The sequence below is a fragment of the Mytilus galloprovincialis genome, chromosome 1, assembly GCF_965363235.1.
Source record: "Mytilus galloprovincialis chromosome 1, xbMytGall1.hap1.1, whole genome shotgun sequence".
Taxonomy (NCBI): Eukaryota; Metazoa; Mollusca; class Bivalvia; order Mytilida; family Mytilidae; genus Mytilus; species Mytilus galloprovincialis.
This window is the reverse complement of record NC_134838.1, coordinates 107,201,159-107,270,865: the sequence shown is the minus strand read 5'-3', so window position 1 is coordinate 107,270,865 and position 69,707 is coordinate 107,201,159. Positions and strand designations below refer to the sequence as shown.

At 33.0% G+C, this 69,707-nt stretch overlaps 2 protein-coding genes and 1 long non-coding RNA gene across 4 annotated transcripts; 1 reads left to right on the top strand and 2 right to left on the bottom strand.

Annotated features, from left to right (window-relative positions):
* Positions 1 to 18,213: 18,213 nt before the first annotated feature.
* LOC143049644 (uncharacterized) lies at positions 18,214 to 28,983 on the bottom strand. Its single transcript, XR_012970277.1, has 2 exons — positions 28,295 to 28,983; positions 18,214 to 21,042 (listed from the first exon to the last, which is right to left on the bottom strand). It is a non-coding gene; the product is annotated as an uncharacterized LOC143049644 (long non-coding RNA).
* A 2,329-nt stretch (positions 28,984 to 31,312) lies between these two features.
* On the bottom strand, positions 31,313 to 46,254 carry LOC143049633 (uncharacterized). 2 transcript variants are annotated; one of them, XM_076223235.1, is made up of 11 exons: positions 45,931 to 46,254; positions 44,654 to 44,769; positions 43,191 to 43,282; positions 42,820 to 42,912; positions 41,802 to 42,101; positions 39,044 to 39,118; positions 38,338 to 38,403; positions 36,520 to 37,320; positions 36,021 to 36,149; positions 33,045 to 33,236; positions 31,313 to 32,231 (listed from the first exon to the last, which is right to left on the bottom strand). In XM_076223235.1, the coding sequence occupies exons 1-11, from the start codon at positions 45,979 to 45,981 to the stop codon at positions 31,855 to 31,857; spliced, it is 2,292 nt and encodes a 763-aa protein (XP_076079350.1). In that variant the 5' UTR covers positions 45,982 to 46,254; the 3' UTR covers positions 31,313 to 31,854. The 2 variants fall into 2 exon arrangements, with proteins under 2 accessions (XP_076079350.1, XP_076079358.1); XM_076223243.1 differs by lacking the exon at positions 41,802 to 42,101 and having other exon boundaries at positions 45,931 to 46,251.
* Positions 46,255 to 56,227: 9,973 nt separating this feature from the next.
* LOC143049624 (uncharacterized) lies at positions 56,228 to 63,765 on the top strand. The gene is made up of 2 exons (XM_076223224.1): positions 56,228 to 56,813; positions 59,980 to 63,765. Exons 1-2 carry the CDS (start codon positions 56,450 to 56,452, stop codon positions 62,187 to 62,189), a joined length of 2,574 nt encoding a protein of 857 aa, XP_076079339.1. The 5' UTR covers positions 56,228 to 56,449; the 3' UTR covers positions 62,190 to 63,765.
* Positions 63,766 to 69,707: the final 5,942 nt, after the last annotated feature.

Genomic DNA, 69,707 nt, shown 5'->3' with positions numbered 1-69,707 from the left:
TTTAAATTTTATTGGCACTTTTTTACACCAAGATGGTACTATGAAATAAAAATAGTGTTTGAATTGTGATGATACAGTGTTGGAATTATTTTTTATTTGAAATCTTATCTATTTAAAAAAAAATCTGCAATTCAATTTGTAGTTTGCAAAACGTAGAAAATATATTCATTGTCAGAAGTCATTAAAAATGGTATTTTTGAGTGCAAAAATTGGAAGCTTCCGTAACAACTTCATTTCAGTTTGACTTATGTCACATGAACATATACTTTATTTGCTCTAATAAAATTCTGATATTTCTAGTACCCCCATTTTTTTGTATTCTGTTTATTCTTCAAGAAATGAAATATTGGATGAAAAATGTTTTGCAAATAGTTGTGCTCTAGTAACTAGATGACCATTGCTATACTACCATAAGAGTTTGATAAAATTTTATGAGTTATGGAACTTTGACCATATTTTATTTAGCCTAACAGAATAGACCTTTTGCATATTATTTCTCTGAGACTGTTTCCCTGAAAGACTTCATAGTAAATGAGATTGTTTGTCATCATTTGATGTTGACCACAATTTGCCAACATTTTGATTTTAAAAATATATGAGGTAGTTATTTGACTTTTCCTATTTTTGGCTTATTTAAGTAGTATTGTAAGATAGTGAGACACTTTGAGACCATCCTTACCCCTGCAATTATCAGAGAGTTTAGTTGCCCCTAAGTTTAATTTAACAGGAAAATCTAATATGATGCCAAAATTTAAACAATGGTTGTTAAATTATAACAATGATCATATTTCTAGGTAACAATAAGGGCATAATTACCAAATGTAAAATGTGTGAACTTGTTGGTTTGCTGTCTACTCTTTAGAATATTATGTATGGTGTATTATGAGCTGCAGGCAACATTTATCTGTGGTAAAGCAATCTTGTTTTTATAAAATTTGTACATATGTAGGTAAACTATCCTTTTGATTTATTTGAATTTGTCATTCCAGAGATTATGAAACTTCATTTATTAAAAAATTATAATTATTAGCATGTCTGTTCAAATCTGCAAAGTGAAACAATTCCCTCTGAGGAAACAATATTTGTATTAGAATCTATTTCTTATTGTTATCATAATATTTTGTCATATTTTGCAAGTGAATTTAAATGCTTTGAATTTACAATCAGTACTCTCTAAGTGAATGAATCAGCTAAATTAACATATCTTTTGGCTCAGACATTCTATATTGTGTAAACACACAATAATGTTTTATTAATAAATGGTCATTTTTCCATCAAAAGCTTATAATAATAAAATAATGAGAGAAATGGGAAAAATTGTTTTCAAAGTTTGAATTTCATGTCTGATGACAGGTATAATGATAGAGAAACCAATGTATTTGGAGGTTCCCATCAATATCAAAGTAATTGTTAGCTTTACTTAAGATTTATCAAGTTTTCTCTGTAGACCTGTATGTAATTTTTGGGTAAAGATTGCATGAAATGCCACCAAAACTCCTATGGTACTTACTTTTACCAAGTTTAATCACTAATTGATATACACAAAATATAGAGCATTAATAGCATTCTTTCCATCCTATACATGAACCTGTCCAGAATTTTATCAATGAAATATATTATCAGATATTCAAGTTACAAAATGATGTTATATTTTCTATATTACAAGTACATGACTTGTGCTAGGTGCACGAATCTGTTCTAAATATATCAATTATGTCGTTGTTAAAGTAATCTTTAAAATTGGAGTTATCTTCCTTTGTCCATAATTGTAGTTGAATCAACCACTACCAATGCTGCTTAATTTTATTTTTACCACTGATAAATCAAAGCAATCTTTTAATACGCTTTAGTCCTTATAAACACTTCGATTACATTATGGTACCTGGTAATGATTATGATGTTTTTACCATTCATCCGACGTCAGTTGGCATAAATGACGTAATTGAACAATCACGGCTTTACATTGTGACATCAGAAATGTACAAAAAAATGCACAAATGTCAAAGTCGTCTACTAGTATATTATGGAACCTTATCAACTATTACAATAAGATTATAACACAGTCATATAATAGTTGTTACTATTGTAACAGAACCTTATCGACTATTACAATAAGATAATAACACAGTCATTTAATAGGTGTTACTATTGTAACAACCTTATCGACTATTACTATAAGTTGATAACACAGTCATATAATAGTTACTAGTTGAACAGAACCTTATCGACTATTACAATAAGATAATAACACAGCCATATAATAGTTGTTACTATTGTAGCAGAACCCAATAGACTATTACTATAAGTTAAAAACATGTCATATAATAGTTGTAACTAGTGGAACAGAACCTTGTCGACTATTACTATAAGTTGATAACAAAGTCATATAATAGTTGTTACTATTGTAGCAGAACCTTATCGACTATTACTATAACTTGATAATGCAGTCATATAATAGTTGTTACTATTGTAGCAGAAACTTATCAACTATTACTATAAGTTGATAACACAGTAACACAGTCATATAATAATTGTTACTATTGTAGCAGAACCTTATCAACTATTACTATAAGTTGATAACACAGTAATATAATAGTTGTTACTAGTGGAACAGAACCTTATCGACTATTACAATAAGATAATAACACAGCCATATAATAGTTGTTACTAGTGGAACAGAACCTTATCGACTATTACAATAAGATAATAACACAGCCATATAATAGTTGTTACTATTGTAACAGAACCTTATCGACTATAACAATAAGATAATAACACAATCATATAATAGTTGTTACTATTGTAGCAGAACCTAATCGACTATTACTATAAGTTGATAACACAGTCATATAATAGTTGTAACTAGTGGAACAGAACCTTATCGACTATTACTATAAGTTGATAACAAAGTCATATACTAGTTGTTACTATTGTAGCAGAACCTTATCGACTATTACTATAAGTTGATAACACAGTCATATAATAGTTGTTACTAGTGGAACAGTAACTTATCAACTTTTACTATAAGTTGATAACACAGTCATATAATAGTTGTTACTATTGTAGCAGAAACTTATCAACTATTACTATAAGTTGATAACAGTCATATAATAATTGTTACTATTGTAGCAGAACCTTGTCAACTATTACTATAAGTTGATAACACAGTCATATAATAGTTGTTACTAGTGGAACAGAACCTTATCAATTATTACTATAAGTTGATAACACAGTCATATAATAGTTGTTACTATTGTAGCAGAACCTTATCGACAATTACAATAAGATAATAACAGTCAAATGATAGTTGTTACTATTGTAACAGAACCTTATCAACTATTACTATAAGTTGATAACACAGTCATATAATAGTTGTTACTATTGTAGCAGAACCTTATCGACTTTTACTATAAGATAATAACACAGTCATATAATAGTTGTTACTAGTGGAACAGAACCTTGTCGACTTTAACCATAAGTTGATAACACAGTCGTATAATAGTTGTTACTAATGTAGCAGAACCTTATCAACTATTACAATAAGATAATAACACAGTCATTTAATAGTTGTTACTATTGTAACAACCTTATCTATTACTATAAGTTGATAACACAGTAATATAATAGTTGTTACTAGTGGAACAGAACCTTATCGACTATTACAATAAGATAATAACACAGCCATATAATAGTTGTTACTATTGTAACAGAACCTTATCGACTATAACAATAAGATAATAACACAATCATATAATAGTTGTTACTATTGTAGCAGAACCTAATCGACTATTACTATAAGTTGATAACACAGTCATATAATAGTTGTAACTAGTGGAACAGAACTTTATCGACTATTACTATAAGTTGATAACACAGTCATACAATAGTTGTTACTATTGTAGCAGAAACTTATCGACTATTACTATAAGTTGATAACACAGTCATATAATAGTTGTTACTATTGTAGCAGAACCTTATCGACTATTACTATAAGTTGATAACACAGTCATATAATAGTTGTTACTAATGTAGCAGAAACTTATCAACTATTACTATAAGTTGATAACACAGTCATATAATAGTTGTAACTAGTGGAACAGAACCTTATCGGCTATTACTAAAGTTGATAACACAGTCATATAATAGTTGTAATTAGTGGAACATATACTGCTAATTCTTCTTCACACAAGTTTTAAGTGTGGTTAGATGCCGATTGCTGTTTGTTTTTTGGGGGCTCTAATTTCTTTGCATATTGTCATTGACTTACAGTTGATGATCGATTTTTGGGGACTGTTGTTTACATTAAGCATCTAATTTTGCTCAGAATATTGCGTTTTTTTTCATGCCTTGCTCAAAGTCAGTTTTTTTTCATGCATATTGCAATACTAATATATTAAACTTAATATCTATCTTACGACTGATACAAGTCACCTCTCTTTAATTTGTTCACTCTTCAATTTGAACAATTTAAAAAGATGGCACAATTTAAGATGCAATATTTTGTTTTTCTGAAAGGATAACATGACCTATAACCTTCAAAATTCGTATGCAGTTGAAGTAGCACTTGTCCATCCCATTTCCATGGAAATCAGTTGACCTCACTCACAATGCAAGGGCAGATCCTGGAGAGTTGTATCATTTGTATATTTCATTTTCATGGAGATTGTTTGGTGCTGATCCATCAAGTCAAGGTTCTTTCACTTCGGATATTTTGCACAGTTAACTGGTTTAAAACTGGACATCAAATTCAACCTGGACAAAACCAAAATATGTATCTTTTCGAAAAAAAATGGGATATTGTCTCGTCTGCCTCCTCAGTAATTACGGCCCGATGAAAAGAGGAGGCAGCAATTTAACAATATTGAGAGAGAAAGATAAACAAGGTTAGGACAGAAAATCTGCTTCAATTATACTATCAGTCATGGATTACTTTAGCACATCATTGCCAATAGAAGAACCAAAGGACATGCAAAAACTTGACATAGTGCAAAGAAAAACATTGATATCATGAATATACCTTCCACATCTGACAGAGCAGGATTTAAGGTTGAAACGTGAGTTAACAAGGCTTTAACATTGGCATTTGCTGCTTATTATTCAATCAGGTGTCTGAGCATGATCTATCCCATCAGTAGCGAAATCAAATACACTTTAAACGAATTGGACGGTTTTTAAATCCAAGATTGATAAAAAAAAACAACAAAAAAACAAAACAAAAACCAAACAAGTGTTGATTGGGTTTACAAAAAAGTAATTGAATCGCTCGATGAAAAGAACATTGATTGATTGTTGCTTATTTCTTCTTCTTTGATATACATGTAGTAGTTAAACTCAGTAATGATTATAATCGCTCGATAAAAAGAAAATTGATTGATTTTTGCTTATTTCTTCTTCATAATCTAATGTTAACTCTTCGTTGGTATAGAGGTATCCAGTTTAGCCTGCTTATGCTATTGACATGTGATACGCTACTGTTTTCGTTGATAATGAAGCGAGCTGCTCCAATCTGTACCCGCTCTATTGTATCTATATTTGTCTTGCGTATAGGGATCCCATATAACTGCGCTGCATTCCACTCTTATTCTTATTAGTGCGATGACAGCATTGCTTTTTGTTTGCCGATGAGCTTTCTTGATGTTTCTGCTGAACATCCCTTGTGCTTGGTTTGCACTGTCCACAATGTAGATAATATGTAGGTTCCAGTTAAGGTCATCTTTGTAGGTAATTTTCAAGTATTATGTGTCTACCTATAGTTGTTTACCATGCCTGTAATAGGGTTCTGTTATTGGGGTTTTAGATCTTGTAAGGGGCATCACGTTACATTTACTGACGTTAAATTCCATTTCCATTTCTGTTCCAATTTTGTAAGTGTTGTCAGATTCTTTTGTAGGATGGCTTGATCTTTTATGGTTCTTATTGGTCGGAAGATGGTGCAATCATCAGCAAACAGTGATGTATGTGATGTCATTGATATTTTATAATACAACTGCCTGTGTTCGGTTGTCTAAAAATGCTGAGACCCAATTATCAAATGCTTTTGTAAGTCTAAAACTATCATATCTGTTTGAGTTTTACTATCCATTATATATGTTAGATCATGTACCAGGTCTATGAGTTGTGTCTCGCGCGATCTCTTACTTCTAAAGCCATGTTAGAATTCGGATTGTATTTTATTAGTTTCAAGATATTTCATGATGTTGGATACTACAATATGCTCCGTTAGAATGCAAATGATGCATGTAAGTGAGACATGCCTTTAGTTTGCTGGTTCATGGCGTGGTCCTTTCTTGTAGATTAGACAGACAAATGCGTGTTTCCAGTCTGTTGGTGTTTTTCTTAATATATAGATTTATTAAACAAAAAAGTGACTGTTGGGTCTAGTTCGTGATGAAGTTCTTTCAGTATTATTGGGCTGAGTTGGTCTGAACCACTTGATTGTTATGGTTTAGTTCGTTCTTCAGCTTTTCTACTCCATTCATAGTGATATTGATATCATTCATGGTGTTAAGGTTTTATTTCCCATTTCTGACATTTCAGTATTGTCTTCACAGTAAACACTTATTGGAACTGATGATTTAGCGTGTTTGCTTTGTCAACTGTGTTATTTGATGCTAATCCTTGATGTTTCAACGGTGGAACACCAGCTGTTTCTTTCCTCATGCATTTTAAAAGCGAGAAAACCTGTTTTTGGGTTTGGTTCATCGTCAGGTGCTACGATGTTTGATAGTTCCATTAGTATTCGCTTGTTTCTTTTTGTACTAGGTGTTTCAGGTTTTTGTATGCTGTTCTCATTTTCCCGTTATATATTGTTTCGTCTTTTTAATTTAGTTGTAATCTGTCCCTTTTCCTCATCATCCTACGCAGTTCTATCGTAACCAAAGTGTATCCATGTTGATGTTTATTTGTTCTCTGTATTATGTGCTTGCTAGTAAGTTTATGTATCTCATCTCTTAATTCCTTTCACATTATATTTATATCTTTACTATTTTGATGGTTTATAATAAAGTCGTTTCCAAGCTTCTTTCCTTCAGCTTCCATGGTCTCAAAATATGCGTTCTTGTATTGGTACACTTTTCTTAGTGTTTGATTTTCTTTGACTGGTGTCAATGTTGCTTCGGCTTCGGCTTACTTAACGTGCAGTTGAAGAAAAGAAAACAGAAAGGGTAACTTGAAGGGCTAGCTAACCGATGTTTTGTTTAAATGAATACGAAATAATATTGTGTTCTAAAACATCACCGCTAATGAAGAAATCAGTCAGTCAACTATAATCATTTCCATGTGGATAAAAACATTTCTTTGCGCGCTTAGATTATCAACTAATGGGGTCAGATTATGTGAACGTTCCTTGTCATATCGTACTTGTTATGGACATTAAAATTGTGGAGGAATCAAGTTATTCAAATATGATATGCATTCTTATTTGTCGAAGACAATTGTCAACATAGTTCTTTGGAACATTTATTTCCCAATTGAAAACATTGAATTTTTGTTTTATTTCCAAATATCGAAATATTCCATAAACCTTTCTCCTTTTTTGTGTATTTTAATACCAATAAGATAACTCTTTATAATTCATTGCTTGTTACAATAAATATAACATTTTATTTCTTATTTCTGAAGTGAAACGTGATTAAATGAAAGCAATTTGATATAGATATACATGGTTTTGTAAACTACATTGGTTTAATCTTGCTTTCATAGAGGTGTTAATCTGTAAATATGAAAATGCAGCTGGTAATGTATTTTGTTAACATTTATATGATGGTATGTATGACATATATTGCTATTGACAATAATCAAAATATGCTATTCTTTCTTGAAAAATGAGTGACATTTTTCATATTTTTTTTTAAATATCTCGCGCGAAAAAATATAGTTATAAAACTATGTGTAAAATATGAATTAAGATGAAACAATTTAATTTAGGTCTTTATCTGTTTTGATTGCATTGATTAATTGACTAATTTAGCGAAAATAGATGTCACACTTAACTCCGAAACATATTGATGAACCAAAATTAAAAAATATATATAAAAGACTGAACAAAGGTGTTCCTGGCTTATGACAGGCGCATAATTAGGGCTGGGTTAAACGTGTTTCGTGAGATCTGATTCCTACCCCTTAACCTCTAGCGAATGTAGAATAAAAGAACACACAGCAATATGCACAAAGAGGTCCACGTCCGATGTTGGAATAGGTAACAGAAAAAACATGGCAAATTGACAACGATACACACATTAACAAAGAGCTACTGTCACTTACAGTCAGTTACCGAAATGTCATATCCAGACATCAACTGATTGAAAGTTTAAGCCTTCATTATATGAAAATCAAGCATTCTTGGTAATAAGTATCATACCATCATAAGATATACGAAAACACAACCTAAATCATGCCGTTAACTTTTATTAGAATAAATATTATTATTTCCGATGAAAGACCCTATGCGTGAATTACTATCAATTGCCCAAAATGCCATCTCAACGACCTAAATACAGTATTTTAACCATATCCCTAGGTGAATGACGACCTTTCTTTGCTTTGTATAGAATATTACCATAAGAGATTGGATGTGATATACCTGAACGTATCAGATGACTACGTTGATTTAAATATTTTTACGAATGATATCCTTGTACCAATGATAACCATTAGTAAATGTTATGACAAATTTGAGATATCGAAAACCCTGGTGTAATAATTTTTCAGTAATACAGACATTTCTTTCGTTAAAATCAAGTGCCCGTGTTTGTTTACGAACAATTGTCCCCCGTTAAAGCCGCATGTAGTTTATTTCTGTATCAAGTAGAACAGAGATAAAACAATAAGTATAGTCAAATGTAATGTGAACACCGAGACAATCTTTCTCATTATAGTAAACATGGTAAATGGCAAATCATCTGTTCATATGAACTTCACTCATCGGAAGATAACAGATATATTAAATGATATTGCCTTTGAAGTTTTCTGTAGAACTGCTTTATCCAAAAACAAAAAAATCTGAAGGTTAAACAATGAAACTTGATGATAAAGACAAACATATTTTAGATACTGAAATGGAAAAACTGCAGAAATTATACCTCGATTGTGACATCACCAGGTAGAGGCTAATCACTGAATGTATTCTTACCATAAGCAACACGACGGGTGCAACTAGTTGAGCAGGACCTGCTCTTGCGCACCTGAATTCACCTCCAGTATTTTTTTATAGAGTTCGTGTTGCTCAGTCTTTATTTTTGTATGTGATGTGATTGAAATATATGTTTCTATATACTAATTTAACACACAAAAAAAACCCGATTGCGTACATCACATTAAAAAGTTGTCCACAGCTTTTCTACAAATATAATAAAAATATCATATCATATCATTATTATCAGAACGTGCGATTGTTGTTTAAGAGGTACCAAAACGCCAAAAACATGTTCGAATAATTTTTAATGTTCGAAATAATAGTTAAAAAAACGTAAATAAACCGATAAAATTGTATTAAATTAATTTTATTGCGATTCAGCCTTGAAAAATATAATTCGTTTTCTTGTGAAGTCGCAAGACTGTTAGAAACGTTTATAATAACAATGGTAACTTTAACCGCAGTTATCTCTACACATACTATTATTTTTTGATTAGCTTAATGTAGAATCTAGACATGTCTTCTCCAAGAACTTAAAAGAAAATTAAATCGGATTGGTAGATATGCAGATTATCCTTTTTGAGTGTTGATCAGCCAGCATTTGGGAATAAATAGAGATTAATACATCTCCATCTCCATACGACTCCGTCTCGGGCTGATATGGGGGTCTCGGGATGATACCCAGGCTGATATGGAAAAGGCCATGTATTAATCGCTTTATCATATACTTCCGACAATAGTTTTATGTAAGGCAAATAAACTAATGCAATAACTAAAACAGTCAAACATTTTATAAAGAAAATTAAAATTATGAATCAAATATACTATAGTTGTCCAACAACAGCATCATTAACTCCTTATATATTTATGGTAACATTTCCTATAGAGGCATTTTGAAACATTGAAAATTTGACAGAGTTTTACGATCATTACTACTCCATGTTTGTTGTACTATAAAATGATTCATAATTGTCAATGGCATTTGTTAGCAAGTATTAAACTATCCCCACAAAAGTTCCCGTAAATTTTGACGTCGTCATAAAAAACATCTGACGTCACAATGGAAAAGTAAACAACCGATACCGGAAACACCGGAAGTAACTTGCACGAGAGGCACTATTATGGGTTTTGTGCACGAGATGCACCTGAAATTATGGCTTGTGTACTTCCGCTCATTACACATATGCAAAAGCTATCATATCAATGCTAAGTATATGATAAAAGTACATATAAGGGGACGACCATTTGATATTCTGGGGGGGGGGGGGGGGGGGGGGGGGGGCAGGAGGATTTTGAAAATAGATAACTCAGCCTTGATAATCACAAAAATAAATGGTTTGTTCTGTGGTAGTTTGAAAATAAATTACCTGACTTGCAATGTATAGAAAATAAATAACTCAGCAGGTCTAATCGAAAGTATATGAGATGATATTTAAAATATATTCAATACCAAATAAAAAGGATCAAAAGAGAGCAGTAAAACCTAATTATTTTGAGGAAAAGTACGTTAACTCCATTAAAATAGAAAACAAAATCATTATTTGGCAAGGTCATAAAAACCGACTTTTTTCATTTTATTTCATCGGCCACACCCTTAAACTCAAATCCTCGATTTGCCTCTCGAGTACGATCAATATTTTTCAAATTTATTTCATTATAGGACTAGTTTACCAACGTACTCTAATCTTCACTTTAATTTACAGTATCACTGTTTCAAATGCGAGTTTCGAACAAAATTCATATGAATGGTCACGTTGAATTTTCCCGTCCAGCAGTAAATACTATATTGAGGTGGCAAGTACAGCAGGTGACAAAAACACAATAACTTAGTATCGGAGTGGTCTAAACTGATGTCACATTCAGATTATTATTAATGAACATGCAAGTTCATCAATACATTAAAGTGATGATAGATTTATCTCCCTTTGTGTATCTGTATATATTAGGAGATGTGGTATTGTTGCAAGCAATTATATAGGCAACCGTACGGCCTTCAACAATGAGAAAAAAACCCATACCGTATTGTCGGCTATAAAAGAACCAGACATTAAAATCTTAAACATACAATTGAGAAAACTAACGGCCAAATAACAAATCAATATACGAAAAACAAATACGACAGACATGAACCAACGACCAGCGTCGAACAACAGGCGCCTGACTTGGGACAGGCACATAAAAATGCGACAGAGTTTAAGATGTTTGTAAGCACACAACCCTACCCTAATGTGGGACAGTGGTGTAACAACACATGATAAAAACAAAATATAAAAAAAGTTGAAAAAGGCTTAACTAACCAGATCGATTAAAAAAAATTATGTCACTTAGACTAAAATATCAATCAGTACAATCCAACATCCAATTAATTTAGTATAGCAACGTCATTAACAGTCAGAAAAAACACGACCTTCTGCAATACCAAAATATATGTTTCGACAGATTGTAGTAACGTGAAAGTACATATATGTACATTTTTTTTTATATAAATAAGGCCGTTAGTTTTCTCGTTTGAATTGTTTTACATTGTCTTATCGGGGCCTTTTATAGCTGACTATGCGGTATGGGCTTTGCTCATTGTTGAAGGCCGTACGGTGACCTATAGTTTTTGATGTCTGTGTCATTTTGGTCTCTTGTGGACAGTTGTCTCATTGGCAATCATACCACATCTTCTTTTTTTTTTTTTTTATATAACAACAATATTTAGTTTTGTTTTATTCACTGGTTACAAATAAATATTTTTATTACAATAAAACCAAATTCTAACGCAACATCGTTTGTAACGTTTATTTTGATTAAATAATGTCAGCTATTTTCATGGCATCAATTCACAACATACGCGCAAGCGCAGACGGCTAAGCCTTATGACATATTTTAAATGTATGATTTGACGCTGTTTTCTGTCAGTTTCATTAGAATGGAGATAAAAATATCATATTCTAAGCTCCGATGGCATGAATTGGCGATTTGATGCCATCGGAGCTTAAAATGCCATGCAGTTATCTCTTAAGTCTGCTATTAAAGGAGCACAATTGGTGCTCATATGAATACCTATTGATGAACTTTATAGCCAAAACGTACATAATTGTTTGTCAAAGAGAAAATGTAAGGCTTTAAAAATCTCACCACACCTCCATTAAGTATCCATTATATCTAGCATATTTACCTTTCTCATTTTAGAAAAAAAAAGACTTTTTAAAAGTTGCAGCAAATTAATTGACGATTAGATTTACCAAACGGCCATTTGATTAAATTGCAAAACTTTTATTTGATAATATTGTGTGGAAGTGTAGTTTAAAGAGTGGAAAAGTAAAAACTGTCAACCAAAAGGACCATCAAAAGCACGTAATTTATATATTTCGCGGAAACATTCAAAGAATTTTTTAAACTCTAAAAATAGCTAATTCCACTTTTTAATATGTTTTATTACCAAAAATAATGATAAGTTGTTTGATAGTAGTTATTGAACTCGTTAAAAGCACTGAAAATTAGTAGTAGAACACATACTAGAGACCTAGGTGAAACGATATTTTACGCCCGTAGTAATAGTCCGTAGGCATGACAAGTCTATAAGACTGTGTGTTGATTATCGATTATTGAATAAAAAGACAATACGCGACGCTTATCCACTTCTAAGGATTGAAGAGGCATTAGACACTTTGCACGGAATAAATTTTTATACAACGCTAGATTTATCCCAAGTTTATTATCAGGTGGCGACCGATGAGAGGAATATCTATAAGACTGCATTTCGTGTCGGAACGGGAGGTCTTTATGAGTACCCGAGGATGCCAATGGGATTTTCTAATAGTGCGGCTACATTTCGAAAAATACGGAAGCATGACAAACATTTTGAAATATTACTAATTTATTTGGAGGATATTCTTATCTTTTCAAAGACAGTAGAAGAACAGTTAGAACGCCTTGAGTTTGTGTTTCAACGACTAAGACAGCATGGTTTGAAATGAAAATTGTCTAAATGTCATTTCTTCAAGATAAGATACTTAGGACACTTTATTTCACAAAACGGCATCAAAACAAACCCAGACAAAACAAAATCAATTCAAGATTGGAAAGTACCTACCGCTGAAAAGAACTCCGATCATTCCTATTACTATGCAGTTACTATAGGAAGTTTGTTCCAAAGTTTAGTAAGATAGCTGCTCCGTTCCATTCACTCATTACAAAATCAAATGGAAAAAGGGAATATCAAAACAATTTAAGCTACTAAGTGCTAAGGAATTTCAAGGAAAATGAGATGCAAAATGTTTAGAGTCGTTTGAAGGGTTACAACAGAAATTAGTAAGTGCGCCTATTTTAGGCTTTCCTGATTTCAAAAAACGTTTCGTTTAGAAACCGATGCGTGTATATAAGGTTTAGGTGCTGTTCTATCGCAAGAACAAGAACAAGGAACTGTTGTCATAGCGTACGCATCACGCAGCATAAATCCAAATGAAAATAGATCAGGTCGTTCTTATGTCAATGTAGATGTATTAAGCAGGAATCCATTAGATGTTGAGTCAAATATCAGACAAATAGTACAAAGTTCTTCTCTAAACAAAAAAGATCATAGCTCTGTTAAAGCAGTTCATCTAAGAGAATGACAACTCGATACAAAACCAATGGCAAGATGGGAGTCATAACCTTTGGCTATCAGCTCATCTAGAGGAAGGAGACCTTAATGAATAAATCCCTGGTCCTCCTGGTAAGGGGGGTTGTGAGCCGGGCTAGCTACTCAGTCACGCAAAGAAACATATGCAAGCATATTTACCTGACGATATCGGGATATAGGTATTTAGTCGGATCTTAACATGTACTTGTGATTTGTTTACAAACCGGTTTTGATAAAAATAAACTACCAAATGTCGAAATGTTCAGGACGTAATTAAATCTGTATTTGGGTAAGATGATGCAAGCATACGATTTTTATTGCGTCTTACACTTTAAGAAGCAAATAATCGTTAACTACTTTATTGAAATATTGTGTAAAAACGTTAATTATGAGCTATGAAAGTCAAGTGGCTCGAGCATTTTTATGAGGGAGTTTTAAAAAATTTCAAATAATTTTTTCACTATCCTTAGCTTTCATTAGTCTTCACTATCCTATAGATTAACAACTTTTGGTTATATTTATAATTTAGAATCTTCATTGAAGGTGGAGCACGAATGCACAGTTAATTAATTATATTGATGTGCCATTTGTATGCAAGAGTGACATTCCTTTGTATTATGTGCCGATTCGAAAAAAAAGTTATGCGAGTATTGTCTCCCTTTAACAGGTTCATTATTTTATAATTAAGTATAGGTTTCTGATATAATTTTGAATAATTAAAAAATGTATCAATTCAATATATTTCAGTTTTTGTTATTGATGTATCAAAAACATTGATGTACGAATATAATTTCATAAATTTGAAACGTTTAAAATGATTACATACCAATATAAAGAACCGTTCATCATTTTTGAAAAAGACTATAAATAAATGTTGAATTATTTTCATCACCGACCGTGCAAGGGCTGTATAGCCAGTCAAGGTCGTTTAAAACTTCCATTTGTTGTCGAATTATTTATCTCCCCTTCATTGATAGATTGATTGGGGAATTAACCAGAGTTATCTATATTAATCACAGAGAGGGACTAGCAAGCAATTTTTAATTGAAGCTTATTTAACGTTAAAACAATTTTCCACTATAAACGAATGTTAGTGGACGTTTCGTCCCCGAGGGTATCACCAGCCCAGTAGTCAACACTTCGGTGTTGACATGAATATCAATAATGTGGTCATTTTTTTTTTATAAATTTCCTGTAAACAAAAGTTTAAATTTTTCGAAAAACTAAGGATTTTCTTATTCCAGGCATAGATTTCCTTAGCCGTATTTGGCACAACTTTTTGGAATTTTGGATCCTCAATGCTGTTCAACTTTGTAATTGTTTGGCTTTATAAATATTTTGATATGAGCGTCACTGATGAGTCTTATGTAGACGAAACGCTCGTCTGGCGTACTAAATTATAATCCTGGTACCTTTGATAACTATTTACTTTATACAAAAATAAGGACTTTGTTAGCTAAATCTACAAATTTTATTAGATATTATGAATTTTTATTACAATAGATTAATATGCTACATATGCTACAGAAACAAACAGAAACAAGGGAAAATCCATTGGTTCAGTGTAGAAGATGGAAACCTCTGCATGAATTCACCCTATGACGAGCGACAAAACTCCGATAAACTCTGTTCTGTCTCATAAACAAACTTTGGTTGTTGGAATGTGAGAACTATGAACGAAACAAGCAGTACTGCTCAAACAATTAAGGAAATGAGGAGATTCAAGCTTGATATATTGGGTGTAAGTGAATTAAGATGGACTGATTCAGGAAAATTTAAACACAATTCAGGTACAGACATATACTATTCAGGACGTACAGATGGTAGATACCAGGAAGGAGTAGCCAATCTATTGAGTAAGAGAGCAAGCAAGTCTGTAGTAAAATGGATAGCAGTTAATAAAGAATAATGAAAATACGCATGAAGACCAATTATGGGCACATGACTGTTATCCAATGATATGCCCCAACGAATGACTACATAGATAATGAAAAAGAGAATTTTCATGATTAATTAAACAGAGGATAATGGGCACACCAAAACATGATGTACTTACCATCATTGGAGATTTCAATGCATGCAAAAGTAGGTTCATATAACACAGGTTCAGAAGAAGTGATGGGAAAACATGGGCTTGGCGAAATTAACAACAATGGTGAAAGATTAGTAGAGATGTGTATTTTGAACAATCTGATAATTGGGGGAACAATCTTTAAACACAAATCATACACAAAGCCACATTGGTGTTTCCAAATGGGAAAGTGAAAAATCAGATCGATCACAAACTGATTAATAAGAAATGCAGGTCATCATTATTAGATGTGAAAGTTAAAAGAGGTGCAAATGTATATAGCGATCACCACCTAGTCATTAAAAAGATCAGACTTAAATCAAAACAGTGTGGCTGTGGCCATTGATTGACGACCTAAATTATCCCATTAACTGGGGCAGATTATGTGAACGTTTGTCTGTAACGACCACTGTTCACTATGTACTTGTTAAAGACACTTAAACTGTGGGGTCACCAAAGGTTCTCAACACCTAAATAAAGTAATTCGAAAAATTAATCAGGAATAAAACGATGTTTTGATTTATATCAATAATATAAACCAAAACATAAAGGTTATTCCTGATTAGTTTTTCGATTTATTTTTATTATTAAAGGCGTTAAGAACCTTTGGTGACCCCACAGTTTAAATTCTATAATAAGTAAGTAGTGAGCAGTGGTCGTTACAGACAAACGTTCACATAATCTGTCCCAGTCAATGGGATAATTTAGGTCGTCAATCAATGGCCATAGCCACACTGTTTTGAATATGATTCTAAACTTTAGAAAACTTCAACAACCTGAAATACAACAAAACAAGAACTGAAGAACAGATTTGAGGTCTTACAACTTGAAGAAAATGAGATTGACATAAACTTTAAATGGCAACATATGAGTGAAATTTATTTAAAAACAAGTGAAGACATCTTAGGTTATAAAAATAAAGAAAGAAAGGAATGGATATCTGAAAAAACCTGATCTCTAATTATGGCAAGAAAAGCATTAAAATAAAAAACCAACCAAGCAACAGGGGAACAAGAAGAAGGAATGAAAGAGCTATATAATAGTAAGGAAAAAGAGGTGAAAAAGAATACAAAGTCAGACATACATAAGATCGTAGAAGAGGCTGAAAAAGCATCTAGAGTTGGAGATATGAGAAAGCTATACAACATCACAAAACATCGTAGTGGCAGATTAATTTCTACCAACAGTACTTACATCAAAGATAGAGATGGTCAGATAATATGCAAATTTGAGAAACAACTGGAAAGGTGGAAAGAGCATTTTGAAGAGGTGTTAAATAGACCTGAACAAGAAATTTCAGTTGAAAGGTCAGAGGAAGCTTCACCACCAATAGAAATAGAAATGGGACCCATAACAGATGCTGAGATCAAAGCAGCCATTAAAAAACTTAAAAACAACAAGGCTCTCGGGTATATGACATACCAGCAGAAGTGCTAAAAGCAGACATAAATGTTAATGTGAACATCTTACGTGATTTACTGAATGAAATATGGGGGAAAAAAATACTACCTACTCTGCTTTGCAAATTTTAGCGGGACGCCCGTCCGCCACTCCCGCCTGAATCCGCCCTGGGTATTAGCTGACTATAAAATGATTTCAGAAATTAACAACTGTTGATTATTTGATTATTATAAGGGCATTGGCTGTCAAATCCGTGTTCACCGATTTGACTCATATTCTAATACTTGTTTTATAATAAACTAAAACATATATCCAAATCATAAAGAGTCTAGAATAAACAATTTACAGTGCACGGGCTGGATAATATGTGTACCTTAGTCTAGATGCCGTCTGATTAACTATCGAGGTGACCTCCGAAAACTGACGACGTATTTACAACACGATATAAATATTAATATAAAATAGATAGATTGCGAGCTCGTGCGATTGAATTTTTCTAAGCTGTTTAATCTAATAATAAAGGTCAAAGGCATACGTTAATCAGAGATTTTACCTGTATAAGAATGAGTTTTTGTAAATCGAATCAAACAATCAAATGGCTTACCCTTGTTTCACTTTCAATGTTGACATTCTTTTCCTTTCAATAACTAAACAATGCCAAATTGATGCGTAACCCATCTCTAGATTGAATTGGGTCACATGAATACGTATCAAGTGAGGTCGAATTATTCTTTTGCAAGTGAAAAATTCATCAGCGATGTGTAATTTTTGACAATATTAAACCAAACTGGCTGCTAAAACCGAATCATTATTTCACTACTTCACTTTCATTAATTATTGAACAAAAACAATAAAATTTTATTTTGTTTACATCTCGTATCTAATGCCTCTTTAACATGTCTACTATGTATATGCTATGCTATTAATTCACATAAAAACACATGAACTTACTAATTCAGTAGCTAAAATATGTCTATACTTATAGACAAAGCAAAAATGTTGTGAAGTTAAATGATTTATTGACAATAAAAGTGCACAACAATGTACATGATTATTTAATGATAACAAGATTAGATATTGCATGGTGATTTAATAAAAAAAATCTTAAATCTATATATGGTAACTATTGTTATCAATAATTGTGTTTTCGTCATAAGGTAGGCCTCATCAGAGTTGACGCAATCTGAACGCAGCACTTGTTATGTTATACTCATCTCTCTCTGCAGCAAATCGAAAATACTTTTTAGCTTTATTAGTCTCACCTAACATCTGACAAGCTATTCCAACTGAAATAAGTACGGTAGTGTCATTGTGTGTTTCTTTATTTGAAAAATAGTCCCCAAGAATTGTCGTAAATAGCTGAGTTCTAGAAAAACAACATGATCTCAAGTCCTGGAGATGGTAACAACACAGAAAACGAAGGAAATATGCACATGGTATGGATTTAAAGAAAATAGCCATATTCCTGACATCAAACTCCAGTTCAATCGGGATGACTGATGATTGTTTTTCAAATGTGACAAATGGAATCGTTAAGGACGTCACCTGTAATATAAGCTTCAGGTTCTGTGTCCGCTTCAATGTAATATTCGGAACTGATGATTTATCTGTACATTTAGACAACGTGTGATTTATTATATCTATTGATGTTAAATATTTTTTGTGAACATAGAAGAAAGAGGCCAATTTCAGCCAACCTGATATTACATCTGAATGTAAACCAACCAACAACTGGCTGAGGGCATGTTTGTAGAATCTGTATTGTTGTTTATTGTTTGAGTTATTTATATGTGGTAGTGTTAGAGGTATTCTTTGATATGCAATTGCAATTGACCATGCTAATAAACATCTAGATAATTCTGTTTTACAATGACGCAGCAAAGTGTGCATGGCTACGATATTTATAATTGGTGGCTCAAATCGGTGAAACTCGTATTCTAATATTGTTTTAACTAATGTAGTATTTTCACAAACGGATCTTATTATTTCACACGGAAATCTTATGTAATCATGCAAAGTCTCCGATGATGAAAACATCTGAATTCCTGTTTGATAACAATTTTTGAGGATGTTGATTAATGTGTTCCTGTTTTTTCTGTTAAATCTTAAATAGAGCAAATTATTTTCAGGAATGAAATAATGTAACAATGTTGAATAATCTATACAGTATATCAATCTTTGAAGGCAAGCCATAAAACATGGTATGATATTGTCTGGTCTCCAGAATGATGTTTCAATTTCCTCCGAAATCCAAAACATAAGGGTCTTTAAAAAGTATGAACACAATAAACCTTTTAAATTATGGTTTCTTTCTATTATTTCTTTCAATAAAATCTTCAGCAAAGCATAGCATAGTAATTGGGTATGACTGAAGGAATGTATCAGTATTTTTTCTGCTACAGAAAATGATATGCGCCACTGAAGATTCTCATTTATAGACCCTTTGTATCCAATTGGAACAAACAGAACTCCGCATGAAGTTATTTTAGAAATAAGTTCAGGTGAAGGCCATATTGAACGCGGTCTATAGATCCAAGGTTGAGATTGGGATACCCACTGATCACATTTTATACAGTATGCAACATCTAATTGACCATCACAGTCTGATAAGCAAGGACCATGAATTGTATTTAGACTTGGATCCATAAAACCGGTCATTATATTTAGTGCGTGTGATTTGCAAAGCTCACTTGAAAAAAGTTTCTCTCCTCTGTGTTGTTGTAGAAGTTGAGTTAAACAAAGACATGGACATTTACAATTGGCACTTAGCCGTAGATGTGTAAAACACGGCGGTGTGTCTTCAGTATCCATGATTAATACAATCCTCCTATCATTCTGGACATAATCTTTTTCTGATTCATAAACTACAAAGTTAGGTTTAAGGAACATCAAATCAAGATCACTACCTTTAAGATGTAGTCCTTCTGCCTTACTTCCACTGGTTATTTGAGGACCTAATTTATTTGTTCTCAAGTCTCTACATAAATACAGTAGTCGTCTAGCTCTTATAATTTCCTCTGATCCGATCTTCAGGCATAAATATTTATAAAAATGCAAGGATTCACTTTTACTGTGACACATTGTCTTAAACTTTGTAGAGATGTTAAATGGTCACTGGTGCTTTCCGATATTCTATCTTTTACCTTGTATTTTGTTTCTGGTTTCTGTTTCATTGTCTAGACAGTCGTTCATCCTTGTTGTTTTCTGGATGATTCTGTATTATTGTCGAGATAGTCTTTTATCCTTGTTATGGTTTCTTGATTGTACTGTATTATTGTCTTGATATTCTATTGTGTCTTGATGGTACTGTATTATTGTCTTGATATTCTATTGTGTCTGGATGGTACTGTATTATTGTCTTGATATTCTATTGTGTCTTGATGGTACTGTATTATTGTCTTGATATTCTATTGTGTCTGGATGGTACTGTATTATTGTCTTGATATTCTATTGTGTCTGGATGGTACTGTATTATTGTCTTGATATTCTATTGTGTCTGGATGGTACTGTATTATTGTCTTGATATTCTATTGTGTCTGGATGGTACTGTATTATTGTCTTGATATTCTATTGTGTCTGGATGGTACTGTATTATTGTCTAAATAGTTTTTGTTCAATTGTTTCTGGATGATACTGTAATAATGTCTAGATAGTCTTTTAATCCCTGTAATTGTTTCTGGATGGTATTGTGATATTGTCTAAATAGTCTGTAAATCCCTGTAAATGTTGTTTTCTTGTCTGGATAATATTTCACCCGTGTAATTTTTTAAGATGGTACTGCATTATTATCTAGATAGTCTTTTTCTTGAAATTTTTCTTAATTTTTCTCTAAAAAATAAAAACAAAATGTCTACTTTACTTATAATTGTCTGTTATTCATACACGATTGATTGATTGTTGGCATATAAGAGGAAATTTGTGCTGGAATACATTACTCAATAGCAGTGCATATTTGAGTATTTTGATCAAATAAAGGATTTTTTTAAAAGATAGTCCATGCACACATTTTTTATAGTAAAACTTAGCCATTCAAGTATACTACACAATATTCATTTTTATGATAGATTTGAAGGATTATATGACTTTAAATCCCGACCAGTGTTTTAATATGAAGATCATGTTGTGTTATTTAATGTGATTTTATCATAAAGTAATATATTTTAATTAGAACTACAATGTATTTGAAATGAGAAAATATTCAAGAAAGGAGTAGGTCCAGTAAGACACCCTTTGGACCCAAAATACAGCAGTTTTACAAAATTGTTTAAATGTAAACCTTTAGCTATTTATTGAAAAGTATAATACTTCTGTTACATAAATATGGACTGTTTTTGACCATACAATGCACATGCATCGATTACTAGCATCATTAAGACATGCTAAATTACTGAAATCTTCACAATTTTAGCATTTAAGTTCATTTTTAGACGGTTTCGCCTTAAATGGAGTGGCCGCACTTGTGTTCATTCTTAATATTTAAATGTAAGTTGTATTTGATGATAATAAATAACATATAGGACCTTTAATACAACTTATATAATTAGGCCTTCTCCATGCTATCAGTTTTTATGTTCATTGAGAAGTCTTAACATTTTAATTCACACTGGTCACATTTGTGTAACTCATTAGTGTGGATCTTCTTATGCCTGTGCAAACTAGCTACCCATTTTGTATTGAAAGGGCAATAAGTGTATTGGTATGAAGACCCCTCTTTCTTAACTTTAGTTCTTTTTTCTGTGATTCATCTTCACTTGCCTCCCCTAATGCTTCAATATCCATATTCTAAAGGAAAGATAGTTTTTTTAGCTCGATTGTTGCTTGCATGTTCTTTACTGTAAAAAATGAAACGACATGTGACATATAAATTATCCAAAGTCAGCAAAACGTGAAATGCAAGTCAAGTTGTGTAGGGCATACTTTTTCTGTCAAAAATGTAAACTGATAAAGTTGCATTGGTACCGTACATGATGTACGTGTTGTAGAGCACCCTTGATATTACCGCAGAGGTCGAACCCTGAACAGTTTGGGGTAAGTATGTACACAACATTCAAGCTAGACTCTTTTTTGATGAAAAAAAATGTTGAATGTCGGACCCTTTGTACCTCAATGTGGACCATTTTGATAACTTAAAATCCAAAATACCAAAATCCCAAATTTAAAAACACGATGAGATTCAGCATGCCAAAGTACCCCAAATATTCAATTGTTGTTGAAATCCAAAAGAATTTATTTCTTGACAGTATGGACCCCACAAACTTGTTAAATGTGCCAAAAATTTATAAAAAAAATAATATACACAATCATGTATACGGATTTAGCCTACCAAATAACCTCAAGTTTTATTTTGGACCTTGTGGGCCAATTTAAAACCAGACCCAAAATCAAAAATCTTCCTTCAAAACCTCATTGAAATTGGTCAAGAAGTGATTTATAAAAAAATATTTGAAAAGTATTGTTGTTTTTTATCCCTTTTTATTCCATTTTATGTCGATAGACATGATAGATGTACATATTGAGTGATGAAGTGTCATTGCATTGGATAAATATAACTACACGTTAAATAAAGTTGCTGATGTCTATTACATGATTCTTCTCAATCTGCTTTGTAAACAGACCCATACTCGAAATCCAATGATAAAATTTGTTTGCACATGCGTATAATGACTACTGCAGAAACATGAATTTTATCAAATGGGCAGGCATTTTAAAATATATTTCATTAATTTAAAACACTTTCAACTCTTAAATGATCCACATGTTGCTATATTATGACTACGATGTGTTATATTTTAAATAAATATTGATTTTATTGAATTTATTGGAGTGTTCAATCAAACTTTCCATCTCAAAGTCAGCACTATCAAATCCTTTTCTTACTTTAATTATTGTTTGAACAAGTCGGCTGAATTAGGAATTTAATGCATAAATATGAATAAAATTCATACAGTGAAAATGCACCGCATATACAGTACTAATGAATCGCTCTACAGTGAAAATGAAGGTAAAGTATCATTATTCAACAGTAAACATGACTCGCATAAAGATAGCATCATAGTGGAATTCAATATAATATGGACAAACTGAATAACAGAAGCTATTCTACTTTATACAACATTAATAATTGTGTTGAAATTAATATTCTTCTGCAACTACATCTTTCCTGCCTGTTTTAATCACCTGCACGATTTGTTCGTAAAACGTCCTAAATATTCACCTATTTCGGTATATATTTCACGTATAGATGGTTCTCGGCGCGATAAAAACCCGTTCCCATCTCTTACTTTGTTTAACTTGTATTAATTATTACTAAACATATACATTTGAACTATTTTTCTTCATTTTCTTCAAAAATCATATTTTTTTCGTCTGTTTATTTACCATTCTACATCAGAAATGCATGGCATATACAGTGAAAATGATATTTTAAGATCCGCACTTTACATACACTGATATATGAAGTTTGAGGATAAAAACGGATGCGGCCACTTTCATTTTTGACAAAACCATCTGAAAAGTGACATAGTATGCCATATTTGATAGATTTTTAATACTTAAGCTTGAATTTGAGCGTCTTTATTGACTAAATCAGCTCAAATCTTTAACATAAACTAACCCAATCCACTTAAGTGTCTAAAAAATTGTCCAAAACCATATGTCAGATGAACCTGAAATTTGAGGCCAAAATCGGCACTCACCGAACCTACTCCTTTATACTGTAATGACATCAATAATGACACTGGAGCTGCTTACTCTAACTTCTTACGGAGAACTGTTTGTCTTACTGAATTATCTTTTTTTGTTTTGTTTCCTCCACAACGTTCTCCTTTCGTTTTTAATTTGTTTTCTCACTTTTTTTAATTCTTAATCTCTGTCGATAGATGAAGTTCAATTAATGTTTAAATATTGGACTGAAAAATAATGACAAAGTTTATACACTCTTTCCTTCCTCCCTTCCACACTGAATACTATCAGAAATTGAGTATCACTGACATTCTTTTTAAATTAAACAAATCACAAAACAGTGTTAATTTATAAAATATTTCAATAGGAATTGGTTTAATTTCGTATTTTCTTATAGATTCATTTCATAACAGCGTGGACAAGATCATTTTTTTGGCGCGCTCAGCTTATCAATTGCCTGCATCAGATTCGGTGAACATTCGTCTGTAACGCCCACTTGTCATATCGTACGTGCTATAGATATTTAACTGTGGGGTTACCAAAGGGTCTAAACGCCAGAATCAAATAGTACTAAACCTTGTGTGTTGATTTGAATTTATAAAAGAGAAACTGAAGGAAGCAGAAGATGTTGACCTTTACTATTAAACCGGAAGTAAACATGTGAAAAAAAAACAGGTTTCACGTGACTACAAGTACGGTAATATTAAAAAAAAACATCCGTATGAACATGACTCGAAACACTACTAGAGCACACCGCGACATTGTGGGTCCGTGACTGCATCAAAGTACCTACGGGTTTACAGAATAGAAAATATATAAAAATGTGTGTGGATGGTGTTTACAGAATAGAGAATATATAAAAGGGTGTGGATGGGGTTTACAGAATAGAGCATATATAAAAGTGTGTGGATGGGGTTTACAGAATAGAGCATATATAAAAGGGTGTGGATGAGATTTACAGAATAGAGCATATATAAAAGGGTGTGGATGGGGTTTACAGAGTAGAGCATATATAAAAGGGTGGGGATGGTGTTTACAGAATAGAAAATATATATAAAAGGGTGTGGATGGGGTTTACAGAATAGAGCATATATAAAAGGATGTGGATGGGGTTTACAGAGTAGAGCATATATAAAAAGGTGTTGATGAGGTTTACAGAATAGAGCATATATAAAAGGGTGTGGATGGGGTTTACAGAATAGAGCATATATAAAAGGGTGTGGATGGGGTTTACAGAATAGAGAATATATAAAAGGGTGTGGATGGGGTTTACAGAATAGAGCATATATAAAAGGATGTGGATGGGGTTTACAGAATAGTACATATATAAAAGGGTGTGGATGGGGTTTACGGAATAGTGCATATATAAAAGGGTGTGGATGGGGTTTACAGAATAGAGCATATATAAAAGGGTGTGGATGGGGTTTACAGAATAGAGCATATATAAAAGGGTGTGGATGGGGTTTACAGAATAGAGCATATATAAAAGGGTGTGGATGGGGTTTACAGAATAGAGCATATATAAAAGGGTGTGGATGGGGTTTACAGAATAGAGCATATATAAAAGGGTGTGGATGGGGTTTACAGTATAGAGCATATATAAAAGGGTGTGGAAGGGGTTTACAGAATAGAGCATATATAAAAGGGTGTGGATGGAGTTTACACAATAGAGCATATATAAAAGGGTGTGGATGGGGTTTACAGAATAGAGCATATATAAAAGGGTGTGGATGGGGTTTACAGAATAAGGCATATATAAAAGGGTGTGGATGGGGTTTACAGAATAGAGCATATATAAAAGGGTGTGGATGGGGTTTACAGAATAGAGCATATATAAAAGGGTGTGGATGGGGTTTACAGAATAGAGCATATATAAAAGGGTGTGGATGGGGTTTACAGATGGAGCATATATAAAAGGGTGTTGATGGGGTTTACAGAATAGAGCATATATAAAAGGGTGTGGATGGGGTTTACAGAATAGTGCATATATAAAAGGGTGTGGATGGGGTTTACAGAATAGAGCATATATAAAAGGGTGTGGATGGGGTTTACAGAATAGAGCATATATAAAAGGGTGTGGATGGGGTTTACAGAATAGTGCATATATAAAAGGGTGTAGATGGGGTTTACAGAATAGAAAATATATAAAAGGGTGTGGATGGGGTTTACAGAATAGAGCATATATAAAAGGGTGTGGATGGGGTTTACAGAATAGAGCATATATAAAAGGGTGTGGATGGGGTTTACAGAATAGAGCATATATAAAAGGGTGTAGAAGGGGTTTACAGAATAGAGCATATATAAAAGGGTGTGGATGGAGTTTAAACAATAGAGCATATATAAAAGGGTGTGGATGGGGTTTACAGAATAGAGAATATATAAAAGGGTGTGGATGGGGTTTACAGAATAGAGAATATATAAAAGGGTGTGGATGGGGTTTACAGAATAGAGCATATATAAAAGGGTGTGGATGGGGTTTACAGAATAGAGCATATATAAAAGGGTGTGGATGGGGTTTACAGAATAGAGCATATATAAAAGGGTGTGGATGGGGTTTACAGAATAGAGCATATATAAAAGGGTGTGGATGGGGTTTACAGAATAGAGAATATATAAAAGGGTGTGGATGGGGTTTACAGAATAGAGCATATATAAAAGGGTGTGGATGGGGTTTACAGAATAGAGCATATATAAAAGGGTGTGAATGGGGTTTACAGAATAGAGCATATATAAAAGGGTGTGGATGGGGTTTACAGAATAGAGAATAATGGTCAAAATGTGCAAAAATCAAGTAGAGAAAAATAAAGACTTGAGAAAAAAAGGTAAAAAATGATGAATAGAGCATATTCTTGTACTTAAATGTAAAAGAATAGAAAATAACAGGCAAAATTTACAAAGAATAGAGAAGAATGGTCTAAATTATCAAAGCAGGAAGAAATGAAGAACCCCGTCTAGACTCTCGTATAATGTGCACAGTTTTATCTGCATTAAAAACTTTTTTGTTTGAATCCGTCCTACTTTTCTTACCGGAAACTACATGTGACATAATCTGCGGAGGTCATGTACTTTTTATATATATTTCATTTTATTATTTTATTAGTCAATGGTTGAATTTATGTCGGTTAAAATCTCAATAGAGCTTATGTTGTGTCCTTATTTGTATACTATAAAAAGTAAAATCACAAAAATACTGAACTCCGAGGAAAATTCAAAACGGAAAGTCCTTAATCAGATGGCAAAATCAAAACCCCAAACACATCAAACGAATGGATAACAACTGTTATATTCCTGACTTGGTACAGGCATTTTCTTATGTAGAAAATGGGGGATTTAACCTGGGTTTATAGCTAGCTAAACCTCTCACTTGTATGACAGTCAAATAGCATCAAATTCCATTTTGTTGACAACGATGCGTGAACAAAAAACACAGACATAATAGGTAAAATTAGTTGTATATCAGTTTGCTTGGTAACCGTTAAAGCTAAGCCTCCTTTATAGTGAGTAGCAATGTAACGTGCTTAATTAAGAGTTTCTGCGTACTCGCCATCTATGTTCACAGTTATGCAACAAGAATTCATTTATTCGTAGAAATCGCAGAGGTCACTTAATGACATGCAATTTCGATTCAGTAACAGTTATACACCGCTCGTCTCACCCTATTGTAAAAAAACATTACTATGCGTAACAATAGCTCTATTCAATTTACACTAGTTTCAGAAATTGAAACTATGATTTATAACAATAAAACTGGGGTGTAACCACTAAAAAGTTTTTTTGACAATGTTGACATTTTAAATAGGCACAGTATTGTAAATATGGTAGCATCATTCTTTATATTTACATAATTCATTAACAGTTTTGCACCCATATAACGTAACTTTTCACTGATATAATCATTAATCATTCGATGCAGTCATGTGTAGATTAATAATGATATGGGTTCCATGCAGTGGTTGAATCAATATACAATTACACTGGCTTTTTTTTTTTATTTTGAAGCAGCCGATTTTCTAGGTTCTGTGCAGTTTTTGTTCATTGTTGTTTTTTTCTATTTTCCAGTTCTAATACTGGTATATCATTGCTTCTTCCATATTAGCTTTATTATGTTTCCTATGTCGTGTCTTCCTTTACATTAACTTTATAATGTTTCCTAAGTCGTGTCTTTCTCAAAAACATGATTGAATTTGTCCTTTGCCCAATGGCAGGATTTTTTTTCATTTAAGAGACATCTACATTATATTGAAACTAAGTTGCAATAACTTGTTTCCCACTATAAATAAATATGTTTAGGTCCAATTTTACAATTTCCCCGTTCAATAAAGACTTAGCTTTTCCCTTTAAGCTCTAACGGTAAATTCATTTGTTATAAAACCCGCATAACATGTTTACTTTTACCTACCTTTTAATTAAACTGCAATCATTTTCTTATATTTCTTTTGTACATACACTACATAATCTTCCAAAGTATCACATAGATCATGCTTCTTGTAATATCATTTAATGTTTAAAGGATAGTCTTAGATTGATAAAAAGATAATAAATACCACCCACTGATATTGATGACATAATTATAAAACCCAATGAAATAAGTTCCTGTTTCCTTCTCATTTCTTGTGTAAATTTCAGTTATTACAATTTCATTTCACAAAGCACTTATACAACCGATTGTGTGTGTGTGTGTGTGAAACATCGATATGATGGCTTAAAAATATTGTACATTGACCATATTAGTGTTTCTTGCAACATATAAAACGGTCTTTTACTAATCTGGCCCTATTACAATGTATTCCATCAAAGCAAACCGTTCAACTGGTACACAATTTTACCAAACTTATATTTACCACTGTTATGTTGTCAATGTTTAAGTGTAGTGAAAAGAGATTGCAGAATTAACATTCTTTAGTTTTTAATCCCACTTCTTCTGCGTTAAATTTCCAGACAGTTGATTTATGTTTGCATGCCTTGAAGTTTGATTCCTGGCCTAGCCGATGCATATAGTTAGACTTGTTTGCCATAAATTCCTAAACACTGTTACCATGTGAACTAGCACTTAAACATCCAACATGTAAATATAGAACAAAACAAGCTGCCTATTCATAGCAAATTATCGTACTGATATGATTTGATTGATTGATTGTTTGTGCAATGTTTCTATTCATACCGTAGTATCGAACTGATATGATTTGATTGATTGATTGTTTGTGCAAGGTTCCTATTCATACCGTAGTATCGAACTGATATGGTTTGATTGATTGATTGTTGGTGTTCAACGCCACTTTAAGAACTCATGAACTAGATGATCTGGTATGTTTTAATCAAGGTACTACCCACTTGATACTGTTATTAGTATTTGGTGAATCTAGAATCGTTTCGAATGTTTAAGATTTAGATTTTCGATTTGTCGTTCAGAGTTATTGGACTTTTAAAAGGCTGTGTTTTCTACACAGGCATTGTTTTCGATTGTTATTAGATGCCTCTTAAATATTCCAGATCATTCTCACACTAATTCGTATAAACAATTCAGGGTATCATTGCTATTGTCGTAGCTGTTACTTTTGTTCATGTCATTTGGTGTTATAAAATTGAATACATGTTTCGGACAAAATATTTGAATACCATTGGTTTTCATATGGATTTATGTAATGGTGTAAATGCATACCAGCGTTCAGAGACCAATTCATCTTTGTCCCTTCTCATTTTTATCAATATGCAATTGAGGCGACATTATATAGCCAAGAAAACCAGTAAAGGCAACATTTTCTATCGACCAGATATTGTCGTTGATCTTGAATACATATACTGTAATATTTCCCTTATTTCGTATTTTCTCCTGTCCTTAACATGTTCCCATTCGTACATCTTATTCCAGCCAATAGAAACATTCTAACATCTTCAGGCAACCGATGAGTGCCGACATTAACTAAAACGTTATAATTTCAAGTTGGATTTGATGACGTGTGAAACTTATAGCTTTGCCTTAATAACGTCGATAGTGGCAACTTGTTAAACATAATTTGAGGTTGCGGAATAGGGTTGGACTGAATACCGGATAGCGGAAATTAACGGGTGTAGTGGCACTTGGTGGGACAGTATATAGGATGCCGGTAATGTATGGGAAAAAACGAGGTTTCCGTTAAAGCATATAACACAAATGAACCAGACAGAAACTCATGAACTGATCACTTGATCAGTGGAAACTTACGGAAAAATATTGGAATAGAAGGAATCAATGGGACTATAACAAGGTTGATGATATATTGAATAATAACTGTTATAGTAACTAATATGGTGAAATTAACAGAAACTCAAGTAACTGGATTCACATCAACACATGGAACAGTAATAGGGTGAAGGTAGCTTATGGAACAGTAAACGGGAAGATTGAACTCTTTGACCAATGACTGGGACAGTGGATTATTATTGGGAAGATGGAAATTGATTTGACAATGACTGGAATGATGAAGTCATTGGTTGCAGAAACATGGAAAGTTGTTAGTTAAGAAAAAAGACTGGTCTCAGATTATCATGAAGTATTTTTTACTGAGCAAAATATTTTTGTGTGTTTTGGAATTTTGGAATTTTTCAAAATACACATCTGATTCTGAGGTTCCTCTACGATTTCTGGATAATTGAGCAAACCAAGTTATATCGCTGTGTATGCAAATTTCTCCTTGATTTGTATTAGCAAATCAATGATTATTGTGCGTTAATTCAAACTTCTGGTATCTACTCGTGGTTTTTTAATTTAAAAAATGAATATACAATCAGGTAACAGTAGTTTACCTATGTTATGATCTGAAATCAAGTACCAGATATAAATCATGGTAACAAACAAATATTGGGGAATCGTATGAACTTCAAAAGGAGCGAGACCGGTTGCGTTGGCAGGGTGAGTGTCTCATGATATGCATCCATCATCCACCATTCGAAAAAAGTAAAATCACAAAAATACTGAACTCCGACGAAAATTCAAAAATGGAATGTTCCTAATCAAATGGCAAAATCAAAAGCTCAAAAACATCAAACGAATGGATAAGAACTGTCATATCCCTAACTTGTTGGCATTTTCTAATGTAGAAAATGGTAGATTGAACCTTGTTGTAGCAAGCTAATTAACACCTCTCACTTGTATGACACTTTCAGACACAATGTCATAAACGGGAATATAATACAATTGGTAATATTACAGACCAGATGACTATTATGGTATATAAAGATGTATAACATAAAAAACATGTCGCCAGTAAGTTCAAATATATTGTTTCAATAGATTTTGTGAAAGGAGCATGCTTCTGTTAGTAAAGTTTGTCGATGAACCAGTTTAACATTTTAAAAGGGAGATGTTAACATCATACGATGGCAGACTGCATTTTATTGCTGAAAAAAGACAAAGTAAAATAGAAACACAAGTGCTGTATCATGAAATTGGAATATTTATTCGTCTTCGATTCGAACTTTAAAAAAAACATTGGAAAATAGCCTGGAAATTGACAGATTATACAACCTTTAATAATACTTTAATAACGCTTCTTACAAGTTGCTGTAAATTGAATAATTATGACATTTGTACATTGTGATTTGCGTTTCAATTGGATCACACATCTTAATACTCTGAAACAAATACTAGAACTGTTGACTATTGTACTTACAATGCGTTTCGGAATAGAATAGGTTTGCTTATTTAAGTTCAATAACAGATGTCAGGCTTTGCATTATAAAAGGTATGGAGTTATGTCACAGTGTTTATCCAAGTTCAAATAAGCCATTTATACCTTCATTCAAATATTGATTGAAGAATAAATTACGCAAGAGGTGACATAACCACGACATAAAACTTTTAAAAAAAATTCCCTCAACATAAAAAGTGCAAAAACACCGATCACATGTTTACGGTGAAACATATTGCACTAACTGTATACATTAAGTATACAACACAAGACAGATTTAGAATTAATAGCACTAACGACATGTGATACAAGTTAATCGACACATATCATCAACATATTCGTCTATTCCACAATATTGAGCCCATTGTTTGCATCGTTTATCGAAGTCTGTACATAGTCCGAATCCAGGAACACCTTGTGTACCCTGTCCAGGTATATGAGTTGCTGCTTGTTGCTGGTTAAACCCCGTTGTTTGTGGATAATATGCTGCTGTTGTTGTAGGATATGTATTGTGCATTGGCGGGGGTGGGGTTCTTCTTGGTGAATGTCTATTTGGATTTCTTTGATTATCAGTTCTAACTGTAATTGTAGACGGTGGATTAGAAGGCACTAAAGACGACTGAGGAGTTGTCGTTTGAGAGGCAGTTGTGTGAATCACTTTTTCGGGCGCTGAAAGAAATCATCATCGGGTATTTTATACACCACTAAATAGATAATACTTTTTTTCACAAACAATAGTTATATATAAATTAATGCAAAAAACTATTGGTTAAGAGTGAGGTAGAGATCTATAATAGAAACATAATTAAATCTTCATTTATATTGTATTATATATTTCTCAACATGTATATCATTCTCAACATTAAAATTTTTTCCTTTATCAAACTTGACCCGATGTTATCGTAATAGACTTAAGTTTTGAAAAAAAAAGGATAAAAAGAGACATATTAGCATATGTTCAGCAAACATAAAGTAATAAGAAAGCAAAGATATGTCAAACCTTCCAGAGGTCCCCCGGTTATTGTTGGTGTTTGTGCAGTTAAGTCTTTGGTGTTTTGTGTATTATTTTGAAGGCTTGTTTGTTTTTTACTTTTTTTTCGTTTTTGGCAAAATTTCCCTGTTTTTCATTTGAGTTGCCTGTGTAACATAAACTTGTGCATTTATTTTATTCAAAGCATATCGGTAACGGTTGTTTAAGACCTACTTCCGATGGTCTTAAAAATATTTACAATGTATTAAGCGTAATCGACAGCACTGATAACATCAGTTTTTTTTTATATTTATATTTAAGACAAGTCTATCATTTTTGAAAGTACAACAATTATGTTAGAACCACATTTAATCTCGAACATTTATTGCTATTTTATTTAACTAATAAAGCGTATGACAGAAGTACCGAATTTAAGGATAAATTCAAAAGAGTAAAACTGACTTGTCTCATCATAAGCAATTAATTCAAAAACGTTTCTATGACTATATTACCTATTGGTGGAATTGGTATGGTGCACGTACTGCATGTCATACGACAATGATCGTGAACATACGGGTTACTTGTACAATATACTCCCCAATGTTTACAATTTTTGTCCTGATCATAACATGTAGGGGGAGGAGGAACGGGAGTCGTGGTTGTTAATGGTACTGGTGCAGGTGGTACGTATATTGGACGTGGATCTACAATGAAACAAAACAATCTATTTTATTATTCAGAAAACTATAATGAATATAATGTGTTCTATATCACCAAATTTTAACAATTTCTTTTATGGCGTATTATATGCATTACCATTCCTAAGGGGGCTCGAGGGTATAAATCCATTTTTTTAAAATATAGAATTTTGCTATTTTTTCTATGTATGAACTTCATAATATACTTAATATGAAAATAAGATAGAACAATTGGGTCACCGTTCATTTAAGCTTACAAACTGCCTTCGAAAGAAACATGCATTTTTGTTAAGGTACTTTTTTCTTTTGAACTATTAGGAGAATAGAGGCAAAATCAAAATGAAAAATAACTAAATTACAGAAATCCCTAAAAAAAGCTTATTTGAAAAATAATAATAAAACATGTAGGTCACAAAAAAATTACATTGTTGCACCAAAGGGAGATAATTTGGAGCTTTTTCAACGATATAAACATTTTAAAAGTCATCTTGGGACAAAATGAATTGATTTTTTTTGGTTGATTTTTGTAGTATATAAAAAATTAACAACTAATAGTGTATAAATAAAATTTGTGATGAAAACCCGTTTTATAACGTCTTGAATATGAATTACTGCACGTGTTGGGGATTTATTTTTCATTTGAACATAATGTTAGTGCATATTGTTTGAACTATAAGAAATACCATTTTACTTTGCAAACAAGAGCAGTAAAGAGTCAAAAGCCACCAATAGGTCTTCAAAACAGCAAAATAATAATCCCGTACCCGAGTCGGGTTTCAGTTGGCCACTTTTAAAAATGTGTACTAGTTCATAGAAAATGGACGTCATGCTTAACTCCGAAACATACAAAAGACCAGAAATAAAGAAAAAAAAATCATACTAGACTAGCAACTGCTTGTGGTTCCTGACATAGGACATGCGTAAAAATGCGGCGGGATTAAACATATTTTGTGAGATCAAAAATATCTCTAGCCAATGTAGAATAAATAAGCACACAGCAATACCCATAGTTAAACTCAGTTTTAAAGAAGGCTGAGTCCGATGTTAGTATTGGTAACAGGAGAAACTTATCAAAATGACAATGATAACACAAATTAACAAAGGACTACTAATCAACTGACATGCCAGCTCCAGAACTCAATTCAACTGATTGAAAGAGTATGTCTTCATCATATGAAAATCTAGTACAATCCCTCCAGTTAGGGGATTAAGTAAAATTTTCTTGTTCCTGACTTGATACATCCCATCTTAAAATAGAACATAGTCTGTTTCATATCCAACAACTGGTTCAAGAACATATGTGTCAATTTTCGGATGCAAAGACCCTTTGAGTGAATCAATATTAATTAAAGAGATGCAATCTTAAATGACCTGACAACAGTATCGAAATATATCCCTTCTGCATAAATCTGTTTAAAGGTTTGACATTGAAATTGTTTCATAAAATAAGCTGTCAGTGTACAATATTGACAATTATAATGCCTACCCATATTAAAATGAACATAGAGCAGGACATGAAGGAATAATTTCTTAAATGATGTCCTTGTATCGATGATAAACTATGGTAAATGATATGACAAGTTTGTGATATTGAACACCCTGGTGTAATAATTCGAATCTTACAAGTTGAGATATATAAACACCATAAGATGGCATCAAGGGAACATCGTCACTTTAAAAAAATATAATTTTAAACAATAGGAAATGAAAAAAAGTATCTCTTTTATTGTAAAATTCCGTATTAAGCTTCCCGCGAAAGATATAGATATCAAGATCCCGAAAAGGGCAGTATTTGTTGTTAGTATTAGCTTTATTCAAAATCAGTTAAGCAGGATAAATCTCTTAATTGTACATACTGAAATTGTCATTATTTAGAGCCAATTTATCATCCAAATAGATAAAAGAGTTATTAATTACATTTTTGATTCCGATGTTGTTTTGATGAGTCTTTGCTGATTTTAGTCATAAATTGTAACTTGTAGCAATACAGAAACAGGTCCGCCATTATTGGTGCAAAGTGAGTCCCCATTGGAATTAGAATGTTCGAACATAATTATGTTTTATAGTTGACATGCTGAAGCAAAAGTATAAAACTCTGAAGACTTTAATGCACATAGAGTATCACCAAAAAGGAACACAACAGTTAGCTAAAGGGAGTAACTGTGCATCGGGAAGATAATCTTAAAACTTAACAAATTTGATATTTCAACTTATGAATTATAAGATTTCAATATCAAAGTAATAGCTTGCCAACAGTAAGGACGGTCCATTGGGTTTTGATATCCAGAGAGACTTGCGACCAACACCAAATCAACGTTACATCTTGTCTATAGTAAGGACTTGTCGTAGAGCTTCTGATACCCAGAGGGACCTGTAGTCCAACTCGCTATCAAAGTAATTTGCCTACAGTAATGTTTTGCTATTAAGCTAGTGATACCAAGAGAGCCTGCAGTCCACCACAGTATCAAATTTATAGCTTGCCTACAGTAAAGTTTTGCTATTGAGCTATTGATACCCAGAGTGACATGTAGTCCACCACGCTATCAAAGTAATATATTGTCTATAGTAGTCACATGCCTTAGAACTTGTGATATCTAGAGGGACGTGTAGTCCACCACAATATCAAAGTCATTTCTTGATTAAAGTAAAAGTATGGAATAAAGCTAAATACCTTTTAGTTACCACAAAAAAGGGTTATATAATTTTTTCACAGACTATACAAAATCGAGATGAATAATATGTGAATATATTTTTTTTCAATTAAACAGAAATAGCCATAAATGAATTTACCAACAAAGACATGTGCAGGCTGTGGGGCAGGTTGTGGACGTTTTTGTTCCTGATGCTGATGATAAGCTGGCACTGGTGCGGGCGCTTGTGGAGGAGACCACTGTTTCTGGTATTGAAGGTACTGTTGGTCTGTGATATGAAATAAGAAAAAAATTGTGATAGTTATTTATTTTATCTGATAAACCAGTATTTAACTGACTGATAATTTTTACCTTTAATTTGGATTTACAGAATTTCGCAAGAAACAAAATTGTTTAGACTTAAATGTCATTGTCATGCATTTTTTCATAATCATTGACGACTGACAATATAATCTCAATACATTTTTCTTTATGTTGTGTGCATATACTCACACAACTTAAGAACATATATCAATTTTCTGATTATAATTTATGATTATTAAGTGTTTTGAAACAATGATTATTATTTTATTTGACTTTTCGATAATTATATCAAAAAATTTCTGAGAAAAAGTGCAATTTTAATTATCATTATTTACCTTGCACTTGATAACCATTCTGATGGTATGGCTGCACAGATCCTTGTTGATTATGTGGTATCTGACTGGAGGTATTCACTGGATAATGATTTTGATATTGTTGAGGAGCATAAACAGGATTCTGATTAGTTGGTCTTTGATTAGTGTTAGGTTGTGGTCTATATTGTTGGTGGCCTCCTTGGGGAGATTGTTGTGTTTGTCTATATGGTTGTGGTACTGACTGGACTGCTTGCTGGTGTTGTGGTACCGGTACTTGTTGGGATTGTTGCGGCTGTATATATGGTTGTGGTGCTGACTGGACTGCTTGTTGATGTTGTGGTACCGGTACTTGCTGGGATTGTTGCTGCTGTATATAAGGTTGTGGTGCTGACTGGTAGTTTTGCTGAGGCTGTTGGTTCGGTACGTGTTGTGATTGTTGTTGTGGCTGTCTATATGATTGAGGTGCAGGCTGAAGTATTTGCTGATGAGGCTGTTGTTGCTGTTGTTGAGGGGCTTGGTGTACCGAGTGTTGTCGTGTATTGACAGCAACGGGGGGTTGTGATTTTGGTTGTTGGTATTTAAAATGTGTTTGCTGTTGAAATACAGGTTTTGGTTGATGTTGAATTTGCGGCTGCTGTTGTTGTTTTGGCTGTTGAACAGAATATTGTTGTTGGTGTTGGACAGGTGATGGCTGAGGATATTGTTGAACTCCATTAATCTGAGTTGAAGGCGCCGAACGGCCACCTGAATATGGATTTTGCTCTTGCCTTGGTTTTGTTGGTACAGGTTTCACACTTTTGATAATTGTATTTCCAGACAAAACTAAAAACATTGAAAAATGTTAGTAGCAATAATATTGGTTAAACAGTATGATTTTTGAAATTTCTGTTTGTGAAGTTGCAGGAATATAGAACCGTACATGCTAAATAGTAAATTGTGTATATAAATTAAGACACTATTATGATTATATATCAAAAACAGAAAAGCATTCGATAGTCAAATCAGATTTATATTTCAAGTAACTTCTGATTTCTCTTGTCTGAGCAGATATGGAAATTCGCGTTCACCCAACAAAATTCATATTTTCCGAAGGCAATTAAAATGAATGTCACTTTCGGATAAGGGTATACAACAGTATCAATTCTTTTCAAAAGGTTTAGCAAAATATTGTTTATAACTAGCATAATGCACCATACAATAATTTTGATTACTACAACTTGCATCTTATTTATCATCTGTATTGGTTATATGTATGAAAGAGAACGAAAATCATCGTACTGAAACACATACGATTGTTACCAATATAGATCGGAGTTATGTCGCTTATCAGACTAATGTCACTTTCAACAACTTAAAGTGACGAAAATGATAAATCACACAATTTTAAAATTGACTCTCCTCAACCCGCCCTAACATATCTTCACACAACTATTAAGACTGTTAGAGTAAACTCTCAATATTTAAACCAAACACATGCACATCAGGAAAAGGTCATTACAATGTTCTATTGAAATGCCATCTTGATGACGTTGTGTTTTTCTTGCCAACATAATTCGCATAAATACGGGAGTATAAATGAAACATTAGACCTTTTTTATATTTTGTCATACATTTTGATATACTCAAAAATTATATTATAAAATGATAGGTCACCGAACTTGTCTTACAAGCTACGGGTTGTGATAAAATGACACATTTCATAGGAATCTTACAAAGAGCAGAAAGACTGACTTATACTGGTTATGTATTCTGGAAATTTTATAAGTTGCCCGATTAGCAACAGAGCCAACTATTGAAATAATAAGCAGATCAAAACTGTTCTAACAAATATATTCATACCTGGAGTTGGAGGAAAACTTGTTTGATTGTTGTTTGATCTTGGTGGTGTCTTTACTGGCATCCAACCTAAAATGGTGTTATATGTATGTTAACCACCTCATGCATGAACACACAAGAGAAATGATTGGACAATAGTTATCAAAGGAACCAGGATTATAATTCAATACGCCAGACGCACGTTTCGTCTACATAAGACTCATCAGTCACGCTCAAATCAAAATAAAGCCAAACAAGTACCAAGATGAAGAGCATTGAAGACCCAAAATTCCAAAAAGTTGTGTTAAATACAGCTAAGGTAATCTATTCATGGGATAAGAAAATCCTTAGATTTTCGAAATTTCTAAGTTTTGTAACGGGAAATTTATAAAAATGACCATGTAATTGATATAAATGTCAACTGCGAAGTGCTGACTACTGGGCTGATGATAATCAGTATAATGTTAGATGTTTGTTTTTGATGATCTTGTGTCGATGAATGAATGTCATATTTATACTGTGTCCAATCTTATAATATTTATTCCACATTTTAATATTTTTTATTTCATAAAAGTAACAACTTTAAAAGGTTAAAATTTATGTCCAGTGTGTTGATCTTGACCTTTTACAAACAGTAATTGTCCTGGTCAATAGCGATGTTAAAGAAAATATTTGGTGATAGAAAAAGTTTTAGTTGTGAATAAAGACTTCAATTATTAATGTACTTTACCGGTTAGGACTTTCCCCGATATATACTGAACTTGAGCGGTTGCTTGAGGCTTAGGCGGGTGAGCTCGTTTTTTACCTAATAAGTGAAAAAATACCTGTTATCAAAACAAAATTAGTTCGACAAAATATCATTATGTACTTTCATTCTACCTCTTTTAATAGACAAATGTGAAATGGCAATTGTTTGTGAACAAGGAAAAAAAGCATAAATATAAAACGAAACTTACTTCACACATTTCGAAACGATTTAATTTCATATTGTTAAATAGATAAATCTGAAAGACTAACAAATCAAAGATGACTACAGTTATTTTTATCAGCTTAGCTTTGCTGAATACTAGTCTGTGCCTAACCTCCAGTTGCAAATAGTTCATCAAAAGTCATTACGAGCACGTCAAATTAAAGATAAATCCAATAGGCAGGTTCTGCAACGTTAGACGATCGGGATGAAGGACGGTAATGTCGATCGACACGGAAATGGGGATATTTATAAGGCAATATGAAGATTTGAAGCTTTATTGTTATATATCTGTTTTCTAGACTTATCGCAGAAAAAGTATAGTTCAATGACTTCTATTTTTAATAAATATACTTTGATGGAGAGTTGTCTTATTGGCATTCATACCACATCTTCTTATATCTACAATCCTGGAAGTACAATAAAGGATTACACCAAAACCGCTAAATATTTGTGTTAAAATGTCCCAAAGATATTCGTGTATAGCCCTCTAGATGAATATCATTGTTAGTAACTTCTTGATGTCAGATAGTAGTAAGCAATTAATGATGCAACATTAGCTATCTAACACACCGAAATTCCCCATGTTATCGTACCTTTTGGTATATGCATTGTTAATAAGATTCCAATGTTAGTGAACATCGTATTTCTGATATCTTCCTATCTCATTTCTACAATGGTAATTATATTATTGTTTTGCTGAAGATTTCATTGTTTCACAAAATTGCAAGTACGAGTGTTGGCAGTTTACATCGCATATCAGAAAGACAATCAATAATAAATGCGCATCAGATATTAAACGATCAACGGATAGTTTACGGATTTTGACACTTGATTAGGATCTATATCTAGAAATTGACTATGAGGGTCGGTTGAAAACAAAACTTAACGACAAAAGAGTTGATTTCATCTTCCCAAAAGTGAAGCATTGGGAAGCTAAAATCATCATTTCGTAAATTTTACGGGCGCCGCCATCACGAGTTGGTTCATTGTTATGTAATATCTTTTATATAAATGATATCGGATATGTTCCTTATGTCGTACAATCCCGTTCCCTTTTCACGAATGTGACCTACCGAATCAGACTTTGTACCTTTATTTGTGTCATTTTTACCTATTGTGTCTGCTTGTTTTGTTCATGCATCATTATCAATGTTATTAAATTTGATGCGACTGTCGTACAAGTGAGAGGTTTAGCGCTTTAAAACCAGGTTCAATCCAAAATTTTCTACATTTGAAAATGCCTGTACCAAGTCAGGAATATGACAGTTGTTGTCCATTCCTTTGATGTGTTTTGTCATTTGATTTTGCAATTTGATTAGGGACTTTCCGATTGAATTTTCCTCGGAGTTCAGTATTTTTGTGATTTTACTTTTTGTTTGAATAAAAACACGAATCTAATTTCAAACTTTGCTTTGCATTGTCAGTATTTGTCATGGAACTTTGGATTTGTATCAACATTACCACTCATGATAGACTCACTATCGTTCTACACAATGTAGGTATAACTTATTGCTAAATAGTGAGATTTTTTATAAGAAATGTCAGTCCTTCTAAACCTAGAAATACTCATTTCTGATTTAACATGTATGGTAATGTAAAATCCCTACAGTTTAAATAATTAGAATGAAAGCAAGTCACTTTCCCCTTTCATAATATTACATTTTCCTTTTTAAGTTTGATTTACGCTGGTCTTGCTTTCTAATAGAAAATGAAAATCGTATTTTGTATAAGAACTATTTGTTAACATTATATAGCTATAAGAAAATGCTTGTACCAAGTCAGGATAATTTCGATTTATTCGTTTGAGCTTTTGATTTTTCCATTTTATTAAGGACTTTCCTTATTGAATTTTCCTCGGAGTTCAGTATTTTTGTGATTTGACTTTTAACATTATAGCGATATGAAAATTATATGAGGTTCCCCCACTTATTAGTCCTGTAAAGTTCCAAGACATTTAAACCTGTTTTTTTTCACAGAATTTGTGTTTTATAATTGTCCCATTTAAATGAGAATCATTTGTATACGCCCCTTCGTGCATCGTTTTTAAAAGTTTGTAAATATTTGCTAAGTAAATTTAGAGAAGAAGACGGACAATGATTTTCCATAGATTTGTATGTAATCTATGCGTTATTTATAAATTCCTGTTTGTCACCTCGACTAATATAACTGAGGATATTTTGTAGAGTCCTTTAATCGTCAATACCCTATACTAGTTTCAATCATATCGTCTTGTTGTTTCATGTTGGAAAAGATTTGAAAATCATCCAATCAGAATCGACGATTCCTTCTGGTGGTCGTGACTGTTCATTCGGTCAAACCAAATATAGTTAATTTTGGACGGGCGGTTTCAGGTCATAAATTGTAAATTTTAAACGCTTTGACAATAAACGACAGCTAATCTAGAAAATTTGTTCAGGTGAGCTAACAATCTGAATAAGAGAGACGAAAGAGCTGTAGAATATTATAAAGATTATATTATACATGCACGTATATATTCGATTATAGTGCTGTGAATTACTTGGATATGGTTGTGGCTGATATTGACCAACATGTGCTCCCGGATTATGAGGTTGTCGTGGAGGATGCAGTTGTTGCCGTGGAGGATGCGCTGGTTGTCGGCCAGGTTGAGTTGATTGTCGGGGAGGATGAGCTGCAGGTCTTGGTGGTTGATTTGCTGCTGGTCTAGGTGGTTGATTGACTGCTGGTTGGTATCTGTACCCAGGAGGTGGTTGAGCGTTTGGACCAGATTTATGTCTGTTTGCGTGAGAACGAGCTGAATGGGAGGTGTGTCTGAGTTGTGTTGGAGGTGGTGGTGCCCCTTGTTATTGGTAAAATATTGTATGATATTAATATAAAAGATCACATGAAAGTTGTTGGGTGACAGCGTTTACTTGATTACTTTGCTTTTTTAACTATTTGATATAAAGTTTCTGCTACGACTCTGGCATATTCCGTTAGAAATGAAAACAATATTGTGGTAACGATGAAACCATTACAGCAGTGGATAATAAACCTGTTGATCTTTTGAATCGTGTACTATGTTTCAGTCTTTAGAATAAAGACAGTGACTTCAACGAAAATCAAACATTTGCTTGTTGGCTAGCCGCCTAAGTTTGATATAACAATTCTTGGACCAACGTTTTAAAGATTTTAAGGCAGCAAACAAAAGCCAAAAATCAGTTTTTATAATCAAGCAAAATTTAAACACCGTACGGCAATTAGTAACCACTTAGAAATGATCATAATTGAGTGTATTATGAATATGCTTTTTAAATTTCGATATGATACGTTTACAAACAATTATTATTTGACTTATGTCTATAATTTACACAATAATCGCCCCTTTAAAGATGTGCTTTATCTATTTTTGAATTGTATATCATCAAATTCACATATGCACCACAAACTACTAACATGTGCATTTTCAAATCTACCATGTGCATTGCTCAAAATGAACATGAGATTTAACAAATATTAACATGTGCATTACCACTTTCCTTCACCATGACTGAACACTAATACACGTGTATACTTACGGTGACCTCTAGGTGTTGGTTTTGGTCTAGAATGATGAGGAGGAACTGGGCGGCGATTATTATGAGGCATATACCGTTTTGCCGCTGCTCCTTCTATAAGTTAAACAAAACTTGTTTTAATTAATAATTTAATACACCTTTCTGGCATCCAAGTTATCTGTTGCTACAATAAATGTTTCAGTAGCTGAACGTCCCAAGCAAGCACGTAACTATTTACATTGAAAATAGACAATGCTTGATAATTATCAATTAATCTGAGGGCTCTTGATATAAAAAAAAACCCAACCCATAACAATTATATTTGTATTCATGAAATGTTATTGGGCAAGGAAATTGCAATGATTTGAATTCAACACGAAAAATATACATACTGCCGCAAAGTGTCCGGCTACATGAATATCCCGGTTTACAAGCACCACATGGTTTACCATGCGTATACGGCATCTGTCCTATAATATTTCCTCTGTAAAAAAAATATTCATATTAAGAAAAAATTAAATCTGCATAAAATAATGTTTCCTGCTTCAATTGCTAGTCAGGCTTACAGTCATAGTCAATGTTACGTATGAGTTTGAAACGACTGTTCCGACTCACAAACGTTTTGCAAACCAAATTTTCAACATTAGGAAATACTTGACAAAGTCAGGAATATGACAGTTGTTATTCATTCGTTTTATTGTTTGAGCATTTGATTTGCCATTTGAATATGGACTTTTCTTTCAAATTTACCTCAGAGATATTTTTAATATTTTACTTTTTACACGGTCGAAGATACACAGTGTTTGTGGTTTTACTAGATAAAATGCAGAATATGGTGTTAGTTATCAAAAAAGAGTAACTGTGTCTGCTATCAATACCCCTCCGAGAACCTGCTGACATCTATTATTATTTACAAATCACCTTTATGTTGACCCTTTTCAATTTATATTGTAAAAGTTAATCGTAGCTGATGATGTTTATATACATTGTACTAATATGTGTATGAATATAAACTAATAGTTGGGAATCAACTGGCTCCTCTTCTCTACAACGTATTTTATATCATACAAGGGGTTCAAGAAGAATGAAAATAAGATAGAACTGTCCTTTGACTTTAAGTACTGCTATGTAAACTATGTCCTTTTGAATAATTGTGTGGTGATCATGTTGATTGCATTTATCCAATTAAGTTGGTAAAAATGGATATCTCAGATAAATAAAGTCTGGTTCATATCTTGACTTTCAACTAAAAATTGATAGTGAGGATTGTTTCAGAGCTATATTTCACGACAAGAGGTTATTTAAATTGTCCTATTGTGATATTTTCATTTCTATGCAGCATTATTTCATTCGTTTCTGCATGTTAAGATATATCTCTAAGTTAATAGGATTGATCTTGGATGGCTCTTTCTATGATGATTTTCATGATAGACGGTATGTGCTTACAAGAAGGTCATTAAACCAATGAAGCTCAAGTTTAGCCACACTATAGTCTATACAGCTAGTTTCTCGATGTGACAGTATTATATCGACTTAATAGAGGATTCAATCGTTAATAAGCAACACGAATGATGGCACTATTTGGGGAAACGTTTCGAAGCACATGAGTTCGCAATCGGTTAGTGTCAGGGTTATGTTGTTCAATATTTGGTTTCTGTTAACAAATTATGGCCAGTTTGTCTATTTTTCTGTTAGCTATGATGTTTTTTAGTATTTTTTTAATTGTCGCCTTCATATTTGTTCCCCGTTTTACTTTTTACTTGTCGTCGTTAAAACTATCCTTCCACATGTATTGTTTGGTCAATCAGTAATTTTATGCCATTTGTTAGTTTTTAAATTATCATAAATTACATACTGTGGATTGTAATAACAAACCAACATCCAACCATTTGGTATAAATTCTTCTGCCAAAAATAAAGTTGTACAACGTTTGAAGGCGCATCCTATTTCTTCCGATTCTGCCCAAACAACCTAATAAAAATTAAGCAAACATGTACGATAGTAATATTATGTGAGATGACCCTGACTGGAACCAACAAAGTAGGATTTTTTCATTGCTCTATACAGTCACAAACGACTTTGCTAATGTCAAGTTATCAAATATGTGAGTTTCGTTATGGTTTTGAGATTATTTCGACAGTTGTGGTCCTTGGAAAATTTGTTATATCGATTCTACGAACTCAATTCTTCAATCCCGCTTTTGGTCAAATCTTAAGTACTTTCAATTCTTAATATTTTGTCAAGATCGTCTATATCAATGATACAAAAACCTCAAGACAAGAATTTAGTCTGGGTAAGCATATTATATGTAATGTTTATAGTATGCATTATTTATAACAGTTATGTTACATAGTTGACGTTCAAAATGGCAAATGCTATCCAATATTTTAGAGTAAAACGTTTTGAAAAATCTCAAACAATCAAAAATGTAACTACATTCAAAATTTATATACGCAAGAATAAAATAATAAGAAACATTTGTAGGATTATGTATTTCTCATTGGACTAGAAAGTTAAGAATGAAAATATTGTTTTCAGACTTAAAATTAAGTATAATCATATAAATTTGTGACACAATAATAAATTAATTATAATGGTGATTTTTATCATTGTTTTTTAATAATAACTTTTCTCAAGAAATGTTCGCGTGTTTGACAGACCTGCATGATTCATCGTTATTATCATACAAAAAAATGAATTATTTCTTTGTTTTTATGTAAATTGTAATTTACAGATTCTACTGTTTTTGCATTTGTACTATATAAATAATAAATAAAAATAAATGATCAGAGAAATAAAACAAATCGATCATTATCATTTAGCGGAAATTTTCACAAATATTCAACTTTTTATTACATTATTGAATATTTGTCAAAGAAATGTGTGACCATAAACTTAATTAAAAACATATATTTAAAACTAATTCATAAAAATGAAGTTTTTAGACTAAAAGTGTTATAATAGATCATTATGAACTTGTTTGAATGATTCAGTTAGAGTTGATACAACCATTAAATTGACAACATTGTCATAATATTATATCGCATTAATGCTTTGTCGATAAAAATGTCGACAGGTCAACAAAACTTGCACTAAAATAAAATAAAATAATTGTTAAGAAAAATGACATACCTGTGTGTAATGACAAGCTTCTGAACAATCAGGTGTGAATTTCCAGCTCATCTTCTCAAAATACCATTCACTGATAGCCCGTTCTATCAGGACATCATCAGGCAAAAAAGATTCAGCTTTAAACACGTTTTCTCCCCATTTACCATATGCATGTGCATATCTACATTTACCAGCCCAGGCCTGAGCGTCATTCTGCAATTTTCGACTCCATCTCTATTTAAGAAAATTGAAGCAATCTAAATATACATATCAGATAACATCGTTATACACGTGAGAATATAAATTTCTTTTATAAACCTGCAAATCATCTTTTAAAAATGACTTCGAGGAATTTGCTGTTGTGTTGTATGGTATATTCTATCCTTTCCCTCTATCTTAAAAAGTCGTAAATAGATAAATCTTGCTATTACATTTATATACTATATAAATCATAGTCTCGTATCTATCCAAAGCAGAGAGGCGAAAGATACTAAAGGGGCGTTTAAGCTTTAAGTCGAAAACAAACTGACAACGCCAGGGCAAATAAATATCACTGATTATTTCAAACTGTGGTGACTGTTTTGTTAGCGTCTTTGGAAATTATATCAAGTTAAGTCTGCTTCAAGTCTTGGCTTGTATCTAATAAATCACAATGGGCATGGGTTGAGGGCTAAACATATCACCGAAGGAAATGTCCCCATTGTAAACTTTCAAATTATGTTTAACAACAGTCTAACGGCACATGTTCAAATGTAGAAATGTCTCCCATTGATACGATGTCCACGGCATGCGTGCCCTATCTTGATTTTCCGGCGAGATTATTGCTGATTAAAGGGAATCTATTAAACCATTGGTTCTACATAGAAAAGTTGGTGTCATTTGAAACACATATCACAGATGACTACGAATATTTTACACTTGTTATATGTACCAGCACATATTTGTATTTTTTCGAGCTACAAGTTGTGAAGTTGTTGCAAATATGACGCATTGGAAGCCCACCTTTTTTGTGTAAATAGAAAGACAACTGCACACGATATATTTATGAATCTGAATTCGAAATATTGTACCTATGTGCTTTCAGTAAAAAGAAAGATCGAGAGAGTATTTTGGTCAACAGTCATCCTTTAAAAGCTATTTTATAAAATTTTCTAAGTTATCTCCCCTTATATAAAAACAATTAATCAAACAAAATATCATTCAGAATAAGACCAAACAACAAAGTTACCATATAGCTAGCTATATGTAATTTAAGTCCGACTAAGGCGACATTACATGACCGATGTTCAGAGAAGACAGGAAGATATAAATAAAAAAAAAACACACTCAAAGACTGCAGGAATCGCATGAACTCCAAAGGAGCGAGATCGGATACATCGAAAGGGTAAGCACCTCCTGCTATAAATTTCCACCCTCCATGACGATTCTCACGTTATCAAAATGTCACCATTAGAGGTCAGAAATATACATCTACAGATCAAACTAGTGGTTAGATCAACGAGTCTAGCTGTTGGGTAGATATAAAAGAAATAAACAAAATACAACAAGGAGACGACAACCACATGTACAGGCCCGGTTCATTTGGATTTGCTCTATGAGGCCAACGAAAACGAGCTTGCTTTTTGTTTTACTGGAAATCAATTTACTCGTAGTGCTTCTTTTACATTCTATTTTAAACGAGAGACAGAGAACATTTGAACGCTTAAGGTCTAAGAAAAGTTGTATGAATGACTTATATACAGTACTTGCCAGTTGTTTCATGTTTGATGCTCCTTCACTTCTCCGATAGTCATTATGTAACTTTAGAATTTTGTTGATAAATTTTGGTGTCATTATTCCTCCTGGCTTTATCTGTGCATCAGTAGTATGGAAACTGAAAATTCCAACAACAGTTATTAACGCACTCCATAAATTTATAATATACATTACATACAGTGTTGCTTATTAGTGCTACTTCCGGAGTGATGAACGAGACACAAGTCTATTTTGTATGCAGCTCATGAAATAGATGTCACGCTTTGAACTGTAAACTGGACCTCTGAATGTTTCGCTGTTCTTTTTAAGGATATTTCTCAAAAAGTGCAGGTCTGACGAAAAACAGTGTTGATGACGTAATAAAAGTAGCCATATAAATTCATATTTATTGACTAAACTTTGACATTTGTTGTATTATCGTCTAACCACAAGGGACAATTAATATGCGCTGAATTAATTAAATAATTATTTAATTAACGACGTGCCATGAAATATGTCTTAACATTTTTTCTACAAATGAAATGTCGTAGTCTATATATATTTACACATATATTTATAAACGCATGATGGATTGTTTATCTTGCAGACATTTTTAGAAACTACAAAGAAACAAAAGGAGTGACTGTGGCTATCAATTGAAGTTGGACAGACAACACAATGTATTAAAATTAAATGATGAAAAGAGAAATAATGGTAAACAGATTCTAAAACATTAGACAGAAAATTACAATTTCGACACAACGATTCGTATCAGCACGTCAAGATCGTGTAGAACAGTGCGCTCGTTAAATATATTCATTTCCTGCTCCAGTCGTTGTGCTAGTGTTTGGATTTGAGCAATTTATGTATTCAAATGTTTTACATAATGAAACGATTATGTATGTCTTTCTCAGCTATTAAATATTGGGTCATCAACGCTTTCTATACTTATTAGGCTTTCTGACTATTTTGATCTGAGCGTCACTGATGAGTCTTATGTAGAATAAACGCGCGTCTGGTGTATTAGATTATAAGCCTGGTACCTTTGATAACTATTAGCATGTCGAAATGTATTATTGTATTGTTTATTTGTGTATGTCTCTGTCCTGAATATTCTTGCATTTATTTGTACTGTAGTCCTGTCATGTAATGTTGTCATTTTAGTGTTATGTTTAACCTTGCCATAAAAGCTCGAGTTTTGGCTACCCACAAAATCAGGTTCAACTCACCATTTTCCGTAAAATGTCCTGTACCAAGTCAGGAAAATGGCAGTTGTTATTTTAAAGTTCGTTTCTGTGTGTGCCCCATTGTCGTTTTTTGTTGTCTCTCTTTACTGTTTCTGTTGTTTCGTTATTTTCTTTTTATAGGTGATGTGTTTCCCTCAGGTTTAGTTTGTAACCAGGATTTGTTTTCTCTCTATTGATTAATGACTTTCGAACAGCGGTATACTACTGTTGCTTTTATTTAAGGTATTTGAGTATTTACAATGTTTAGAAGATATTTTACTCTGAAACAAAGTGAAGAGATAAAGACAAAAACTATTACTAGGCAACTACCAGAAAACGATCTTACTCATTATAAAATAAAATCCGGTACAGCATGAAAGAAAGATTGACGCAAACAATTATTTGTTATGCAAGGTTTTAATTGTCTGCAATGAAAACTGAAAAATCCAATTGTACTAGTATATTAATTATAACCGTAACATGCCGATAATATGTATGATACTTTAAAGTATAAGGATATCGCATTAAAGAATGCTTATCCTCACATTAATTAATGTGTGTCGATTTTTCGTTAAATAATGCCTTCGCTTTGATTCATAATAACACACATGTGAAACGATAGAGAGGGGATAAATATCAACGGGAAATCGCGAGTCGAAAATAAACTAACAACGCAATGGCAAAACACGAAAAACGACCAAACGACAAACACCAGTTCACAATACATAAAAACCAAAGAATGAGCAACAGGAAGCCCCCCCCCCCCCCCCCCCAAAGAAAAAGGGGATGGTCCCAGAAGGGTAAGTAGATCCTGCTTCGTATGTTGCACCGTCGTGATGCTCATATAAGTACAAACCCGGTAATTAGTCTAATTCTGTAGGTCTCATTTGTGGAAAAGTGGACTGGAATGTTTTCAACTTCACCACTTGGAACTCTTGGTTTGATAGCTTCCTTGTGAGCAGAAACCCTCTATCAAGGAAATCATGATAGGAAATACAAAACATGGAATATCGTATCAACTGGGAGTTATATAATACTTCGTTTGCAGGCGTTGCTTGAAAGTTGTTACATAGAAATGGACAGTTTATAATTGGGAAGCTGAACACATCTCTATAGTGGTAAAGTTTTATTATAAACGACCCTCGTTGTCAATTTCAGATGTAGAACAAGAAATGAGACAAACTTAACTTTATACGTTGTATCATATATCTCAAGTTTGATGGTATAGATGCGTTCATCATCACCATTTTTAATTATTTAGTGAGAGAACATCATTTGTATAGCGGAAACTAAAGTTTAAGGATACTGCTAACTTCTTTTCCTTCTTCCTTATAATTTCCTGTATAAAGTCGGCCTATAATGAATAAAGGAACAAGTCGACAAGAAGAAGGGCATACTGTAAAGTTTTGTTCTCAAACGACCCTCATTGTCAATTGTCAAGACATGGGGCAGACTGATCTGGATCTGTTACATCCATTGTTTTAAAGTTGGTGTGATACATGCGTTAATGATAGTCAAAAGACTTTGAAATAATTAGCGAGAGGACATCATCTAAGTTGTTCCCATTGGAGTGCCGATTAGATATTACAACACATCCTGTAAATGTAAAATATACGCTGTCAATCAAGTAATCAAGCATCGTGATAATGTCAGTTTGAGAGAATTGTTTTGTTTGAATCATTGTGATATTTTGGACAGTACAAAATATACCTCCCAAAGACAAGGTATCTAGGTTGGCTACTCTAGATCTGTTTCATGTAATAGAGCAGGACCAGTTATTAAAGTTGGGAATGAGAAATAATTGTGAAAAGGGTAGAACAATCACATGTGCTGATACAATACTGCTAGAGGACATAGACTTCGATTGTATTTACTCTAAACAGATCTTTAGAACTTATTAGTATCCACATCTCATTCACGCCACTCCTCGATTGGGTAGTTTTACAATAAATTTGAAATCCACCTTTCGTTAGTGATAAAATAAAATTGATTTGAATAATTTGTTGAGCACTTAGAGACTGGAGCAAAATCATGTGCAAGGACACTAAATGATTTAAGTATACAATACAGAGAACGAAGAAACAGCTTTCCTTGCCTTAAGTTTCAACGGAACACACAAGACGACTAATGATTAATTGGGATTTCCTCCTTGGTAGCATTGCGATGCATATGTTGAATTTCCAAGTGAATTGCCTGACATAATCCCCAACTGAATCCATCAGTATTTTGTCGTTGTGTTTCCAATTGATGGGTTTGGAATCACAATATGATGGCATTTCGATAACACATTGTGCAGTTATTGGAATGCAATAACATAACCAGATGGACAATATATAAACGGAGAACTCGCATAAAGTAACTAGTATAAGCATAACGAATGATAGATACAGACTGATCTTTAGAGCAGGGAGGCATTTTCGAGTGAACTGATTTGTGAAGGACATTGTCCATTTTGGTGGCATAGAGTTCTTACTTGGCAAAGAAACGTTTTAGAAAGGATATGTTCTCCTTTTCTTTGTCTTCAAATGCGAACTGGTCTGAAAATTCTGTGACTGGGGTTATCCAAGATGATAGCCGTAAGTTTGTATTGGTTTGAATTGGTATTTGTAACAGTGGTTTCCAAACGTAAATTGTACAGAGAAAAAGATTTTAGAAGGGTTGGCGAATAAGGCTTTGTGCGAATGTGATTAACACCCAGTTTCTTGTTTATAAAGTCAGAAAGTCACAATGACATCATATAAGTTGATTATGTAGATAAAATTCCTTGCTATTGGAAACCCTTACACCAATTAAATTAAAATGAATATTAGTATAGTTTATGATTTTTTCGCATGTGAGGGTGCAGTCCTGATATTCATTTTCTTTAAGTGGATAGTTGTCTCATTTGGAATCATACCACATTGTTTTTATTGGGTGATTGACAGTCACCATAAACTCTGGCTTTTTAATGCTCTTTTTGGTGGTTTTATTGTGGAATGATAAAAAAATAGTATCTTAGTTCTATTTTCATGCTCAACAAAGTAAAAGATGAAAATCTGGTGAGATCGATATTGAGCAATGTTTTAAAAACTAAACTATACAATGTAAAATTCCAAGTAGTTTTCATTATGGCGAGACAATAGTGAGATGTCAATAAGCAATGTTTTAAAAACTAAATAATACAATGTAAAATTCCAAGTACTTTTCATTATGGCGAGACAATAGCGAGATGTCAATAAGCAATGTTTTAAAAACTAAATAATACAATGTAAAATTCCAAGTACTTTTTATTATGGCGAGACAATAGCGAGATGTCAACGCTACCCTTCAAAGTCATAACACACTGTAATGGGTACCTATCATCTAAATCAAAGTTGTTGTGAAGGTAGTTTAAAATATTTACTTATTTACGTATACAAAATGAATATTGAAATTGATGTGATTAAAGTTTGAAAAGGTAATCACTAGACTAGAAACTTTAAGTTAAAAAGTTTACAGAGCAATTAAGTCAATACACGTTTAAACGTGTGTTTATATACAGTAGGAGGATGTATCCACAACAGTTAACATATCTTTTATAAATATTTTGATAATATTGTTTGTACAAAATTAATTTTTACTTTTTACGTATAAGTAGTCAAATAATTATTTTCCACTTAATGAAGTTTTATTAAAAAAAAAATTCTTATCATGTCTATTGTGATTTAGTAAGTTTATGCGAGATAATAGGAAATATAAAGTAGGGATAACTATAATTCACAAATTAAAGGAAAAAATACTTATTAAAACAAAATAAAGATTGTTTACTTTTTAAATTTAAAACAAACATATCATAATCATTGAATGTTTGAAAAGAGAAAGAATATAACGAACCACAAATATTAGTGTAACGTTTTCGCTCTGTGTTGCTATAGCGTTTTCGTTACCCTGAAGTGAAACTCTGACCCACTGACAAAACTAGACAATTCGCCAGACAAACTAATACTCGGCAATAAATACTGTTTCAAATGACTGCTCCCTTGGGTTAACTCAACCCTGTAATCCAATAGGTGTATTTAAAGATGCGTTGATTCAGAAGACAGAAATAAATAATTCGTTTAAAGTTAATGATTTAATGAAGTGTTACTATGATCAGTTATATCAGAGACATATCTTTAGTATACATGTCTCTGGTTATATATATATGTAATTCAGACAATTTCAATATTGTATCTCTTTTTACATCAGATCAACACAATAAATAACACTTAAATAGTATGCAAGCTAGTGAGTACTCTGGTCAAGTTCTATATACACAAGTATTAAATAAACAATCTTATTAACAAGTAATTATAGAAATCTCTATAATTATATAAGTTATGTCGACTTCTCAAATGTAAAAGTTGCGACTCCGGGTTTTACTGTACTTTTTGTGAATATTTGACTTCGTAATATATATGTAAAGAATCGTTAATAATTGCAGTTTCTATACTATTGGTATATCGAGTAAATAATACAAGAATAACTTTAACTGTTACTTTCTCTGAAGAAAAACTATATTGAAGTCTTATTGAATAGCGACTATAAGACTCGAGACTGCGTCGGTGAGTCTGTATAAAATATGGAATATTTTATATTTCTGACTTTTCTGTACTTTTCAGTATATAACTTTTTGTATGGGTCTAATGATCTCTAATCTTTAGAGTCTCTTATAATATAAAATTATAAATCTATGTTTTACATAAAGTAAAACTCTGACAAAATATTTCCTAACCTTTTAAAAGTGCAAGACTCAAATATTGTAAGTTACAGTAAAAAAGGATTTATTATTAGGCTTGTGATTGTAAGCAACCTTTTGCCACGGTAGTCCGATCACGACTAACGCGCTCACTGGTAGTGCAATATATATACAACAAAAAGACTTAAAAGACTTCATATTGACGTCAAAAGCGACTCGAAAGACTCTATTTCAACGTAATATTGCCTTTCACGACAGTGCACTTTGACGGTTTACGGTAAAGCGACTCAAGTAAACATGGCGGACATTACAAGGAAAAAGAGAGACTCTGAGTCTCTAGAAACTTGACCAGGTTAACCAATTCACTCAATATAATTATACATAGAGATTAAAACAACATAATACAATCATCAACAAATATATAAAGGTAGGTCCAGTATAAGGAAATTCTGTATTTACACTACAAAAATAAATAGAAAGGCGACCCAGTTTCAGGTGGGACTTGACGTTATATTTATCTTTGCTCAAGTTACTGTTCATAATAAATATCTAAGATAACTTATTCTAATAAAAAGAAACATATTCAAAAATTTATAAGTATCCAATACGGTTTAAACAGAGATTTAACTTGATAAAAAGTGAAAAAGGGGAGGGGACACAAACTGTTGAACAACGAGGCCGAAATCCGTTACATTAGTATGAATTATATTAGACAGGATTGGAAGATCCACGTTGATTCGAATAATCCTTATAATATGTATCAATCTACATGTATTGATCAGGTTTTAATTTTGTAGATAACGATTTTTGGTTTATGTCGCACATGTTGATGTAAAAGGCAACAGGTATGACTGAAATACTGGATAAAAAGTTGGTAGCCTAAAATTAATATTTGGAGGTCAATAACGTTTCATTCAGTTCTCATATGAACTGTTCTTAAATGGGGAAATGTTGCCATTTACAAATAACCTAAATTGACTGTAGAAATTTTGGAAGGGAAAACAACTTGCGATCAACATTTTATGATTTCCTTCAGTCATATTTATACCAGTAGCTCCTTACGTTTCTGTGTATTTATACATCCCTAACTCGAATAGTTACAGCGCCCCCTTACGGTCATTGTCCTCCAGAGGATGTATTGATCGATAGGGAGTGTGATATAACGACTGGATTTATTTATTCAGGTTAATACATCCCGGGCTTACAAATGTTTAAATCTGAGTGTTTCCGATAATGGAGTTTCAAGGAAAGAGATTCGAACTCACAAAATTTATAAAGTGTTATTTCGTTTACTTAAATATAAATTGTTTTCTGGATGATTAATGTCTTTATACAAATATGAAGATGAGGTATGATTGCCAATGAGACAACTCTTTACAAGACACTAAATGGCAACGAAACTGATTAACAATTATAGGTCACAAACAGGCTTCAACAATGAGCAAATACCATGCTTATTTGAGTTAAAACTAAATTTAAATATCTGAAAGAAATGTGAAATAAGAAAAAAACCTATACCGATTCCCTGTTCTAATGTCACGGTCACATTGGATAAGAATAGACCGAAAGTAGAAATGTGTTAAAGATATGTTTGTGATAACTTGAGGGTCTGTAAACTGTCTAAACTTGTTAAAGGGCTGCTTCGAAAAGATTTTTCGTTTGTGTTTAAGAATGAAAGGGCTCTGGAGAAATTATGTAATCAACACATTTGGATTTTTTTATTACTAGTACTACATTGTATGCCTTTTTATGTTTTCAGTCATCTTATAGGTCATAAACTGTACACAAACTAAATTTCAACATGTTTTATTTTCAAGAACAGCATTAATGATTGGATAAATTTTATAAGAGCAGTAGAGACGTCTCTGAATACAAATTCAAACAAAACAAAAACAATTTATAATAAAGAAACATCATTGAGATGTATGTTATACAAAACAAAATAAAATATAAGAAAAAATATCAGCATGAGTATGAAATATAAGATAAAAGACTAGTGAATTATGATGCTCAAGGCAAAATATTTGACAAACCAATAAAGACATATATAGTGTAGCCAAATCTTGACAAGGTGTAAGAGCTTTGCGGTGTGGATTTGATTGAAAATTATTTCCAAAATGTTTAACAGCAAATTTCAATCTAACAATTTCCATATGTTCACGCCATTGCACTAGCTACTTGGCTCGCTATACTCCCTGGAACTTACAGTATACCAGCAGAGGATTCTACCCAATGGTCGTGTTGTGAAATAGAAGTTTCTTCATAATATAAGATCGGAGAAATAAAAGTAATGATACCAGTTAAAAATTACATATCCTCGAGACAGATTTCCCTAAAATATATTATTTTTTTTATGGTCAAGTAACTGTTGTACAAGTACTACTTAATTTGTCAAAATCTTTAAAAAATTAAGTAATCTAAACCTTTTAGTATTATATATGTCCAGACTAACCATTATACCTACCGTCTTTATGAAAAATTCTATAATATGTGTATTGACATAGGCATAATATGGGTCATATATGCTGGTCAAGAGTTGTCATTATAACATAAACGCGATTAATTACTACAAAAATTTTATTATCCACTAAGTCAAGTATTTGCAACGTAACATTTAAATGTCCGGATCAATAAAGTATGGGTATTTTGTACCGGATTATTTTACCCAATATTCACACAGGTAGAACAGCTGAGCCGTGTACATTGTACTTAGCATGTCATTAAAAGGTACACACGTAGTGTGGAACAGTTCTTATTTATTACCAAAAGACATGAAGATACTATGAAATTTTCAGGAGGCTACTGTTATGCTGAATTCATCAACAGATCTATGGAGGACAGGTAAAACATTTCAAACGGCGTCACTGTAACTAAGGTCAGTAAAATGGCGGACCGGTTCAGGACTGTCGATGATGTTTATGCGACAGTGAGAAAGTCACCGCCACAGATTGCTGACATTACATGGGATGACAAACCAAGACATCTTAAAGACTTAATAGTACTGTGTCGAGACCGTATGCCGTTTGTGGCCAAGATTCAAAAAGGTACAATTTCTAGTTACGTCCCCGGATGGAGAAGTGACAGCTCAGACTCTCGTTCAGATTCGGAAGATGAAATGGAAAATTTATTACATGTTCTGGAAATTCGTTGTCGTAAAATAATTATTGTACATCGGATGCAGTGGAACCGACAGCAAGCAGAATATTTACCGTCAGAAAAGGAAATTCAGCTCCCAATAACATACAAAGGTAAACTTCGGTATGGTAGGGGTTTTATAACTCTTTTCTTTTAACAAACTAATTGATTTATTTTAGCATACATGTTTGAATGTGTCTTTAGAAAGTGGTAATGTGTCCTGTAGGTTTATTTTTCTCACCTTTTTTTTGGAACAACTTAATGGGTAGCCTAAGGGACTTATTTCATATAAATCAACCATACCAACAATCACCTTTAAAAGCTTCAAAATACAAATTGTAGCTTCTGGACGAAAATCATGTGTTAGTCAAGAAAAACAACAAACAAATTATAAGATGATTATTTTATTTTGACAGCTTGTCACTTTAAAACGTCGGGTAAATATAAGATATGACTCAATAAATAAGAAGATGTCCCGGTTGGACTAGCTGATCAAGCCTTTAAAATTAATGTAAATTTAATTGTTTGCCAACGTATAAAGTATTTGATTATATCAAATATTCCTGAATGTTTGAAACGGTTTGAACAAGATGAACAAATATCCCCAAATGATTTAATTTACTTATCGGTTATCAAATATGCACGAATTAAGACTGTACCTCAAATGACAACCCATTATATACATTACATAGTAGAAATGACATACAAAAGACTTATTGAACTACAGTGTTAATGTGAATAACAAAAGGAAAATCATGTTAAAGGGGAGGAATGTACATAAATAAGTAATAATTGATACTCCATTTACGATTTCAGTCATACAGAACCAACGTACACACACATGCTTACGCGAAATCATTACAAAATGGTACGTTCATTGAACACTATCAAAGTCTTATCTAAAAAATTAAGTGTGCTGAAGATTGCCTGAATGCAGGATTTTGCACCATTTACCATAGAGCTTATTTGGGGTATTTTGAATCCACCACAACACAGTCTCAATGACAGGCGACTCCCCCCACAATCTTATTTTAAAGGCTCGCTCTGTTAGTACATATCCTTCCCTATTTCAGTTGGTCTATATGGCGTACGATAATTGAGATAAAACTTATGTTATACGAATGTGACATTTGAATTTGTTGAACACTCACTTTTTATAACTTTCAATAAATGTTATGCGTCGTGTAACATTCTGTCACATGCAGCGAAACCAGGAACAAACCCCTCACAAAACCAGAAACATATTTTTTTTTTTTTTTTGGGGGGGGGGGGGGGTATATGCGCACCGAGGTCATGGCAAAATATGCAGTTTGTTGATTGTGGCCATCATCCGGTAAATTTATTGGTCTACTGTTCCCACTGGCCAGCTTTAACTAAATGTAAACTGTAATACAGTTTATACTTAATAACGGGTTTGGGGATCCCTGAATATCTGCCATGTAATTAAAATAATAAAAATGATAAGTTAACCATATGAATAAAAGGATGGGATAACAATACAGAGATACAAATAACTAAATAGACATCTAGATGGCTACAGTTGTGTATAACTGTTTCGAGTTGGAATCTTAATTCGTATTTCTTTGACTAAGTGGTTGTGTGTGCAGTTCAGTAAATGTTATCCAAGTTGTTGGTAATATAGATATCATTACAAAATGTAAAACTGTCCTTTCCATTCTCTATTTGGACCAAGGACACTTCAATGTATACATATTTAGAAATAACGTAGTAAATCCTTCAGTAAGTATTATGGAAGCAATGATTTCATTTCTCACTTTAATATCATTATCATTTTTTACATGCATGTATCACGAGTTAAGACATGATATATCAACTGTTTAAACACAGAACTGTTACCTACATGTATGTATGTATGTATGTATGTATGTATGTATGTATGTATGTATGTATGTATGTATGTATGTATGTATGTATGTATGTATGTATGTATGTATGTATGTATGTATGTATGTATGTATGTATGTATGTATGTATGTATGTATGTATGTATGTATGTATGTATGTATGTATGTATGTATGTATGTATGTATGTATGTATGTATGTATGTATGTATGTATGTATGTATGTATGTATGTATGTATGTATGTATGTATGTATGTATGTATGTATGTATGTATGTATGTATGTATGTATGTATGTATGTATGTATGTATGTATGTATGTATGTATGTATGTATGTATGTATGTATGTATGTATGTATGTATGTATGTATGTATGTATGTATGTATGTATGTATGTATGTATGTATGTATGTATGTATGTATGTATGTATGTATGTATGTATGTATGTATGTATGTATGTATGTATGTATGTATGGCGTAGGTATGTATGTGTAGTAAAGCAGAACACTAACAAGTTCAATAAATTATACAAAACGATATTTGAACACATAATTAACCATGTAATTAACTTCATTTTGTCACTACTTATTTAAGTTTGTTTTACTCCATTGAAAAACGTAGTCTATTAGTATAAAGAACACAATTGTACATTTTGTAAGGTATCTAATGAAAACAAGTTTAGTTTCCTTTAAAATACTTCAGTTAGCCATCAAGTTTTATTACATGATTTGCAACGCAGTTAAAAAGTACAAATGTACGTGTAAAAGATTGGTATATGTGATTAAAATCTTAGTTTTAGCTCGTGATCATGTGGCATAAAATGTCATGTCAGATTTTGTCATCACATGACATTCGTCGTCGTCATTATAATTCGTCGTCGTCATTATAAACTTTTACAATCATTTTTTTCTGAACCAGACTTTTGTGGAATGATTCTTAAGGTATCTGAAGTTAAGTGCGTTTTTTCTACCTGTCTTGTTCACAATCATGATCTCAATGGTTAAAAAAATGTTTGGTTCATCAAATAAGAAGGAGCTCACATTGCACAAATAAACTGTATGGGTTCGCCTTTATAGCCTTCTTACATACTTGGCGAAGTACTGTGCTTTATTGTTCAATATTTTATTCATTTATCATACTCGCGCTACATCGGGATATAACAAAATTGGGCCTTTCGTGACGATCTGCATTTATTGTGTCGTAATGGTTCCTTAAGTCAAATGATTTTTTTACTCGAATTGAAGGCGAATGCATTGTTGATTGTTATCAAATCAAAATTGTAAATTTAGGTATTAGATTGTGCCGAATGATTCCATCCAATCATGTTGAAGATGTCAGATTATAACAATCTTTCCAGCCAAAAGCTATTACGAATCTTAATATAAATCTGATTGTCTTTGGTGTTTACTTATAGGCTGGTTTGAAGTGCTTCCAGAAGACGGAAGGGCGGTTGAATATTTCGATTCCATACAATCAATAGCAAACGTAAAACCCAAAAAGTTTTTGGTACGGACATCCATAGTTGGATATCACTTAACTAATGAAAATGGTCCAAGTAGCTGGCAGCCTTTAGAAGTGAAACCAGGAGATGTTTTAATCACTGGCATTGTCTACATGGACCAAAAGAAAGGAAAATCTTCAATGCGAACGTTTTTTAAACGAATTCTGAAATCTAGTAAACATCACAAAAAAGAACAAGAACTGAAATATCTGCAATGTTTTGATGATCAGGGTAAAGAAATTATGGTTCCGTTAATAATGACAGGTCTTTTTAGTCCAGTCGGTGATGTGTCGTCATGTAACTATGATGCAGTCTATGAACTTCACGATCTAGTCATGGCATTTAAATTACCAGTCAAAGCACAACTTGTACAGGATATCGAACAAGAAAATCGAACTATTGTACCAAATGGTATGATAATTCTTAAGGGGGTTCAAGATGAAGAAGTGGTTGGTGTTGCTAAATTTTCTACAACGGGCGACAGAAATGCAATGTATGAAATCCCAGCTGATGCTGACATCCGGTTAGTAAAGGGTATGACTAAGAGCAGGAAATCACAGCGATATCGCGAACATATTGAACAGGATGATATAGACTCACCGAACACAGAAATGATACCAGATCCATTATATATGAATGAGACCTCAGATCCTATGTTACCAATGCGAGTAAAAGTGAACAAAAAATCAAAAGGTAGTGGTATATTAGATAAACTGAGTGTCAGATCAAAAAGTAAAAAAGAACGTGCTAGTTTAAAAGCTTTACAGACTGCGGGTGTATTTTCCTCTAGACTAAGTAAAAGTGATATGAATTTGGAAGATTTTTTTCAGGTAGGGGATGAAGATGAAAACAACGGTGGAACAAATGCAAAAACTGATTCCGCATCAAATAACCCTAAATTTATTTCTGAATTTGATTCCATAGATCAGTGTTCAAATAATTTTCAAGACAACTCAAAATCAGCATCATACGGCATGATGCGGCAATATCCTGTGCAAAATCGTGATCTTCCGCCTGTTCCAAATAGCACGTCTTCACCAAGAACGGGTCATTATAACGATGCTGTTTACGAAGAACTACCTCCAGCACCTCAACCTCCGTCATCACAACATCATAATAAACTATATGGATCACACGGAGATGAAGAAGATGGTTATATGTGTCCAGCTCAGGTCAAACAAAAAATGCGGTCAGAAAATCCATATGGGACAAGTGGTGTTGTAAGAACAAAACCACCAGTTGCACCTAAAGAAAACGCCAAACAAATTCGTGCTCGTAAAGTACGTAGTGCAATTCCCGGTAACATACCAGATTATGAAGAATTCGATAGTTATTCAAATAATGCAAACAGAAATCAAATATATTCGTCGCCATATAGAGCTACGGCACTAGCAGAAACAAAACGAAAAAGTTCATTTGACGAAAGAATATTTAACGATGATCAAAATTTAGAAACGCGATCAATGTCTGATTGGAACCGAACGAAATCGAGATCTCAGAAAAATTTAAATTTCCCAGCTAATGCAACTGTTCGAAGTCACAACTCTCGTCGTATTCGTAATGTGATGGATGTATTTAATTATCATGACTCGATCAATGATCTAAGACAAAGCAAGGAAGCACTCAATTCGGTAGTTCCAAACAATGTTGATGACTACACTGAAAATGAAGGACTTCGAGAGTCTCGTTCTTTTCCAACAGAATATGTTAGGTCTGCTTCATATGTGCTGTCAGGTGATCAGGATAATCGTCGGTATCCACGAGCGGCGTCCAATTCTGGTTTTAGTGATATCTATAGAGGAAACGACTCGGCAATATCTGGGGACTATGGATTTCATGGAGACAGTGAGTTTAGTTATAGTGAATACTCGGAATACGTTGATGATGGATGGTTACCTCCGAATGATCTAGTTGGCTTAACTGTCAACGAAGTATCCAAATCAATGAGGTATATCGGAATGAAGGACCGTGTTGTCATCAGACTCGCAAACGAACAAATAGACGGAAACTTGCTTTGCTCATTGGACAAAAAATTATTAAGAGAAGGATTCCCTGAACTGAATGCTTTAGAAATCAAAAAAATAGTTGATTTTATCAATGGTTGGCGACCGAAGAAGAAGTAAATACCTGGTGCAAACGGGAAATGTCTCTGCAGAGTAAAGTGCGACCTGCTTAGTCATTTTTCGTATGACTAAGATAGACAAAGTTTCGGTTAAAGACATATTTTTGATACTTAAGTGTTGAGATTGACGTGTTAAAACTGACGGGTAATTTATAGCCTTCACGATAAACTCATGATTTAGTTATAAAGGCAGCAAAAATACAGGCAGCCTCAAGAAGTTTGACGTACGAAATTGCAAATTTACACAGGAGAGTGCGAGTCTAAACCAAAGGGTACATGTATCATCATTAATATATTGTCGTTTTTTTTAATTTGATTAGTTCGAGGGTAAAGTATTACTAAGTAATGTATTCTGGAAACATGACTGCAATTTTTGTAAGACTTACTTTTTAAGTACAGATAAAGTATGCACATATAACGCAATAACACAAATTTTATAATAGAAAATATATTTAATGATAGTTCTAGTCAGCTTTGTAATATGTGTAGACTTTCAAATTTTTAAGTCATAAGGCCAGTATGACATATTGCCACCATTTTTCCACAGTCACTTGCCTCGGAAATCTTTTCCCGTATATACCTTAATTATATTAAGGTGCGTATATAGGAATTTTTTTCTGAGACAAGTGCCTGTGCATTTTTCGTCGGTTAAAATGGTTGTCATTGTTTTAATATTCACACTTTGCTTTATCAGTCTTGGTGATTATTTCGGAAAAGTCTACTAATAAGCCAACATAACTCCTGTTACTAATTTAAAAATGGAAATGAAATTTGCTGATTATATAAAATCTTTTTCGGTTTAACCGTCACTGGAAATAAACGTTCTGAGCCAATATTTTACATGGTCGCAGATGTACTACTTTAAAACACGGAGACACACGTGAAAAAGCGCGTTAAAGAATGGCCATAAACAATTCGGAACAACTATGTCTGAAGAACAAAGATCTCTAGTATTCTATAACTAACCATACTAGTGTACGTGGTAAATATTTACAATGGTCTAAGCACTCTTCAAACCAAACTTACTGGAACTAAAAGTCCAGCATTGGTATCTACTTAGTGGAAGTAAATTTTAAAGGAATTTTGAAGAATTTTCTTCTTTTAATGATTAACAAGACTAATTCGTCAATTGTTTTCTTAGATTTCAGAATTTAAAATATAGCTGTATAAATCTGGTAAATGTTAATCACATAGCTCGGGTTGCTTTAGAATTACGGTTTTATCATAAAATGAAAACTACGAAAGGTTAGAAAAAAAATGCATAAACGATTTAATATAAAGTCGACTTCATTGAAAACTTTGATTTCGATCAACAAGATTTCGAATAAAGTATTTTAAAGTTTACAATGATTTCGTAATCACAACCCGCATTTCTTCAACTATTTGAGCAATTTTTTTTTATATGTTTGCATTTAGTTGTTATAAAATTTTGACTTATGTAAGAATCTTTTCTGCCATGAACGCGGGCATTCGTGTTATACTGATATATTTTGGTCTACTGTTAGTTTTAATGAATGTATCATTATTTATACTATTAAGAATATGATTTATCACTTGTTAGATCATGCATACATGTATTGTTATACATTTTTTTATTACTGTTATGTAACAAACCATGACATTCTTATGTTTTATTTTAAGTTAATATTAACACTGATTTTTTTTAAAATATGAAATTAGTTGATTAAATTCTGACGTAATCTCGACTTTTCTATAGATGATATTCAATTATCTCAGATGGTGCCATTAAAACAAAATACATATATGGTTTGGCGATATCTGGCCACAGCTTTTATTCATAATATGAAAGATTCATATGATATATAATATATATATATAGATAGATAGACCATAGATGTATATGTAGATAGATCTATGATCGGTTACCCGAAGATAATATGTCAACCAGATAGATATATATGAAAATGTAAAGATGCACCGTGGGATACACTGGTGCTTTAAATTTAGAAAACACCGTGGGAAACACAAGTGTAGTCTGTATTATCAAAAAACCTAAAATTTCATAGTTAACATTAAGATTCTATGCAGCGAATTCTGCCATTTATTGGGAATCTATTTATGAAGCTCAAAGTTCAAATAAAAGTCACTTTTCTCAACTGTAAACAAGTTAACATCATCAGACAAATCTGTATCACCATTGTCACCGACACAAACCTGAAAAATAAATACAAAAGAGCAGTATCTCGTCCAAAAGTTGGAGTGGGAGGGCGGGTTTTCAATTTTTCCGCTTACGAAATTTAAGGGGGCTCCTGGGTATCAAATTTTTTTTCTAATATAGGATTTTGCTATATTTTTTTTATAAATGAACTTTATCATATACTTAAAAGAAAAATGTAATAAAAAAAATGGGGTCACCGTTCATTTAAGCTCACAATCTGCTTCTGGAAGAAGCATACATTTTTGTGAATGTCCTTTTTTTCTGTTGAACTAATAGGAGAAATAGAGGTAATATCGAAATAAAAAAATAGCCTAAGTACAGAAATCGCTTAAATTTTACAATTATTTAGTTTATGTACAGCTTATTTGATAATAATAATAAAAAAATATAGGTCACCGATGAGTTAAAAAAGATATTTCAAATTTAATGCCAAAAATGGCATTTTTTGCACCAAAGGGAGATAATTTGGAGCCTTTTCAATGATATAAACATTTTAAAAGTCATCTGGGGCCAATCCGAATAATTTTTTTGGTTTGATTTTTGTACCATATCATGAAGTAATAACTAATTGTGTAATAAATAAAATTTGTTATAAAAAAAATAAAGGTTTAATTTTTTGCTGAAATTTTTGTACCAACGAGCCACCTTACATGTTTTAAACAGCTTATTTGCTGCGATGAAATTCTAAAAAGGACTAAATTACGCCACAGAGTATAACGTCACTCAGTAAGGTAAATCTAAAACATGAAACACAATCTGTCAGTGGCCCCAGCGATAACTGAATTTAAGTCTATTTACTTGAATTCCATTGTACGTAAACCAGAGACACTCAGTAAACTTCTTTAAGTTTTTGTGCTTTTACTCGTATATACCGTTTTTTTAGCTCACCTGGCCCAAAGGGCAAAGTGAGCTTTTCCCATCACTTTGCGTCCGGCGTCCGTCGTCGTCCGTCGTCGTTAACTTTTACAAAAATCTTCTCCTCTGAAACTACTGGGCCAAATTAAACCAAACTTGGCCACAATCATCATTGGGGTATCTAGTTTAAAAAAATGTGTCCGGTGACCCGGCCAACCAACCAAGATGGCCACCATGGCTAAAAATAGTGACCAAAATGGTCAGTTAACCCCTTTAGGAGTTATTGCCCTTTATAGTCAATTTTTAACCATTTTTTGTAAATCTTCGTAATCTTTTACAAAAATCTTCTCCTCTGAAACTACTGGGCCAAATTAATCAAAACTTGGCCATAATCATCTTTGGGGTATTTAGTTTAAAAAATGTGTCCGTTGACCCGGCCATCTAACCAAGATGGTCGCCATGGCTAAAAATAGAACATTGGGGTAAAATACAGCTTTTGGCTTATAACTCAAAAACCAAAGCATTTAGAGCAAATCTGTAAAAAGTGTAAAATTGTTTATCAGGTCAAGATCTATCTGCCCTGGAATTTTCAGATGAATTGGACAACCCGTTGTTGGGTTGCTGCCCCTAAATTGGTAATTTTAAGGAAATTTTACTGTTTTGGGTCATTATCTTGAATATTATTATAGATAGAGATAAACTTTAAATAGCAATTATGTACAGCAAAGTATGATTTACAAATAAGTCAATATGACTGAAATGGTCAATTGACCCACTAAGGAGTTATTGTCCTTTATAGTCAATTTTTAACAATTTTCATAAATTTGTATATTTTTACTAACATTTTCCACTGAAACTACTGGCCCAAGTTCATTATAGATAGAGATAACTGTAAGCAGCAAGAATGTTCAGTAAAGTAAGACGTACAAACACATCACCATCACCAAAACACAATTTTGTCATGAATCCATCTGCTTCCTTTGTTTAATATTCACATAGACCAAGGTGAGCGACACAGGCTCTTTAGAGCCTCTAGTTTTAAGTAGCAGCAACTGACAGTCTTTGGTTCAACCTTGCTTGGAATGTAACTAAATGACTTACGAATGCACTTCACAACCCTATCCCGCAATACAAATAACAAAACGCCTCGGTAATTTTACAAAGTCAGCAAGGACGGATTACTAGTATCATTGATCAAATATAAAAATCAATTCGGTAAAGATATTTCGCGGGGCAAATATCTATATAGTTTACTATAGGCGACGGAATGGGGAGCAATTACCCTGATCTTATTGCAAAGATACGAGGGGAAACGTTCTACTTTACATTCAACCGAATTATATCCCTATGACATGGTGTATTTTTCGTTCAAATTTAATTCTCAGTCACCAACCCAAAACACTAGTGTAAATTCATTTATTAGAGAAAAGATAGTTTCAATAGTTCATAGTTAAAATAAATTATTTAAAATAAATTATTATTTATTTCTTCTATGAACTATTGGAACTATCTTTTCTCTAATAAATGAATTTTTACTAGTATTTGGGGTTGGTGACTGAGAATTAAATTTGAACGAAAAATACACCATGTCACCTACTCATAGGGACTTATTGCATCCACTGTTTCCATCTTTCTATTAGTCAAAATATTTTCGCCATACTTTTTTCAAGTACTACAAAAATAAAGTGACTTCATATTTTGGCAGAAGCTTGAAAGTGATGGAATGTAACATTTGGTCACTTTCTGAATCGGGCTGAGACCAACGTCCTGTTTTCCAATGCATTGAATTTTCATCTTTATTGTATTTCTGAATGAAATGATGTCATATTTGGTCGCAGTTTGATAGTGGTGAGTTGTATAACATGTAAATTCTTTTGGATCCGTCTGACTTACTTTTAGCTGTATAGATGATGTTCTCTCACAAAACAATTCAAAATTGGTTGACTATGATCTATCCCATTGAACTTGGAATACATGATACAGATAAAGTTAAGGCTTGGCTTACATCTAGAAACTTTATGAACTAAGAGATGATTTCACCTTCTTTTCAATCTTATGTAGCAACATTCCAGCAATGTCGATTATTCGGAGTATGTATCGCCCAGTTGATACGATATCCAAGAGCTTGCAATTTCTAACATAGATCCTAGATAGAGAGTTGCTGCTCATATTGAAGCTTGTAATGGCCTGACCATTAAGTATAACCGACGATTGGGCTCAAGGAGAAAAGACTATCAGGTGCTGATACTTTAATGATGAACCAATCTGACATATGGTAAAAAGCTGAAAAACAAATAAAATACAATTTTACAATGTGTTCAATTAATGTTATTAAAACGAAATGTCAAAGGTAATAGATAGCACAGTCCGTTGAATCCGAGAAAATGTTGTACTTTCAAGAGCAGATAAATTTCCAGTGTTTCACGGAGAGAATGTTCAAATATGTATAGAGTAATTTGAAGGCTTCAAAAACAATGTTGTAAAGTTAACTCACTCTGTGGTTAGTCACGAATTGTGTCCTAGATGACGTTTGTCCTTTGAAAAGTTCTCCAGAACTGGTATGACCTTGCAATGTTCGGTTTGAGATCCGTGTGAGCAGGGGAAAGGTAGCGATGATACGATGTTTTAATGTTCTTATGAGGTTAAAGATGAATAATCCTCCTAGACTGGAACACATAAATAGATTAAGAATATAATCAAACGAACTGTATAAATTACGGAACGGTGTAACAGAATACTCCCCGTCTGATGTCTATCTGATATCACTATTCCATAAGTATTCCACATGTGAATGTCACTATATAAATCCAAAATATATACAAATAATTACACAGAGTTGTTCTCTACGAGAAGAATCATGTCCACGATAGGGCGTGTGTAGGTTGTGGCTTTCTCATTAACGATTACTCGCACTTCTGCTTTTCGGACATGTTCGTCTGAACTTTTAAATGAGTTCACTATGATTCCAACGGGCCATTGGGTACGGCAAATGTTTTTGTCCTTTAGAAGAATGACGTCTCCTTCGATGAGATCACGGCGATCTTCGGTCCATTTTCGTCGTTGTTGTAGTAACGGCAGGTACTCTTTCCTCCAACGGGACCAGAAAACACTGGCAAGAGCCTGTACTCGTCTCCATTCGGCAAGACATAGATCTCGTTTATCGAATTCTCCGAGATGATCTGAGGTGAATACGTAGTCGGTTTTCTGTGTCAATAACATAGCCGGAGTTAATATTAACGGATTTTCTGGATCTGTTGATACCGGTACCAGAGGTCTAGAGTTCACTATTGCTGAAACTTCTGCCATTAGTGTGTTGAGCACGTCATGCGTTCGGCTTCTTCCGGCTGTATTTAGAAGCATAGAATCAAGAATTCTCCTGGTGATACCAATCATTCTTTCCCAGGCTCCACCCATGTGGGACGAATGCGGTGGATTGAAGATCCAAGTTGTACCAGAATTGTACAGAAAGTTCTTGAAGGGTCCATCTTCGACGTTGATTGAGTCAATCTTTAGATCGTCGATTGCGCCAATAAAGTTTGTTCCACGGTCAGATCGGAAAATCTTAACTTGACCTCTTATAGCGGCGAATCTTCTAACGGCGTTTATGAAGGCTGAAGAGCTCATTTCCTCGATTAGTTCGATGTGAACAGCTCTAGTCACTAAGCATGTGAAAAGAATTGCCCAACGTTTTGAGTTTGCGTATCCACCACGTGTTTTACGTGAAACAATTGTCCAGGGTCCAAAAGTGTCTATTCCAACGTTGGTAAATGGAGGTGACGGTTCAAGACGGTCCTCTGGCAAATCAGACATAATTTGACACTCAGTTTTTCCTCTAAGTTTGCGGCAAGTCACACATTTGTGAATGAGAGAAGAGATCAAGCGCTTTGCTCCGACGATCCAGAATCCTGCGGATCGAATCGCTCCATCTGTGAAGTGGCGACCTTGATGTTTTATCTTGTCATGGTAGTGTCGGACTAATAATGTCGCTATATGATGGCGTCCAGGGACGATCAATGGTTTCTTTTCACGGAGGTTTAAGTCAGATTTAGCAATACGACCTCCTACTCGTAATAGTCCTCGTTCGTCCAAAAACGGATTTAAGTTAGCTATCGGGCTCCGCTTATGAATTTGTTCCCGACGTTTAATGCAATCTATTTCTTCTCCGTAAACTTCCAATTGAGCAGATATTAAGATGAAATTTTCGGCATTCGAAAATCCTTCCAGAGAATTCACTGGTGCTGCTTGTTTTGACCCGTGTAAACGGGAGAAACGTTCTAAAAAGGCTATCGCTCGCACAAGTGATGTCCAGTTTGAGAATCTGTTGAATCTTTCAGTTCCGATACCTTTATGTTCAAGTGTGGCAAATGTTTTTGCAACATTAACAGTTGCACGAATTTCTCCATCTTCCTCTGGATCTATTAGCTGATATATGTCCTCAGAATTCTTCTGTTCTGAGGAAAGAAGTTGTCTTGGTCCCAATAACCA

Bases quoted from the DNA above. Each gene is read 5' to 3' on its own strand.
- LOC143049624 (XM_076223224.1), top strand. From the start codon at position 56,450: ATGGCGGACCGGTTCAGGACTGTCGATGATGTTTATGCGACAGTGAGA. The intron at 56,814-59,979 runs GTAAACTTCGGT...GTTTACTTATAG, and splicing joins GCTCCCAATAACATACAAAG to GCTGGTTTGAAGTGCTTCCA.
- LOC143049633 (XM_076223235.1), bottom strand. From the start codon at position 45,981: ATGAGCTGGAAATTCACACCTGATTGTTCAGAAGCTTGTCATTACACA. The intron at 38,404-39,043 runs GTAAAGTACATT...ACACCATTTTAG, and splicing joins ATCGGGGAAAGTCCTAACCG to GTTGGATGCCAGTAAAGACA. The intron at 33,237-36,020 runs GTAAATTCATTT...GTTTCATTGTAG, and splicing joins GCCTGCACATGTCTTTGTTG to ATCCACGTCCAATATACGTA.